The sequence below is a fragment of the Callorhinchus milii genome, unplaced genomic scaffold, assembly GCF_018977255.1.
Source record: "Callorhinchus milii isolate IMCB2004 unplaced genomic scaffold, IMCB_Cmil_1.0 Scaffold23, whole genome shotgun sequence".
Lineage (NCBI taxonomy): Eukaryota > Metazoa > Chordata > Chondrichthyes > Chimaeriformes > Callorhinchidae > Callorhinchus > Callorhinchus milii.
Window position 1 is genome coordinate 7,846,925 of NW_024704764.1, and position 70,625 is coordinate 7,917,549.

At 46.1% G+C, this 70,625-nt stretch overlaps 4 protein-coding genes across 7 annotated transcripts; 3 read left to right on the top strand and 1 right to left on the bottom strand.

Moving 5' to 3' along the window:
* The first annotated feature begins 579 nt into the window (after window positions 1-579).
* Window positions 580-13,653, top strand: LOC103183777 (protein LSM12 homolog). 2 transcript variants are annotated; one of them, XM_042343405.1, is made up of 5 exons: window positions 580-757; window positions 3,977-4,110; window positions 8,809-8,918; window positions 9,751-9,877; window positions 13,414-13,653. In XM_042343405.1, the coding sequence occupies exons 1-5, from the start codon at window positions 637-639 to the stop codon at window positions 13,507-13,509; spliced, it is 588 nt and encodes a 195-aa protein (XP_042199339.1). In that variant the 5' UTR covers window positions 580-636; the 3' UTR covers window positions 13,510-13,653. The 2 variants fall into 2 exon arrangements, with proteins under 2 accessions (XP_042199339.1, XP_042199340.1); XM_042343406.1 differs by having other exon boundaries at window positions 622-649.
* An 11,949-nt stretch (window positions 13,654-25,602) lies between these two features.
* LOC103183853 (leucine-rich repeat-containing protein 17-like) lies at window positions 25,603-26,709 on the top strand. Its single transcript, XM_042343447.1, has 2 exons — window positions 25,603-25,979; window positions 26,037-26,709. The coding sequence occupies exons 1-2, from the start codon at window positions 25,603-25,605 to the stop codon at window positions 26,671-26,673; spliced, it is 1,014 nt and encodes a 337-aa protein (XP_042199381.1). The 3' UTR covers window positions 26,674-26,709.
* A 3,093-nt stretch (window positions 26,710-29,802) lies between these two features.
* tmem101 (transmembrane protein 101) lies at window positions 29,803-34,370 on the top strand. Its single transcript, XM_042343407.1, has 4 exons — window positions 29,803-29,951; window positions 31,614-31,794; window positions 32,583-32,729; window positions 33,512-34,370. The coding sequence occupies exons 1-4, from the start codon at window positions 29,827-29,829 to the stop codon at window positions 33,818-33,820; spliced, it is 762 nt and encodes a 253-aa protein (XP_042199341.1). The 5' UTR covers window positions 29,803-29,826; the 3' UTR covers window positions 33,821-34,370.
* A 4,688-nt stretch (window positions 34,371-39,058) lies between these two features.
* Window positions 39,059-50,714, bottom strand: nags (N-acetylglutamate synthase). Of its 3 annotated transcripts, XM_042343408.1 has the most exons (9): window positions 49,677-50,714; window positions 46,559-46,830; window positions 45,779-45,989; window positions 44,210-44,302; window positions 43,358-43,538; window positions 42,824-42,995; window positions 41,934-42,116; window positions 41,159-41,366; window positions 39,059-41,013 (listed from the first exon to the last, which is right to left on the bottom strand). In XM_042343408.1, the coding sequence occupies exons 1-8, from the start codon at window positions 50,058-50,060 to the stop codon at window positions 41,192-41,194; spliced, it is 1,671 nt and encodes a 556-aa protein (XP_042199342.1). In that variant the 5' UTR covers window positions 50,061-50,714; the 3' UTR covers window positions 39,059-41,013; window positions 41,159-41,191. The 3 variants fall into 3 exon arrangements, with proteins under 3 accessions (XP_042199342.1, XP_007899611.1, XP_007899613.1); XM_007901420.2 differs by having other exon boundaries at window positions 39,059-41,366; XM_007901422.2 differs by lacking the exon at window positions 44,210-44,302 and having other exon boundaries at window positions 39,059-41,366.
* Window positions 50,715-70,625: the final 19,911 nt, after the last annotated feature.

The window sequence follows — 70,625 nt, forward strand, 5'->3', positions numbered from 1 at the left end:
CCCCAGACCCCAGACCCCCTTCCCTATACATTGATGACCCCCATAACAGCATCACTGCCACAGTAGCCTTAATGCCACCACTCTGACGCATGCGCACAACCTCTAGCACCGGCCCGGGGGGAGGAGGAGGGAGGGGGAGGGAAAGGGGGCGGAGTCGCGCATGCTCAGTGAGTAGCGAGAGCGAGAGAGAGAGAGCGCGCGAGACCGACGCACCGGTGAAGGCAAACGTTGCCGCCCTCTGACGCATGCGCACATCCGGGCGGGAGTAAAGGCGGGGTGGAGGGGGGTGGGGAGGAGAGAGAGAGAGAGAATGGGGGGGCGGGGCCGCGGCTGCGCATGCTCAGTGAGTAGCGCGAGAGACAGACGCGCTGAGCGAGCGCCCGACGCCGCCGCTCTGACGCTGACGCACGCGCTGACGCTGACGCACGCGCACATCCCCCGGCCCGGGTGGTGGTGGTGGTGAGTGGGGGGGGGGAAACCGCGCATGCTCAGTGAGTGAGAGAGACGCACATACACACACACACACAGTGAGCGAGCGAGCGAGCCAGCCAGCGCGCGCAAAGGCTGCCGGGTACAGAGCCGCCGCCGCCGCCACCGCCGCCGCGCGCCGCCGCTGCCGCCCCGGCTCCCAACAAGATGGCCGCTCCGGGTGAGTACTTCAGCGTCGGGAGCCAGGTGTCCTGCCTGACGTGCCTGGGCCAGCAGCTGCTCGGCGAGGTGGTCGCCTTCGATTACCAGTCCAAGATGATCACTTTAAGTATCCTTTTTTTCCCCCCACCACCACCACCCGCTCCCCCCCCCCCCTCTCCCTCCCCTCCCCCGGCGGTGGTGTTACTCCCCCCACTCCTCCTCCTCCTCACTAACACTACCCCCCCCCCCACACACACACACACACAACCACTCACCCACCCACCGTGGCTTTGGGGTGGCCGGGGGAGGGGTGCAGGGGCCTGGCTGTGTGGGGAGGGGGGGCTGTGGGAGGCCGGGGAGAGGGGATCGGGGGCCTAGCTGAGGGACGCGGTGCCAGATAATGTCCCCCCCCCCCCTCTCCTGCTCTCTCCACACAGCGCATGCTCTTCTCTCTCTCTCTCTCCCCCCCCCACCCCACCCCCGCTTTTTCTCACCTGACGCCGGTCAACCAACCTCCTCCCCTTCCTCCTTTCCCCTCTTTCCCTCCATCTCTTTCCTCCTTCTCTCCCTCACTCTCTCTCTCTCTCTCTCTCCTTTCCCTCCATCTCTTTCCTCCTTCTCTCCCTCACTCTCTCTCTCTCTCCTTTCCCTCCATCTCTTTCCTCCTTCTCTCCCTCACTCTCTCTCTCTCCTTTCCCTCCATCTCTGTCCCCTTCTCCCTGTGTCTCATTTTCCCTCTCTCCCTCCATCTCTTTCCCATTCTGCCCCCCCCCCCTCCTCCTCCCCTTTACAGGGTCTCGCCCAACAAAGTCCAGGCTTGCTGCCCCCCCCCCTCCTTTCTTTCATCCTCTCTCTCTCTCTCCCTCCCTCCCTCTCAGTCAATGGCACCGCTCAATGTGCCACAAGGTGAGACCGGAGTCACCACTATTTGGCAGCCGCTTTGCTCCCCACCACCACCACATACCATCGTGGCCTTTTTATTTTGTCACAACCTCCCTGTGCTGTGTGGTTTGGGTGCTCGTTGTATTGAATGAAGGTGGTAGGAGGGAGGGACAGAGGGAGGGAAGGAGACAGACAGAAAGAGAAAGAAAGATTGAGAGAGGTGGAATTTTTTTTTGGGGGTGGCAGTTTTTTAATATATATATGTGTGTGTATGTCTGTGTGTGTATATATATTTTTCAACAAAAAAGACAAGCGATGCTACAACCACAAGGCTGCGTCCTCCTCTTTGATCCTTCAATAGCAATGGGGGCCGGGGGGGGGGGGGGGCAAAGCCTGGGGATATTAAGGCCACTTTAGCTCTTGGGGTGGATGGTGTGATGGTGGTGGGTGGGGGGTATGGAGCTGAGTTTAGTGTGGCGTGCTCCTCGCGTGGTTACCATGGGTAGAGGGGGAAGCTATGACTCGGAAGTGTCAGTTTCTGTTGTCTGTCGGACTCCCTCCAACATGCTATGCTGGTGCTGCCCTCAGTCACTGCATGGCCCGCCTAAGCCAGTTTAGTTAGCATGTGCTCGTCACTTTCAATACCAGAGGAAAAAAAAATACATTCAATATTAATTATTCAGCCTTCACTTTGTGTAGTTTACATTGGGAAATAAGTGTAGGGCAAACTCATCTGTGTAATTTTATTCATCACACATGGCTTAAATCCGTATTTGTCACCTTAATACTAGATATTTAATAGTGGTCAGAAAGATTTTTTAAAAAAAAAACCCACTGTACATGCTTGTATCTTTCTAGGCTGGTGAGCGTAGTGAGTGTGGTTGGGTATCGGAGTCTGCAGGGTTGGAATTTTCATTCATTTTGGTATGGTCTGGATGTAAAGCATATTACTAATTTGAATATTTGGTGATATATGTGGGTGAAACAAAACTGACTAGAAACATCATAGAGAAATATATACTGTATTAATTTTGTGCTGGAATTTCAGCCAGGACCCAATGAAGTGTTAGAAAGCAGGAGCCCAGTCGTGGGTAACTTTATTTCAGTTGTTTGCATCTATTTGTGAAATTGATGCATTTGAGTGAAAATACCCTGTTGATTGTTTAATTAATTTTACAATCCCAGAACAATATCAAATAGTGTTATGGATGAAAATAATGTTGCTGGAAATGCTTTGCAGCTCGGAAACTGATTTCAAAATCACCTACTTATTTTATATTTGGGATTGAATATTTTTTTCCCGAAGAAATTCGCTTCTAATAATTTAAGATATTATCCCAAAATATTTTTGACACTGAATCAGCGTGAACTGAATCAAAAAAGACATTGGTGTGTCCTGGTTTTGTTTGGGTTGCACCTCCAATTTCGTGAACTCTTAATTACGATTGTGTTTATTAAAAAAAAGGTGCTGGTGTGAAAATTCAACAGTTTATTTGGTGAGAGGAAATCATTTTTTTGTTTGTTTGAATCTGCAGATTAATGTTGACATCGATATTTTATAGATCCACATAGTACAGTCTGATGACCTTTCAAGGTTACTTCAAATATTGGGTCAATGCTTTCAGTTCTGTCTCTCAGGTAGTTAGTTACTAGCAGCACTGTTCAATAGTTGATGAAAATGAAAGGTACAGTGCAAAGCTATATCACTAGATACTTGTTTGCGTGAAACTCGGTGTTGACTGACTTGGATGGCTATGTACCTCTCTGTAGCAGAAACAAGTAGTTCCTTGCTTATTAAGTAGTGCTGTGGGAGGTGATGCTTATTAGAGACGTTTTAAGTTTAGTATAAATATTCATGGGAGAACATCTTTTATAGTGTTCTAATTCATTGGTATGGTGAAGGAAAGAATGAAGAAAACAGTCAGGAACACATTAAAGGTGACCTGGGAAGGAAATCTTGGACCAAAAATCTCAATTGGCTAACCGTGAAAATTTTAGCATGTAAATATTACAATATCAAGCATAGCCTTACCCTCTTTCTCCCCCCCCCCCCCCCCGAATACAGTATTCCTTTGCTGTATAAAAACAGCTTGAGTACGAGGCAGATCATAAACCTGCTGTACATTGATTTTCTATCCCTTGTGCAGTAATAAACGGCATGAGTTGGGAACAAAGTTCTCTTACGTTGATCTGGTAGTTAAGCATTGTTATTGTGCTATATAAATGCAATTTGTTGTTGTTAATAAACTGGTTTTGAGAAGTTTTGTTTCATTGTTTAACTGTTGAGCCATTGAACAGTGTTCTGTGTCATTATCGATTTTTGCTAAGTTTTTGTGTGGGAGTGGGCAAATGTATGTAATCAAGCAATCCGGGACACTACCCTGCGTGAGGGGCCCTCTATAAATTCAAGTTGTTGTTGATGTTCAAAGACTGTGAATTGTGCTCCTTAATCTTTTTCTTAAAGAATGTCCCTCCTCCAGTGGGAAGCCCAACCACAATGATGTTCTACTGATTAATTTAGCATATGTTTCGGATGTTAAAACAATTAATGATCGTACAGAAACTCCACCACCTTTAGCTTCACTGAATGTTAACAAGGTAAGAATGTTAACCCAATTGAGTGATATTTTAATCTGTCTTTTTGTATATGAAGTAAACCTTTAACCTTTGTATATAAAGTCAATCTTTAACCTTTGCTCATCATTATTGCTGGGCATCAGGGGCTGAGGGGCGGTGAGAGGAAATAACCTATAGTTGTTTGCATTTTGTTTAAAAAAAATGATGAAATATGATTTTGCCTGGCTGATTTTCTTTTGAAAACTATTGGTGCTCAGCCTTGGTAATGCGTTTTATATTCTTTTTATTGAGGAGTGATCTGCCTTTTTAACCATAATCTTTCTTCTTTTAAACATTGCCGTTTTATAGTACTGATTTTGTAAACTAATAGTTGCTGCTTTATGATCACCATGCGACCCCAGGTATCTCATCTATTCTTCCTTCTGAATGTCTTAATGCACTGCTAGAACACAGTCCGTGGACTAATGCTGCAAGTGGCTTTGTGTGTGTGTAATTTGGAGGAGAGGACTATGGTGAAGCCTGCTTCAATCCTCGCCCAGCATCCACACATGCATGCTTCCCAGGTGGATCACTATTGGGAGCAGAAACACTGGCGCATGTTGCTGTCGTGGTGACTGCTGCTTTCTGGCTGAGATAGGTAACCGAGCACAGACTGCAAATGAATCTCCTTGGTTTGTAAGGATCAGTTTCATCTCGAATGAAACTGGAATATTTATCAATCCAGCCTTGGGCTGGGTTTGGGAGGCGTGAGGGTGTAAGAGTTGACTAATCCCGTATAAACTTCAACTTTATCTTCACGAATGCTAGTCGTCAACTTTAGGAATGGGTGGTTTCTGCAGTTCATAGAATATTACAGCACAGAAGGAGGTCATTCGGCCCATCGTGCCTTTGCCAGCTCTATGGAAGAGCTAACCAATCAGTCCCACTCCCCTCGCTTTTTCCCCATAATCCTGTAGTTGCTCTGCCGACCTTTATCTCTGAACCCAGATTCTTACCAATCCCACAGTTAAAAGTTCAGCAGCCTGACCGCACAAGTCGTACTTTTGAAATCATTTTCCACTTGATAGGAGGCATCTTCTCTAAAATAAATTACATGGTAGATATCGTTTCTGACTGCTCTTTGCAAAGAATATTTTGAAATTCATTCAGTATCCTTGTAGAGCCATGCACTGTGCAGCGCTGCGCAATACAGCTCGGCAAGTATGAATCCCATTCTTAGCTAGGTTTCTGGTCTCGGCTGTGATAGCAGTTGGGGCATTACAGTTGCCCTCAAATGCTCGTGGGGTGGGTGGGAATCGGGCAAGATTACTGCTTCTGCTTGTGAACTATTGAGCGAGTTCCAGTGGATAGTGCGTGTGTAGATAGGATCTTATTCGCTGATGTCCCACTCACCTCATGGGCAAACTGCCTGCTGATATTTGCTGCCCCGTTATACTATCTTGGCTCAACCGTGTAGAATTACTACTTGGGACCATATTAAAGACTGAATCAGTATCTTCATCAATGGAGTGGAGTGCTGTTCTTTCACTTTTGTATTCATCCAACAGTGCTGGATGAATCGTGTGTTAAAATTCTAATCATAAAATCAATCTGGACAACTTGTTCAAGTTCCTCTTTGGTTTGCAGTTGCAGCACTCGCCAAACTGGAAAATCTTACTCCTATGGGTTTCTAGTGTCAGAATCGCAGATGTGTCTGTCGCAACAGTAGCACAATTAGTTTAGGGGAGTTAGGCTGCATTCGCAGGAGTGATGCCACTTAACCTGGCATTTATTGCGCAATATTACGTGTAATTCAGCGAGTCATTCTGTGGTAGTAGATCTTAAAGCTCTTTTTTTACTTACTGTTGCTGGACGGTGCATTAAACCCCAGGAAATAAAGTTTGAAGAAGTGCAAGAGTGGCCTCAGAAGTGCTGTGTCCATCTTTAAATTCCAGCTTAAACTCTGGCCTCCCATCGTTTAAACCTTTCAGTGGTGATATACCAATAACGACAAAACATACAACAAAAGGTATCTGACGAAGTGAAGGGATGGGGTAGGGATGGTCCTGGATGAGAAGGGACCATTTTACATCATCGAGCCTAGTATGTTGTGCTTCTTCCTCTTCTGTTCTTCAATGACGTGCCAACCTCTTGTTTAGAATACTGTTTTTCTGGTATTTATTTTTTTTCTTTCCGATTTCTAGCATTTAGGTTTTCTTTTTGCCTCCCCAGTGAATTCACTGGTTTTCCTGTTTTAATTACTGCAGGCTCGTATTTGGGCACACAGAGGAAAGAAAGCATCGTCAGACCATTGACAAACTAATGGACTTGTTGATAAAACAAGGATCCAAATAAAATAGCTTGACTCTTTGGTTTATAAGCTGTTAATCTGTTAATGCCTCGTTTTTGTTTTATGACTAATTAATACAAAAAAAATCCTAAAATGTTTACCCTACAGAAGGAAGCTGTTTGGCCCGTTGATGATGAACTATTTGTTTAATAAAACATGATATGTTTGAGCCTGTTTATTTGCGACATACAAGGTTATTAGCATAGTTTAACTAATGTATATGTAGGCACTTCCTGTGTTGAGTATATTCTATCCACAATGCTAGCCTTTGACTCCTGTGTGTCCCTGGCTCAACTGCTGTATCCTACGTCATTGAGGTTCAATGGTTCCTACAGGCTGGATTAAATGGCTACAGTACAAAGTACTCAAAGAAGGCTAACTTCCAATGGTTGTATTAACCTTTTAGATGGAAATTTGGATGTATTATAGCCTCTTTTTATTAAGGTGACTTAAGCAACAGATTTTACTTTTAATTTCTTAAGCAACTGCGCCTTGATTAGTTTTTTTTTAACAGTGATATCGTAATCGAAACCTAATGAATGAAAAAAAACTTAACGGAGTATAACACTCCCATGTTCAACCATGTAATCGTAAAATTCATATCAGCTTTTTGAATTTTGGTCAAATTCAAAAGATTGGATACTGAATGGACTGGTGAGATTTGAGACCATCATCAGTAATCTGATTTTGTTTGAAATGAAATTCCGGTGATGAAATCATTTGCATCAGATGAAACAAGCGCATTTGATTTTTACTGCATTTATTTTCCATTGAAAATACGCAACGTACATGACCACGTTTGGGTATGGATTTATACAGGCGTTTAATGTGTTGGAACCGGAATTGCATGTTGGTATGTGGTTTTAGAATGATAAAATGGTTTGAACTACAGTACTTAGTGGAATTTGTTTTTGCATTTTAGTTTATGCTAGACTTTTAACTTTGAAAAATCTTTTTAAGTCTCAGTGGTTTGACCCCCTGCTCCTGAAATCACCTTTTAGACACTGCTGTAGTTTGATTTGGGCCAGAATACCGTGTGAACGGTTGTCCTTCCGTCAATCAGGCATCATATTCACGCACTCACCGCACCTGTGGGTTCTGGTTGGCACCAGCACAAATGTGAGCAATGGGACTCCTGCAGGGAACCTTTACAATACTGCATTGGTGCTGGCTTCCAACAAGTCCTTGATCCAGATCATAGTGTTTTAGATAGTTAAATGCTGACAGTACCACAGCGTGCACTTTAGAGACATTTATGCCTTTCGAATGTCAACCTGGCGTTGTTCGCTGGACAAAGCCAAGCGCTATGTATTTTTTTTATCCTATTTCCTCTCTTCCCTCGGGACCCCCCCCACCCCCGAACCTACAAATGGAACCTGCTTTTGTCAGTTCTCAGTGTATGTGTTAACTCTTAAAAGGCGCAAGGAATTTCCAAATGTCAGATTTCCAGCTCGGAAGGAGGAGTGGGGGGGGGGGGGGGAATAGACCAAAGTGGTTCTAAACGGAAATTCAGGATTGTCTTACATTGGAGATTTATTAAGCCAATGCTTCCAGCTATCCATTATTCTGGATAATAAAACTTCATCTGGAAAACTGACGCCACTCATTTCTGATTTGTGCGACATATAAATCGGAGAAACTAGCGATACGAGCAGGATGTCAGTATTTTGTACATTCAAAGTCTTCAAGTACTTTGATAGCTGTGGGGCTTGGTTCTTTTATAGGTAACTTGATCCCCGTTCACTTCAGCTGGGCAGTATTTCCCATTTGATCTGAGTGTACAATTGTGATGGCATTCCTGAGATGATTTCACTTGTATGGTGGTGTAACTGCTGGTCATTAAACACTTGCGTGGGCCCATAAACACTTCCATTGTGTCATTTAAGTCGGTCTCGGTATTGTGTTCTGTGGATTATGTTCTCTGGACAGTTGGGCCCTTGTTTGACTTTCTGAGCGTCCTTTTCTGTGTTACTATGAACGCTATGGGGCAAAACGGCGTAGGGCTGTGACGGGTCTATCAAACATTGTGACTTTCTTGTTCATCCAGCATAGAGTGAGTGTGGGCAGTGTGAGAAATGTAGTTTAATTTGCTAAACTACTTCCTCTCGACTGTACATGAACCTGACGATTTGGCGATTATATTTGCTTCACCAGAATATCTTAATATCATTTCTTCCTGGGTAAGGTTATCACAGCGACTTATCGCGTTTACCATTTCCTACATTAAAAAAGCTATTTGAATTGTAAACAAACTTCAATGCAAAAAAATATTAGGTGAGCGCCACCACCATCAATGGAACTGTTCCAACCGTCTGACACAGAGATGATAGAAGCTGCTCTTGGCAGTTGACACCAGAAGTGGTCTGATCATTAAACTGTTCTTTTGCCAGCTTGCCAGCCGAGCACGGACAGAGAAGGAAGAGAAATTAAGCCAAGCATATGCAATTAGTGCTGGAGTCTCTCCAGAGGGTCAGCAACTTTTTCAGACTATTCATAAGACGTAAGTTCAGTAGTTGCTTTTTTTTCTTCTCTTCTTACTCCTCCCCCTCCCCCTGACACACACGTTGCCTTTGTTAGATTTGTTTCCGACAAGACCACATCATAATTGAGGCTATGGGTTTAATTTATATCTTGCCAGGGTTTAATTCTCTGGGTCTAGATTCACCTTTGTTCATCTTTTTTCAAAAAAAAGAAAAAAACATTTTCATGCTTTACAATGTATAATTTTGCGACATTACTGATGTTGGGGGGAGGAGGGAGACAGCAAAAGGGGATATAAGAGTTAGTGGGAAGATACTGTGAAATAAAAGTGTGTAGCTACAGAGAAGCTGTTATTGGGTCTTCTATTCATTCACCTGTATCTTTCCTTCCTCCCACTGACCTTCTACTTTTGAGTTTGTTTCCCTGTATCATTACTGTCCTCTTTCTGCAAGCGCAAATCAAGCTCTGTTAGGCTTTCACTCTTACTGCTCTGAAACCAACCCTTAAGTAAGCGGATGATTATGGTTCTATCTCTTTTTTTCTCTCTCTCCCTCCCCCTCTATATTTCTTTCTCTCTCACTCTCTCTCTCTCTCTCTCTCTTTACTGGCCTTCCTAATCAGGAGCTCAACCTGGCTATGATTGACTCAGTAGATGGAGAGCGAGCCATGGAATGACGGCTTGGAGTGCTGGCTGTACCACCACAATAAGCAGGAGGTTTCAGTGTCGGAAACATTCAAGCCTGTCACAATTAGTGGCCGTGTACTAAAGCTGTGTTCATATTTGCTGTTGTGACTTGATGATTGGGAGTTGTCTGCTCATCTTACAACTTACATAACACATACTTTTTTAGCCTCAACGACTGTAAATGGCAAGAGAAGAGCATACTCGTCATGGAAGAAGTTGTAATTGTACCACCTTACCAGGTTGAGAACTGTAGAGGCAAAGAGGGAAGCGCATTAAGTCACGTACGCAAAATAGTAAGTATATGTACCTTTTTAATCCCCGATGTTAATTTTTTTTGTTTGTTTTTTCCTCTCTCTCTCCCTCTTCACGTCTTCTTTTTTTGGCCCCACCACTCATTGTCTGGCCGAAAGGGCATTCGATTGACCTATTCTCAAGGCTGTTGATGCTGTAAAGCTCCACCTAGTTGTGTGAGAATGTTGCAGGTTGATTTACCTGTAAGGGGAAATGTCTAGCTGTTAATGTACCCACATTATCCCATATACCATAACCATGAGGCCACTTCAAGACATGCCACTTCCATGTAGCTTTACTTGAGGTTATACAGGAGCCTCTCTTGTAGAAAAGGTGGTTCCAATTGACCAAAGAATTAAATAGTATATTTTTGGGGCATGCGTGGGAATTTTCCATATCATTTGAAGGGGAGCTGAATGGATTTTCCTCATCCCAACTTGGGGAAACTTCAACAGTCAGTACTAAGATAACAAAGGGAATGAACGGTTGTGCGTGTTGGAGAAATAAGCAATGCTAGGCTGAATGCTGGCGTTATAGGAAATGAAAAGGTAAGAATGAAAATTGATGCAAGAAATTTTCTTGACAATTTTCACGTCCCAATGTGGTGGCATTATCACGAGCCTTCGTCTCCCAAGTACCACACGTTTGTCTCCCAGTCATGTTGCTCAAAGGCACCTACTCCCAAGTGGGAAAAGAAGTGGGCCTGCACACTGGTCAGGTTCAAGTTACATCCCAGACGTTGTATGTTGCAGACCACTAAGGTTTAGCTTTACTACACATCGTTGGTGTCACTCCACTGGTCTTTCAATCAGCTTACTTTTTCTTTGGCAATTTTCTCCCCTCCAGAAGATTTTCTCTTCACTCACCCCACCCACCTCCTTCGTGCTGAAAGACAGGAACATAGGCCATACCCTTCAGGACCTCACTTAAGTGTCTTATTATTCATGTGTGAACCTTGTTGGCAGGCTATTTACTTGAGATGTGGAAGGGGAAGGAAAGCCACAACTTGTGTCCTGTGATACCTTGAACCATTGAGAGTGAAGCTGCCCGCAGAGCTAAGAGCTTGGCAGCCATTTGAGAATATTGCATTTATTTTGTGTGTATTAAACCAGTCACAATCAAAACACAGGTCTTGTATAGACTCCATTACTCAAATTAATAGGATGTGACATCTAGTAGCTAAGATTCAATCCGGAAATGCTAGCCTGCACTCATCAGAAATAGCTTTGTGCCACATGAATCTGACTTTCAAAATGTACTGAGCAAATTGAAAAGGCACTGAAAAAAGACAGGTAGGAATCCAGTTAGTGGTAGGTATGCGAGTAATTACTCAAAAGTGATTTGCAGGTGATTGGTTCTCTTGCTATTGAGGAGCTATCGAATTGCTGGCACCAGAGAACTCTTTTGGTGTCCCGATACTAATGAGTGTCATTATAATATAATTACGATTAAAATGAAAATGAATTTCAATGTAGATATTTTCCACTTCATAGCAGCTGTCAGCTGCGTTGGAGAGTTTAGGGTCAGTGATTGTGGTGTTGGCTTCGCATTGTGATCTCGGGACGAACTGAAAATTGGATAGAAATCTAGGATATGTGTGTGTGTGTGTTCCTATCGATGACTGTTCAGCAGTGTGAAATAATCATTCACACTGGGTTGGTGCTGCTGTGAGTTTTGGTTGGCATGCAATAACTGATGAGAAAAGGTCCTCCTGCATTCAGATATCTGGCTCCAACAGCAGTGAGACATTTATAAGTGCAAAGAGGTTGACAATCTCTTCAAAACACTTACGCTCCATTTTACTGTGCACTGATGGTATTGAATTGGATGTGCATGTGAAGCAGAAGGAAGCCTTTGGGTTTGAAACCTGGAGTTTCCTTTTTCAACAACAGAAGCTCGCAGAGAAATATTATTAAAACCATCTTGGCAAATATTGTTTTCAAGTTGCAGATGAGGTTCCGGAAAGGCATTTGTGTAGCAACAGAGGTTAATCTTCTCTGCAGTAGGTTCTGGTGACTTTCCTGTTTGACTTCAGAGACCAACACGTGTCCTGATCAATTCTAGGTTAAAAATTAAGAATCGTTTGTCCACCTAGCAGGAACGATCCCTCTAGCTGATTTGCCTACACTCTGTACTCGAGAGGTAAATATTACATTTGTACCCTGCTCTCAGTTGAACATCACAAGAGTTTCCACAGTATTCTGTGCGTGCTGCATTGCTTCCTTATAGCGTGTCTGTTTACTGACTGCCTTTAAAACAAATATATAAGGTTCCATCTTGAGGTGATTCAAACAGGCCATCCCCCCTCTCTCTCAAGCTCTCTCTCGCTCTCTCTCTTTCCCCCCTCCCTGCCTGTTTTTTTAAAAAACTTCAATTAAAATTCTAGCTTAAGAGCTGGGATCTCGTGACGTCTCAGTAAGCGTGCAGAATAACGTTTTAGATGACTAGTTTGCGGGGGTTACTGTGAGCACCAGTCCACGAAACCTATGTTACCTTATGGCATCACACACAATAAAATAAGACCCATGGCTCAAGAAGCGGGCAGGTGTAGGTACCTTTCGTCATTCTACAACGTTTCCATGTTGTTCTGGATTCTGTTACCTTCCACCATTTCTATCAGTCGCTTTCTTCAAAGTGCAGCTGATGGCTGGAACGAACGTTATTTTTGCTGCTGTACACTCTCCTCACTTTTAAGTCTACAGTCAAACCTGTTTTCTGCAACCACTTGGGAATGGAGCAAAGCGGCCTTTATCTAAGGCTGGCCTCTTGAGTTAAGGGTCTGTTGGCTTGTTGACCGCGTGTAGATTCCCGCTAGACGCCAAGCACATTCACCAATGCGGCCTCACTTGGTGAGGCAGGAAGCTGGGGACAGCACGTGGGCTACTCAGCGCGGTGTGGGTCAGTGCGCTAGCGGGAGTCTACATGCGTACCGCAGAAATTGGGAACGCATTGTCCGTAAATATGCTTAAAATCACTTAGATCTGCCGCTGAAATGTGTGGTGTGTGTGTGTGTGGTTGATGTGTGGGGTGTGGTGTGTACTGATGCGGCTTTAAAAAAAAGAGTAGCCACTGATTATGTTAAACCGGTGGTTGCTGTATGGAGGTGGTTCGTTATGGGAAATTGTTGCACTGAAATTGGTTGCTTCAACAGGTTTGACGTGGAAATCTAAGTGGGATCTGTCACCGTCCTAACTCGTAAACGCTTTTGACCTGCTTCCCAGAATCCGAATGATAACCGGGTTTTTAACACTGGCGCTGCTAACGGCTACCTGTTTCTAAAAGTAAAGCCAATAAATAACACGGAAGCAGCTTGTGGAGGTTTAAATCTTTGGCACGAACAAACCTGTTCATTGTGCACTAACTGCTGTTCTGGTCTGTTCAAATTTGTTGCCGTGTGCTGACGAGTTCAAATAACTTGTCCTGCCAAAAGTTTTGCAAATGAATTGAATTCTTTTTGTGGCGTAGAAGTTTTGCTTTGTACTTACCTTTTTTGTGTGTGTCTTTTTTTTTCTCTCTCTCTCTCTGTGCCTCTCTCCAGGTTGAGAAACATTTTAGAGATTTGGAAAACCAGAAGTTAATGCAACAACGTTCACAAGCACAGCAAACACAGAAGGAAACTGCTTTGTCGTCTTGAGTGACCTGTGGATGGGTCCTTTGCCGAGCTTTGACAAGGGGGATTTTTTTTTTTTTTTCCTGGGATGGGGAGGGGGTAGTCAAGTTTTCCAGGGAGATCAACAGTGAGCTGACATTTCCACTTCCAAGCAGAGAATAGACTTTACAAAAAAAAATTCCACGAAGACAACACTTATCGTAACTCGACTAACTATAAATTACCTTTTTCCTTTTTTAAAAAAAGTTTAACAGTCATATTTTGTTTAAATTTTATTTTTTACATGTCACCTGTGCTTTTTTTCTCTCCCCCTCTTCATTCCATTTCCATTTTACTGTACTTTTTTTTAGTTAGACCCACAACTGGGGTTAGTGCACACAAACACACACAACTTCCCGACTGGTCAACTAAATTTGAAGAAGCGAATCTATAGTGATATTTAAAAGGTTTAAAAAAAAAACGCAAAGCAAGAAGGTAATTTAATTAAAGTTGTTGTCCCAATTCGGAGAATATTCCTTTTTCCACACACTTATTCCAAGAAGGAATAGATCAATTTTTTTTAAGAAGAAAAAAAAATAACATCACAGAAAAGTCTTCCAGTGAAGAATTGAGTGTCTGATAATGGAAGATTTGGCTCATTAGCTAAAAATCCTCTGTGTACACAGAATTGGTTCGTCTTGCTAAGACAGTGGTTACAAAGGATGGCTGTTTTAAAAACGATCTTAACTGTTCATGCAGTTTTGCATGTGTATGTACTGTACACTTAAATTGGAAGAGAGAAGGTTGCTACCTAGTCTTTGCATAACAAAAAAAATTAGACGGTAACGGTCATTTAAAACAAAAAAAGTCCTTTTTATAGGCTGGTGAAGAATCTATGATAATGTATATTTTTATTCACAGTCCCTTGTCAGCACAACACTATAATATAAAATTGGAGGAATTTAAAAAAAAAACATTTTAAAACTGAATCTGTTATTGTCTTATTTTGATTGAAAAAAAATTAAAGAGAGTAAGAAGAAACTGTAACCGTGTTCTTTTATTCACTTACCCTTCCACAAGGTTGCTTCTTTTTTTTAAATCTTATCTATCGACCAACCCCAATTGTGAACGAGGAAGGAATAAAGGGAAATGCGGCTTTGTTCACAAAGCTTCATTTCAATGTGGTTTAAGAAAAAAATTAAACTTGGTAAAGAATAATTTTGCAAAAAAAATTATACTTCTTTGTGTATATATATTATATATATGAAATATTCCTTCCCCTGTCCCCCTTTTCTCTTTCCTTCTAACCTTCCTCTCCCTCATCCCCACCTCCCCAAAAAGTAAGCTCTCTTTAGTGGCATATGGAAATGGTGTGTGTGTGTGTGTGTCTCTCTCTCTAATGTTGAATTGTCTGGAAATGTAAAGAAATGTTTGGTGCTAAATACTGTGCTGAGGCCACGGGCTTCTTTCCTCAGTATCTGAGTATTTTTTTTTGATTAACATTTTAAATGTGTGTTTAATGATGGATCAGTGAACTTTTACAGTAATTAGGCAGCTTTGGGAATACTATCATTTCCATTCTGCTCTACATCAAGTATTCCTCTTGTGCTCTGTGCTGAATATGAGTTATCCTGGAGTGCTGGTTCCGAGTGGAGTGTATATCATGATGTTTTCTCTGCTACCTTGATTCTATTAAAGCACCTTTACAATTTTTGGGGGACAAAAGTAAATTTTGTTCTTTCCAATCCCACCCAAAATAAAACACCCCTTCTCGTCACAAGGCCTGAGGAGTATTGGAATTAAAGTAATCGCGCTGGATTCCACTACATCACCAGCTGTTCTTTTTTTTAAAAAAAAGTAGGTTCACATTAACAATGAACCAATTGAAATTGTTGTGTATTTTTATATACATTTGTTTTCTCTGTAACTGTGTTTGCTCCTGTTGATTGCCTCGATACGTTGTAGGGAGATTAAAAAAAACGCAGCCCTCCACTTTGCAGTTTTTAATGCGAGACCCTTGACATATTTAGTTGGCTGTTCAATTTAGAGGCCCAATGCATGTATTCTTGTGGTTGGAATGTGTTTTCAAGCCAATACCTATTTCCAAACGGCCGGTTCCATTATGGTTTCAACCGCAGCAGGTGACGCCAACCTTTTTGCACCTTGCTCGATGACGACATTGCTTTACGATAACTTACCAACCATGCTGCCTGGTTTAAGCCCAGGCTGGAAAAGGTTCTGTGGAGCAATCCACATAACCTTACCCCCCTCCCCCCCCTTTTTGTTTTTGGAAGGAAGCAAAGTGAAACAGTGTAAGGTGAGACTGTAATGATCTTCAACTGAAATCTTTGCAAGATGCATGTAACCTGTTGCGTTGTCTTTTTTTTTTTTTGCAGGGGGGGATAAAATATTGGTGGTAAGAGATCTGTTAGGTCAATAATTCTACTAGTCCAATGTAGTTGCCGTTTTTGTTGATGAACGTGACAGCCAATTGAGCCAGCAAGGCCCCCCCCCCCCCCCCAAACAGCGGTGGAGGTGAACGGTCAATTATTCTGGAGGACCGTTGGCCAGGACAGTGATAACGCTCCCCACTGTTGGCGGATAAACGACAGGGCTCTGGTTTAACATCTCAAACGTCCCACCTAGCAATGTCGCCCTTCTCCCCGCGCCCCCCCCCCCCCCCCCCCCACACCACCCCAACATTGCACTGCCACGTTCTGCCTGGACTGTGAGCGCGAGTGAGGAAACTCGCTGTGTAAAAACGTCGGGAGTTCATCTCCGGCACCGGTTCTCCTGTGAAGTCCGTCGGTTTCTTTGCGTCGCGCATCTTGAGCTGTGATATTTTTGATTAGGTTGGGTTACTGTGTCTTTTGCGGAGGTGGGGGTGGTGGGTGGGGGGGGGGGGGGGGGGGTTGTGCAGTGAATAGCCACTAGATGGCATTGAGGCAACACCGCACGGAATGGACCTCGAGCCCATTCTGGGATGCGATTTAAAAATAGTAATTTGTGAACGCCTTCTGGCGGAGCGAGCTGAGGGTCCACCGCTCCTATTAATGAAACCGAGCGTCCGTTTTCCCGAAGTGCGCGCCGCAAATTAAGAAAATAAACTCGGGTGGTCCAAGCGAAGGTGTCCGACGCTATGCGTGCCACCGATTTCTGTGGGCAGAGGTTTATAGTCGAGTTTTTGCAAGCAGTATGTTTCTTCCACACACCCCTTCCAGTATTCCCTACTAGTGGTATATATATTGTGTGGAGTCCTGTAGCACAGTGGTTAGAGCAATCGAGGATCTGGGTTTGATTCCCGGAAAGAAAGGGCGAAACGTTAGGCAAGTTTCCTTACTCCACACGCCTTTGTGTCCTTAGCAGTAAGTAGGAACCCTGTTGTTTGTCGATTGGTGGATCACTTTTCCGGGGGTAATAATCCTTTCAATTAAAAAAAAATGATTTGGTCACTCAATGCATGACTGCCTGTGGGAGACTGTCGTGTGCAATTGGCTGCCGGGTTTCGCCCACAAAATATACAGCCAATTCACTTCATGGTATATCCTGTGAAGCGCTTTGAGACGTCTTCAAGACGTGGTAAGTCGCTGTAATCAAATGCAAGATTATTTATTATTATCGTCTGCTCACAGAGAGAAAATGTCGCTGTTAATGGGGGCTGATACAGAGCACATTGTGATGAACTCTTCCATCTTTTATGGCTTCAATTATTGTGTGGCCTAAACACCGAGAAAGCACACAGTGAAAATAATACCAGTCTCAAGAAGGAGAAATCAATAGTCTCTGAGGAGGGGAAACTGCACCTGAAAATAACTGGATAAAATATTGGTGCAGTTATTTTTAGGTGCAGTTTCCCCCCCCCCCACACACACCCCTACAGACAAGCAGCTTTATGCTGTAATGTGCAAATAAAACTTGCCTGAAAGGCATTGCTTTATCTCAATCCCTCTACCTTGCCCCCTCTTATCCCTTTTTCAAGTCCCACCTGAAAACCTTCCTCTTTGACTATGCTCGGAGTCGGGCTCCGCCACTGTTAAGCGCTCTGAGACACTACCCCGCAAGGAGGGAGCTATATAAGTGCAAGTTGTCGTTGCTTTTGTCAACCGACATGGATTTAAACCGCAGCTAATTATTTCAGCTTTTTAACTGGGTTTAATATTTTCTGGTCAAAGCAGAACTAGGCTTCACAGTGTCCTTTGATGGTAAGCGCAACACCTTGCATTTATAAAGCACCCCTCGTGTAAGATGATGTCTCGGAGAAACTGGATCGGACACCAGGCAGGAGAGGAGGGAGGTGACCGTAGGTGCAGTCAAGAAGGTTTTCTTTTGAGGATAGGGCAGGCGGTGGGATTGAATGAGCAGCTTGCTCTGAGAGCCTGCGTGGACTTGATGAACCCAATGATCTCCCCGTGTGCTGTAAATATCTACGGAACAAAATGGTGTAGAGTTTTACGTTAAAAGTGATCTCAGGTTTGTTTTGACTGGGCTTTTAATCTTGCTCTCCAAATATTGGCCATTCTTCACCTGCGAACCCTATAGATAGGGAGGGGGAAAAAAGGGATAACCCAGAACTGAGTCTCATTCATGTATTCATTCTCCCGCATCTTCGTACTGCTTCAGGCAAATGCAGAGAGAGAAAGAGAGAGAGCGACAACATTCATCAGCTTAGTCGGCCCTGCACTGAATTCCAAGTGAAAACAAAATGTACTAATCCACACTGACATGTTTCCCGTTATCATGTTATCTAATTTTAGCATCAATGTCCAGTACGTTGTCTTCCATGTCTGAATATTAAATGTCATCTGATCCATCTGCCCTCTTTGGCGATCTCTTTACCACTTCTATCATCCAAACCCCCTGCCTTCTCAGCCACCTTGACAGCAGTCTGGAACCTTAGACGGACATTTATTTGTTCTACCTTCTAACCCTTCAAGATCAAGATCGTTTGCAAAGCGATGTAACGTTTTGTTTTGTCCGTCGCTGTGTTTTTTAAAGATATATAATGATAATAATAATCCTTACATTTTCGGACAGTGCCTTTCAAGTCGGGAGGGTGTCTTAAAGTGCATCACAGGGAATACTGTAAAGTGAATTGACTGTGTATATTTTGTGGACGAAACACGGCAGCCAATTGCGCACAGCAGCGTCCCACAAACAGTTGTGAATTGAGTGACATTATTGTATATTTTTTTGAGAGATTTTGAGTTTTCAGTCGAACAACCGGGTTCCTACTTACTGCCCGGTAAACAGGCGTGTGGAGTAGGGAAACTTGTCTAACGTTTTGCCCTGCTCCGGGAACCAAACCCAGGTCCTCTCGCCTGCGAGGCGAGTGCTCTAACCCCTGAGCTGCAGGACTCCACGTGGCTTTTCCTTGGCTAAGTCTCAGTGGGTTTATTTATCTGTCGATTTCCCTGGTGACCACTGAGGGCTCCTCACTGGCCGTCGCAGTCGGCCACTTCAGGAGGAGAGCGATTTTATTTTATTTATTTTTTTTAGGGGGCGCGCGGGGGAAGAAATGGCTGAAACTCAAACAAACCCTCATTCCTCCACAACCTCGCATTGATGTAGCTGCAATTGTTCCCATTTGTCATTCTATGGTATGCGCGCGCGTGTGTGTGCGCGTGTGTGTGTTTTGGGGGGCGAGAGGAGAAGAGGAAAGGGACAGAGTTTGTCAAAATTGTGTAGGGTCAGTCGGTGTCATTGATAGACGTCACTTTTTGCTCACCCCCCCTCTCCACAGCGTTTACGTGAGGGTAAAAAGTCTCTCTAAAATATCTTCAGTCTTTTCTTTTCATCTTACGTTACAGTTTCCACCCTGACTTGTGGCCCCATCACTTTCTTTTCCTTGGCTTTAAGTCAACTTTACAGAGTGGAGGTTTAACAGCTTCCCACACGGAGAGGACATCTCACAGTAAAGCTGCGTTCTGTTTTTTTCTCTCGAAAGGGGAAGGGAGTTTTCCTCTCCTGGTGTGTCCTGAACCAACAAATATTATCCTTCAAATAAAAAAAATAGACAATCACTGTATGGCTGTTTGTGGGGACATTGCTGTAACACAGATTCGCTGTTGCACTACGCCTGCAAAATACAGTCGCTGCCCTTTACAGTGTGAAGCATCTTTTATTGTCTTTTTTTATTCAGCAAGATAGGAAAGGATTCGCTCTTGAGTGTAAATAGTTGCTGTTGAATAAACGTTACATCTAATTAGAAGGGAAAGGAATCCTTACGCAACAATTTACACAGGAAATGCAGCCAGGAAGTCATTCCATGGGATTGCAAGCCAAAGATTATTTATATTTCAAAATGAATGTACGCTTCCTCAGATGATGTGTCCAGCTGGTCGGAGCTTTAAAGTAATCTCTTCATTTTAATCCCCATTTAATGCAAGGAGGTCCCAGGCAATCCGATTCCAGCACCAATTTGTGTGTGTGTGTGTGTGTGTTTAGTTCACATGCATTCCCACAGCAGTGAGAAATGGATGGGTTGAATTACAACATGAATTGGCTTTGTGTCTAGAGGGCATACTCCAGTGTCGTACTGGGGGGTGGGGAGCAATGCTGTATTGGAGTCTTGTAGCTGAGGTTGGACCTGGGGGAGGTGAGGGAGAGACCATGCCTTTTTGTTTTTTGTGACCTTTTTGTTAATGAAAACTGTCAATGACACCATGTCAAGCCCTGTAGCTCAGTGGTTAGAGCACTCGCCTCGCAAGTGAGAGATCTAGGTTCGATTCCCGGGCAGGACGAAACACTAGGCAAGTTTCCTTACTCCACACGCCTCTGTTGACCGAGCAGCAAGTAGGAACCCGGTTGTTAGTCGATTGGCGGATCATTTTTCCGGAGGTAATAATTCTTGCAAAAAAATAATAAATTGCTCATTCAATCCACGACTTTGTGGGGACGTTGCTGTGCACAATTGGCCGCTGCGTTTCGCCCACAAATATACGGTTGACTTGGTGGTGTGAAGAATCTTTGTCACTTTATCTACAAAAACAGTCTCTACCTTTGACGGTAAACCTTGTCTGTGTCCGAACTTTGTGGTGCTGTGACGTGAGATAAAGTGCTAAAATTCTGCGTTCCCAAACACACAGTGGCTCCTCTTTACAGAAAATCTTGAGACATTCACAAGAAGAAGAACAATTTGCATTTGTATAGCACCCCTCACGTAGGGTAGTGTCCCAGAGAGCTTACCGCCTTTCCTCCCGACACTTTCTTCCTGCTGTATCAAAAGCCAACTTGTCAGCTCCGGAATCCAGGAGGGAACCTTGATGAAGAATTTGATCTCATCCTCAGTGGAATATCAACCCTCCCGTCCTCCCATTACAGCATCAGATTGTTCCTTAAATGGGCCCAAACATCTTGACCTCAGTCACCTTGCCTGGTAATGAGTTCCAGCCCATTGAATGCCTTCTGTGTAAAGGTGTACCTTAATCCTCACTCAGAACATCTCGTTAACTAATTTGTTCCCTATGTTTCTAATGAATCAGCCAATTGTGAAACAAACGCATGAGATTGTTTGGCAACGAAGAACAATTGTCATTCTTTCGGTTGTAAATTTGAAGCTTTATGAATAATGGATCGTTCAATGAATTTTATATCATTTTAATGGACAGCGGGTTTGCTGAGTGAATGAAATGGACACTGGCAGAAACTCAGATAACATGAGGTAACATAAATAATGTAACGTTACCTTGTCTTCGAGTTTCCTCAGGCCTGGAGCTCCCATCAACCTGTTGGTGTGTTTGGGAGCTTCAAAATATTTGATAGATGTAAGCAATGCGAGGAGATGTCAGTGACAAGCTTCAGGGGTAATAATTTAAATTGACGTCTCAACGCATTGAACAACCCAAAGTGTAGGTTGTCAACTGTTGTCGAGCAGGTAAAACTGGAAGTCAATTGGTGCCTGTGACGTCTCACAAACAGCCGCGAGGTAATAATAATAATAATCCTTGCATTTGATATAGCGACTTATCACGTCGTCGAGCCTTGTGAAATTTACTATAATGGCGGCATAAAGTAAACGTGGCGGCAAATGCAGACTTGGGTTCAAAGTAAACCAAGAAACTAGGGAATAGGAAGGGTTTGGAAACATAGGGAGAGTCAAGATCGAGAAGGGGCTTAAAAGTCAGGAGAGTGATCTCAAAGTCGACCTATTAGGGTTTGGGAGCTGGTGGAGGGTGTTTGGTGGGGGGGTGGGTGTGTGGAGCCTGGTTCTGAATTTAAAACGTGATGAACGTTAAGAATAATTGGCCAAGTATTGTAGTAGAAGCAAAACCATTGGGGTTATTGGGTCAAACTACGTCAATGTTAAGCGCTCCGAGACCCTATTCCACGTGAACGGTGTTATATAAATACAAGTTGTTGTAACGTTCTTTTAAATCATTCAGGTAATTCTGTATATAATTGTTTTTTTAAATTACACTATCAGAGGGAAATTCTATACAGTATAGGACACATATTATAAAGAAATCATGAAGTTCTTGGACAGAAACAAAGCCCTAACCACACATTTCATTCTTACAAATTCATCTAAAAAAACACAGTCACTACACTTTAAAGTAAACCCTGTGAAGCGCTTTGAGACATCCTCCAGACTTGAAAGGCTCTGTATCAAATTTATTATTACTACTACTATTATGTATTTTAAAATGGAGATGGATTTCAACTTGAAGCCAAGGAACAAAATGTCAAACTATATATAGTTGCGACTCGCAATACAGAGCATCGGAAAGCTCATTAATTGTTCTGTATTGCGATCTGGAGGGCAAAGATGGATGTTAAGTGCCGTGCAAAGCATCGCAATGTGCTGGAACAGGAGAGGATGTTTAGATGGCATTAGTGGGGATATATCCAGATTACGTTTCAATTTGATAGGAGGTAGGAAAAGCAATCTGCTGGTTGCAAGTCTAAGGCACCACGTGATCACACGCAGAACAGTTAATGGGGTCAGGTTTCTTACTCGGGGAAATTCTGGTCTCTTGTTAAACCGCATCTCGTTTCAGACCATTTGGTACAACAGGAATCTTGTATGTAACTTCTGTTAACAATCAAGAGCTTTGTCTGATTATATTGTATAATGTATAATTCCATCATTTTCGTTTCGCCCAACTGAAATGCACAGTCACTCCACTTTCGGGTATATTTTGTGAAGCGCTTTAAGATCTCTCAACAACGTGATAAGGCGCTATGTCAAATGCACGGGTTATTATATAGTCATTATTAGAATATCCAAGGTGACATGTTATGTACAATGCACAGCTGTCACGATCAATTCTTATTGTCTTCCTATTTAACTCTAAAAAAAATTCCATATATTTAAAATTGACACCAGATTTCCTTGGTTCTCTTTGAAATACAGTCTTTTACACATTAGATACTATTATAATAATAATAATAATAATCCTTGCATTTGATAGAGTACTTCCCAGAATATATTGTTAAGTGGATTGACTGCATTTTGTGGGTGAAACGCGGCAGTCAATTGCGCACAGCAGTGTCCCACAAACAGTCGTGGACTAAATGACCGAACCAGTAAAAAAGTAAAATAAAGCTTCACAATAAAACTATCGGGGGATATTGCCATGGGCAAATTGGCTGCTGCATTGGCCTACAAACACACAGTCACTACACTTTACAGTAAAACCCGTGAAATGCTTCAAGACGCTCCGTAGAAAAAACAGGCAGATTTTTTTTTCTCTCTCTCTGCGGTGATATTGACATGATATTGGATTGCAACCCTTCGCGTGAGACTGACAATATTGGAAATCCATTCTCGTTCCTTTCTGAGATCATATCTTGAGTACTTCCAAACATTTTTTTAACCCTCTATTGCAACTCTCCACAAACTCCAACCCCAAAAGTCTGCAGCCCGTGTTCTCTCCTGCACCAGACTCCCTCACACTATCATTGATCTCCATCCTCAGAAGGTTGTGGGCTCCAGTTCAATCTTGGGGTTTTGAGCTCACAGTCCAGGCTGACACCGCACTGAGGTGGTGGGGGTTAGTGAGGTATTATAATAATAATAATAATGATAATCCTTGCATTTGATATTGAGCCTCAACAGGTCATTAAGACGTCTCAAAGCGCTTCACAGAACTGACTGCATTTTGTGGACGAAATACGGCATCCAATTGCGCACAGCAGCGTCCCAAAAACAGTCGTGGATTGAGTGAATTGACTGTATTTTGTGGGTGAAATAGGATAAGATAAAAGACTATCATGAAGAGATCTGATCTTTATTATAGTCTCAATTGACAGGATGAGGTGAGAGGAAGTGTGTGTGTGTGTGTGAGTGCGTGTGGGGTGGGGAGGGGGGGAACTCGTTGGTGTGTTGGGTTGTGGGGGGTGGTGGGGGGCGTGGTGGTAGACCCAGCATCTTACCTGGGAACACGATGACTAGGTTGGACGCAAAGCGAGATGCCAGATGTTCATTGGCTCAGATGAAAGAGAGCACATAAAGCCGTTTAAAGCAGCAGCTTGGGGAACAGAACACCTCAGACCAGCAGCAGCGTGTGTCGAGGACAGCGAGAGAAAGAGAGCGAGAAAGAAAGAAAAAGGAGGTGAGTGTCAATCAAATCATTGTATTCTCTCTTCCCCCTCTCCCTCTGTTTGAGACCATCACTAATTGGGCTCCTGTTTATTACATAACTCTACGTGACATTGTTGGATGGGTTATGAAATGAATTGGGATAGAACTCGATATAACTCGTGTGGAGTGAACCTGAGGGGTAGCGAATGGTAGTTGGGTGGAAAAGGACCAACAAGGTTTGAGTAGATGTTAATGCCGTGTCTTAAGTTCTTGTCCATGAGAGTCTAACGTTCAGGGTTGCTTTTATTTCCCCCACTTTCTCTTTAAAGTTTATACACTTACGTCTATAATCAACCCACCTCCCTATGAAGAATAACTCCCAAGTTTCTACACCTAAGTGCAATCTAGATTTTTTTTCCACAGCTCTTTGCACTCAGATAATAATACTACCACTAATAATAATAATCCTTGCATTTGATATAGCGCCTTATCACGTGGTCTTCACAGATTACATTGCAAAGTGAATTGACTGTATATCTTGTCGGCGATAGAGATAGGGGAAATGTCCTGGAATGCTGCTGGTATTATATATGATTTGGACCTCCTCGGGTTTACTGAGGTTGGACCTGGGGGAGGTGAGGGAGAGGCCATGCTTTTTTGTTTTTTTTGCTTTTTGTATCCTTTTTGTCAATGAAAACTGTCAATGACACCACGTCAAGCCCTGTAGCTCAGTGGTTAGAGCGCTCGCCTCGCAAGTGAGAAAACTGGGTTCGATTCCCGGCAGGATGAAGTTTCCTTACTCCACACCCCTCTGTTTACCTGGCAGTCAGTAGGAACCCGGTTGCTAGTCGATTGGCGGATCGCTTTTCCGGGGGTAATAATTCCTTCTAAAAAAAAAGTAGTAACAATAAATTTGTCACTCAATCCGCGACTGTTTGTGGGACACTGCTGTGCGCAATTGGCTGTGAAGCACTTTGAGACGTCTTGAAAACTTGATAAGGCGCTATATTAAATGGAAGGATTAATATTATTATTGTTTATATATTACGTCAACCAAACTTCGGAAACCCTCCTGATTTTTGCGATGTTTCCATTCAGATTCGCGGCTTTTAACCTGACGTGGGATATCCAAGAAGCGCATTATTTGGAGGAGTCAAAGAGATGAAGGAATCATGAGAGGTAGAGAGAGAAGAAGCCTCCCGGCACTCCCACCCCTCCAAAGAAAAGTGTGTTGAATAATTAACACAAGGAAGGCGTTGGGGGATGGTTGACGAAGAGAGATACTGAGAAAAGGGATGATTTGAGCCTTTTAACGTAGCGGAAAATTGGCCCAAATGAGGGTGCAATTCACCAATTTCCCAAACTGCATTTTGTCTCAAACCACCAGACTAAAGTCACTGCCCAGATACTTCACAAGAAAGAAGGGATTGCACAGCAAAGGCCGTTGTGAAACTGCTGCGAAAGAAGCCTTAGAGAAAAGTTCTTCGGGTCAAACTATTCCCCCACCCTCGCGGAACCCAACACCAACAACAACTTGCACTTATATAACGCTTTCCGCGCGGGGCAGCGTCTCAGAGCGCTTAACCCCTTCCGAAGCGTGGGAACTGATCCGCAAAATGCTCTTGGCACTGCTCGTGTGCCCTCTGGTTGCCCTGGTGAGCTCCCTGCAGGTGGGAGTGTTAAAGGTCTGCCCCCATCGATGCTCGTGTCACGACTTCTCGCATTTCGTGGACTGCAAGGGCCGCGCTTTGTCCCTCGTCCCAGGACGCATCCCATACGGTACCTGGATGCTGGACTTGAGGTCCAACAACCTGACCGAAATCCCGGCTGCTTCCTTCAGTGGTTTGTGGTCCCTGCGGATCATCCTGCTGTCCTGCAATCAACTGGAACTCTTACACGTCGGAGCCTTCGAGGGTTTGGGCTTCCTGGAAAGACTGGACCTGAATAGAAACCGTCTGAAGCATCTCCCCGAGGACTTTTCCAATGGCCTCCAGCACCTGACGGAGCTGAAACTCTCCCACAACCGGATCGAGTACCTGCATTATAACAGCATGCGGTACTTGGAGAAGCTGGAGAAACTGGATTTGAGCGGCAACCAAATCGGGTCCATGGAGAAAGGCGTCTTCAGAGGCTTGACAAAGTTGCGGAATCTGCTGCTTAAGGACAATAGCCTGACCGTCATCGAGAACGGATTTTTCTTCATGCTCCAGAGCCTGGAGGCTTTGCACCTGGAGCGCAATAACATCTCCTCCATCCAGTTGGAGGCATTCGCTTCCCTGCGCAGCCTGAGCTTGCTGGGTCTGAACGGCAATCGCTTGAGCCACTTGACGTTCAAGATCTTCTTGAACATCCAGACCCAAGGCACTCACCTCCAGCTAGCGGACAATCAGTGGATCTGTGATTGCGACCTGCAGAGGGTGTTTGGCAAGGTTCTGAGTGTCCGTCACCTCCACGTGGACGATTACTCCAATATCACCTGCTCGGACCCCGGCTCACTGGCTGGCTCCCTCCTCGTGGCCGTGGACTCCCAGCTGTGCATGGCCGAGACCGCCACCGTGCTGGTCATCACCGCCACCGTCCTCGTCACTGTCATCGCCGCTGTTGTCATGGCCGAGAGGAACCGCAAGAAAAATGGCAACCAGGAGCGGAGCGAGAGCGACTCTCCCTTTGACTCGCAAGAGAAGTGACGCCTTCTTTCCGCTCTCCTCTCTCCCTTCCCCTCTCCCTCTCTCTCCATCCCTCCTCTTTCACTCTCTCTCCATCCCTCCTTCTCTCCCTCTCCCCCTTACCCCCCCTTCCCTTCCTCCCTCCCTCTCTGCCTTATCCTCTCTTACTCTCCATCCCTCCCTCTCTCCCTCTCTCTCTCCCTCCTCTTTCCCTTACCCTCCCTCCTCGATCTGGCACAAATCCGTTCAGTTTCCATTAGGGACGTCCTTTCAAATAGCTGTGGCATCTTTACTTAACCTTGTGCAATATCCTAGTGTAATAACCTTTTAATAAAATCATCTTGATACACGGCAATCGAGTCTTTCTCTGAAACGTTAATAGGTCATTTTTCTTTTCCTGAAAACTTAATCTTTGTGTGTGTTTTTTTTTTTGTGTGTGTGTGTGTGTGTGTGTGTGTGATCTGCTCAGCTGATATTCCCCGTTGTTTGATCCGGAAAGGGCTTTAAATTCATTTCTAGTTTTTGTAGATTGACTTAATTTTTTTACGTAGACCGGGGAAACTTTATTTTTAACGCCCCCCCCCCCCCCCCCACCTCTGAATAAAATCGCTCATTCACTTCAGGGTTATTTGTGAGATTGGCTGCTGCGTTACCTACAAAATACACAGTCGCTACACTTGGCAGTAAATCCCGAGACGTATTATAGCCGTAGTTCTAAGCTGGAATCTCTCCACCTCCCCCCCCCCCCCCCCCCACACACGCACACCAACACACCGCAATGACTTATAAAGACAGCTATTGTGGATGAATAAACCCAGGACTCCATATCTGGTCAAATCAGCATCTGTACCAAGGCGCAACACAAATGTAATTTGTTGTTGTTGCTGCTGCTGTTGTTGTTTTTGTTGACAGAACCTCCAGCAACACATTGCGATGTCAGTCCAGACTGAGCTCCACGTCCCAATGTAGAGCTTGAACCCAGACTGAAGCTCTCTGCTGTGGACTAGTGCTTTGACTGTTCAGTCAGACTCTTCCACCATTAAATGGATTTAATGGCTTGAAATCCGGGTGTGGAGGGGGAGAGATTGTGAGCTTTTACCATCCAGCTGAGCATTAAAAAACACACCAGTGCTGCTTTTACATCTGTTTGAACTCCAGATGCTATAACCCCTGAGCGCATTGAACTGGCACCTAAACTTGGCTACATTTGCTTCGCTCGAATCACTAAAGCTCCAAGTCCGTTTGTGCAGAATGTCACGACTGATAGGTACCCCGGCCAGACCAGCGAAGCCAGTTGATGCCACGGCAAACATTTGCTACAGGAGAAGTGGTTCCTGGAATCTCTGTGGATTCAATAGTTCCAGCTGCCAAGTGAGCGTCAGTCGGCTTCTTGAGTAGGTGACTGGGGCAGGAGCTGAGCCAGGTTGGTGTAAAGCTGAGGACCCCAAAGTGTGCGTTGGGAATAATGCTGGGGTTCAACCGACTAAAGAAGATGGAGTGGGAGCCTACGCTGGGAGGCAGCTAACGGAGGAGGTAGTCAACCACATTTTTTGAAAGGTTTTGAAGACGGAAGAGCGAGAGGGGGAATGAAAGCTCACCGAACTATGGGGTAGAACGGGCGACACATGAGGCAGGGTAGAGGTTGGCAGAGCGGAGCGGTTGGTCGGACGGTAAGGAGATCACAGGGGTCTGGTGGCGCAAGGCATTTGAAAACGAGGATCGCCGAAAATAAAATGAAAATGTACTCCAGAGCTTTCATGAGTATCTGATAGACCGGGTCACGATACTCAGTCAGTGGCTAAATCAATTATGATTAAAAGTACATTAGCGTGAGTTGAAGTCTCGGGGCATGATCTCAGAGGGCACGCTAACCCAGCCCGCATTCACTCACCTCGAACAGAGAAGAGAGACGGATAAATGAACTGTGGGAAAGCGAAATAAAAATCAAGGATAAAGTTTTAGCGACTTTTGAAAGTCGTTAAAACTTTTGAAAGTCGTTAAAATGTGAACTATACAGTCCCATAGTTATACTATATATAAATAAATCCTCCCCACGTGAAAGGCTCTATACGAATGTAATCTTGCGGTTGTTTTCGTTGTCGTCGTTCCACACTTCTCCACGTGCTTTTAATTAAAAATCCACGTCTAGAAGGCGCGTGTTGGTTGGCTGTGCGTGCAAATCGACTGCCTACAAAGTCACCCGCGACGCCTTTGCAAATACGTACACCCGCGGGCGCAAGGGGAAAAAAAAACAAAAAACAAAACTGCACCGACGACAACAACAATTACCCCCAAAACTTTTTTTTAAAAAAAAATTTGCCGTTTATTTCGAAAGAAAACGCGAAGGGTCAAACCGGCGGTGAAAAAATGCGTTTTTTTTTCTGGAAGTGTGACTTGCGAAACGGTGTCGAATTCGGGCGGGATTAGGGCAGAAATGCTAGGAAAGTAGAGTAGAAATAATAATAATAATCATCATCATCATCATGGAGTCCTGTAGCTCAGTGGTTAGAGCACTCGCTTTGCAAGTGAGAGACCTGAGTTCAATTCCAGGCAGAGGGCGAAACCTTGGGCAAGTTTCCTTACTCCACACAGAGCCTAATAATAGTCCCTCCAAAACCAAAAACAATAATAAATTGGTCATTTTCAATCTACGACTGTTTGTGGGACATTGCTGTGCGCAATTGGCTGCCGCGTTCGCCCACAAATATACAGTCACTTCACTTTACAGTGTGTTCTGTGAAGCGCTTTGGGACGTCCTCCCGACGTGAAAAGCGCTATATCAAATGCGAGGATTATTATCATCATCATCATCATCATCGTGGTGGTGGTGGTGGTATTTTTTGCCGCAGCCCCCGATCGCCTCTACGAGACGTCTCGGAGCGCTTCGCGGGACCGGACCGGACCCTCCCCGCGTAGCGACCGCGCGGTTTTGCGGGCGAAACCGGGACAACGAGACCCCCAAGGTGTCATTTCTCCCCCTCTCCCCCTCCCCCACTCCCCCTCCCCCCCCCCAGCCCCACCCCCGGGGAAGATTGCCCCCAGTGGGTGGGCGGAGTGACTGTGGGGAGGTTGGGCAGCAGAGCAGAAGGGGTAGGAACCGAAGTGCGGGGCCCCGGGGTTCCGGCCGGACTGGTGTGGCGGCGGGAGGGCGGGAGGGAGGGGGAGGGCGCGGTGATGGAGTCCCGGAGACGGCTCTATAAACTCCTCATGCGCTTCGGCGCCATCATCCTCACCCGCTTCCCCTTCTGGAACTGCTTCAGTATGTTAATGCTGTTCGCCGACCGCGCCGAGCACCGCAGGTGAGAGATTCACCCCCTCCCCCACACCCCCCCAACACCCCCCACACCCCCCACACACACACACACTGACACACACCCACACCCCCTCCCCCACACCCCCTCCCCCACACCCCCTCCCCCACACCCCCCAACACACCCCCTCCCCCACACCCCCCAACACCCGCCCCCCCACACACACACCCACACACACACACACAGACACACACCCACACACACACCCCCCAACACCCCCCCCCACACACACACACACCCCCACACACACAGACACACACCCCCCCCACACACCCCCCCACACACACACTGACAACCCCCCACACCCCCCCACACCCCTCCCCCACACCCCCCACACACACACACACCCACACACACTGACACACACACACACACACACACACCCCCACACATCCCCCCACACACACACACTGACACACACACACCCCCTCCCCACACCCCCCCACACCCCCCAACTCCCCCCCCACCCCTCCCCACACACTGACACACACACACACACTGACACCCCCCCACACCCCTCCCCCAACTCCCCCCAACACCCCCCCCACACACCCCCCACACACCCCCACACACACCCACACACACACACACACACTGACACCCCCCCCCCACACACACACACACCCACACACACACACACACTGACACACACACCCACACACCCCCACACACACAGACACACACCCACACACACACACCCCCCAACACCCCCCCCACACACACACACACACCCATACACACACACCCACACACACCCCCACACTCCCCCACACACACACACTGACAACCCCCCCACACCCCCCCCAACTGCCCTCCCCTCCCCCCAACTCCCCCTCTCCTTACCACACACACACTGACACCCCCCCACACACACACACCCCCCCACACACACACACCCCCACACACACACTGACACCCCCACACACACACTGACCCCCCCCCCACACACATACACCCCCACACACACATACTGACACCCCCACACACATACTGACACCCCCCCACACACACACTGACACCCCCCCACACACACTGACACCCCCCCCCACACACACACCCCCCCCACACACACTGACACCCCCACACACACACTGACACCCCCACACACACACTGACACCCCCCCACACACACATACTGACACCCCCCCCACACACACTGACCCCCCACACACACACTGACACCCCCCACACACACTGACACCCCCCCCACACACACATACACACACACTGACACCCCCCACACACACACTGACACCCCCCCCCACACACACATACTGACACCCCCCCACACACACACACTGACACCCCCCCACACACACTGACACCCCCCCCACACACACACACTGACACACCCCCCACACACACACTGACACCCCCCCACACACACACTGATATCTCCCCCCTCCCCCACACACTGACATCCCCCATCACACACACTGACATCGCCCCCACACACAGCCCCCCCCCCCCACTGACACACACCACACACTAACACCCCCCCCCCCCCACCCCATCCACCATCCACTCACTCACACACACACACACACACACACACCCCTCGCCCACGGATTCATTGTTTTCGAGATGTGTCCCGGGTGTGCGGCTCTCCGGTCTTCCACGGCTCGCGGGTGACACACGCTTTGCCTTCAGGAAGCCGGATATCCCGGTGCCTTACCTCTACTTTGATATGGCCGCAGCCGTGATCTGTGCCAGTTTCATGTCCTTCGGAGTGAAAAGGAGGTGGTTCGCTCTGGGAGCCGCTGTCCAGTTGGCCGTCAGCACCTATGCGTGTTACATTGGAGAGCAGGTGCATTACGGGGACTGGCTCAAGGTAAGGCTCAAGCGAGGTTTCTCTACCCTTGCGGTGCCTGTGAAAAAAAGACCCAGTCACTACGCTTCGGGGATTGGGGGGGGTCAAGCGAGCAAGGGCGGGCGGATTCGAATGGATGGGGGCGGCTCACGTGGGGTATAAACAATGGCGCGGACGAGTTGGGCGGACGGCCTGTTTCGACGCCGTACGGCATTTGGCAGTGAATGCTGTGAAGTCTTTGGATTTGCTCTCAGCGAGAAACGGATGCGGAACAAAGTTCTTTCTGACGTCTCAATCGTTCGTCGTAGCAGCGACTTGCATTTTCACAGCGCACCCCCCACACACCCCCACCCCCCCACTCCCCCCCCCCCCCCCACGCAGGGTAGCGCTTGACAGTGATGGGGGTGGGGAGGGGCAGGCGACTGTAAGCGCTGGTCGAATAGGAAGATCTTCAGGCGCGACCTGAAAATGGAGAAGGGAGGGGCAAGGTGGAGGGATAGAGGGAGAGCGTTCCAGAGTTTTGCGGTGTCGTAACTGATTATACACTTGATGTTGGTGCAGTTCTGATTGTTAATTTGTGGAACGAATTCTGATGTTAGAAGAGGACGGACCTGTGCTGTGACTCCTGTGGAGAGCTTCACATCCGCCCGATATGAAAAGCCTAATATCAGATGCAAAGATTGTTGTTATTATCGTTACTGGATGAGACTAAATGGCAAATCAAAATATTTTCTGCCTCTGTAAGAAATATTTCATCATAAAAGTTGCAATGAACATTTTTGTTTTTTTAAAAAAAAACAATCCCACAGGTAAGAATGTACTCGAGGACTATAGCCATTATTGGAGGATTTCTCATCTTAGCGAGCGGTTCGGGTGAAGTTTACCGACAGAAGCCACGCACGAGGTCACTACAGTCGACGGGACAAGTGTTTATCGGCATCTACCTTATATGTGTGGTGAGTGACTGGCCGTTTTAGACACTCTACAGATTACTGTAGATAAGCATGCTGCTCTCCATCACTTATATTTGTACTCGTCCCCACCCCCGACCCCAAAAAAAGAATATAATCCAGCCAATAGCAGGACTAAAAAGGAGTTTAGGAGGGTAGTAAGAGTAAGGGAACCTGGAACTCGCTGACGGAAGCTGTGGGGGAGTGTAGACGCTGAGGTTGGTTTCACTGATTGCCCGTCAGCACATAATGGGACCTTGTGTTGTCATTCCCCTCTCTTCAGCTCTTTCTCCCACCTTCTCCTCACTTTCACTCGTGCTCCTTCCATCGGGAAGTGAAGAAGGCTTGTGATAGTGATGGGGGTGGGTGCATGGGGGAGTCCGAGCTATGTTCCTATGTCCCCCCACCACACTCGTGCGCGCACACACACGCGCACACACACACGCACACACGCTTTCCTCAGAGTGTTGAGGATAATTGCTTTACCTCGGCTGAGTTCAGGCAACCTTGTTCTAATCCTAACCAAGTGCTCCGGAACGATACCCTAAGTGACGGGCACGATATAACGCAAGTTGTTGTTGTTCAGGGAATCAACACCTGAGACCTTTCAGGCCTGTTTAGATTAACTGGAAACTCAGCGCTGGCTTTATCAAAATAGGCGTCAGGGACTTTGGACGGAGATGTTTTGAACAGCTGGGTTTGCTGCTTGCACCGTCCTTGTATTGGCTTGAGACGATTATATCTTATAAACGAGTGAACATTTACCTCCGCCCTCTCGATCTCCACAGGCCTACTCCCTGCAGCACAGCAAAGAGGACCGCATGGCCTATTTGAACCATATTCTGGGAGGCGAAATTACACTGCAGCTCCTGTTCGTACTGTACGCAGTGCTAGCCTTAGCGTTCCTCTCTGGCTATTGCGTGAAGTCCGCAGCCCAGATCCTCTCCGTCCTCTTGCCAGTGGTTGTACTTTTCATCGACGGCAACGTGGGCTACTGGCATCACTCCCGGCGGATAGAGTTCTGGAACCAAATGAAGTTGCTGGGGCAGAACGTGGGCATCTTTGGTGCCGCCATCATCTTGGCCACTGACGCCTGATGGTTTTCCAAAAGGCAGAGTGTTCTTGGGAAGCCACGGCACAAACGAAACCACCGCCTCGCACTGCTATCTATTTACTTACGTTGCTTTGCAGGAGCCCTTCACCGTGTCACCGACCGTGGACAGCGCGTTAAAAGGCGTCTGAGACGTCCTCGGAAACCCGTTCACTTGCGATGCTGCGTGACTCGTAGGGTTGCTTGTCTAGGGATGTGCTGGTTTGTGCAACACTTTGCTTTTTTTTTTTTGCTCGTTATTATTTGTACAATTCAGGTCAATTCTACCAGTTGCTGTACGTTTTTTTATATATAAAAAGACTCTTAAGGGTTAAGACACTACCTAGCTGCGTGATTCTATGCTTAACGGTATATTTAGTGTATTTTTATAATGAATGCAGGTGTTGAAAATGTCGCATTTGAAGCACGCATCGTCAAAATGCACGATAATTCCCTTTGGCCCCATGAAAGATCAGTACTGCCTCTCTTAAGTGTCTCAGGTAGGTTTGTTTTTATTTAACCGTCCATTTATTTTCACCATAAAAATGTTTTCCAGAGCCCTTTATATCTCTGATTACTTTCACCTACAAAATGCTATACGTTATGTTATATCCTATGAAGTGCTTTGAGGTGTTCTCCGAACTGTGTAGGTGCTGTATCGAATGCGAGGATTATTTAAGACCAGGTAATATGATGGGCAAATGCCCTTGGAATGTGTGAGCCTTTGTCGTTGATCTTAATGTGACCTTCTGAAACGATTGTGTGCTCGCTCCCTTCGAAAATCTCTCGAGATTTCAAGCAAAAAAAAAAACAGCTTGGGATGAATCAAAACGTGAACCAATTGCATACAGAAATAGTGTCAAAACAGAGTCCTGACTGAGGAAATTGTAAACACAGGGCTCTGCAGAGAATAGGATTCAGAGCGAAGTAGTCCTATCCTCAAGTCCTGAAGGATTGCTGTACAGAATTATATAGAGTTGTATTTTTGCTAGTAAATGCAAGGATTTGCCTGGATAATTTGTAAAAAAAAAATAAAATAAAGAGAATTCTGTATTGCATTGGTAAAACTACAAGCAGCCTTGTTAATCCATGATTCCAAAATGGCAAGCACTTGACCTCTTTAACAGCAACAAAAAGCTGCACTGTATGTCCGTCCATAAACTTTGAAATGCCTCAGGTATTCTGCTTCTCTCTCTGTTTGTGGATGGTGACCAGATTGCACTGTAACCTGAGATGAACAATATTAATGTTTGACCAAGGATGTGGCTGTGTGGTTGTCCTAGATTGACATTGAGTTGGAGTGTAATTTCCATGAGGAGAGTTTTTACACGAGGGGGCTGTGGGGGGGGGGGGGGGAAATGGGCGTGTGTGAGTCCTGATCAACATCGACGCTGTTGATTTGTGTTGCAAGGCATCGGGCAGTCTTGTTTGAGCAGCACCATCTGTTTACTGATAACAATTAAACAGTGGGTGCAGTGGCATCTCAGTGCAGTGAAATCGCCATTTAAAACTCCTGGATACTTAGGGAGATTCACCATTTCCTATTTCTCTGACTGCCGCGTTTTGCCCACAAACTATACAGTCAATTCACTTTACAGTATATTCTGTGAAGCGCTTTGAGACGTCTCGAAGACGTGATGAGGCGCTGTATCAAATGCCAGGATTATTATTATTGTATTGTTTTTTTGCAAACAAATGTTGCTTTAGGCTTGAGTGTGGAAACTGGATTGGAAAATGAGCATTGCATCACCGAGTGGCTCTTGTGTCCTTGCGTATGGGAGAAGGAAAAAAATCCTCAAAGGAAATAGCAAAACTTCTTCAAACTATCTTGTTTCCTTCCTCACCGGTGACCTGTTGGCCTGTGCAGTCGGAGTGGCTTTTAGCAACCGCAGGCAATCTGCCAACCGCAATCCTCAACGGGAGGGGAAAAGTGACTGACGAGATTTAATATCTCCTCGTGCGCGGAAAAATGTTCTTTTCCTTCAGGCTGGAGAACACTTTATACAAAAATCCATTCTCCTCCCCACCCTCGACTTCCTTTTTCATTGCATTATTTAGCAAAACCCGAAGCTGTGATTGATTATTTTTTCGCACCAAGCAATAGAATGGAACTTTCCCCCTGAATTCCTTAACAGATAATTAATCTTCAATAGAGATATAATATATTATATTATTAATTATTGCATTATTATTATATTATTAATAATACAATAATAAATTAAATTAATGGTGTATTAATTTCAAGCGGAGTGCATGTCTCTCAAGGCTATAGTGAATACGTAGGCAAACTCTTTCCAGCAATGGAAAATCTTGAGCTATCACTCTGTAAACGTGAATTACTCCTCGACGCAGCGTGGGACCTTTGCATCGCTTTCCAGTTCAAATCAAAATATGGAATGGATTTGAAAACTGCCGTCTCGCCACCCTAGTTCTCTTTTCAGAAAATCTGAGATACCTTGGCTTATCTTCCTTTACTTCTATTCCTCATTCCTTCTCTCTCTCTCTTTCTCTCTCTCTCTCCCCTTCTCAATTAGCTGCCGGGTTTCGCCCACAAAATATACAGTCACTGCACTTTGCAGTACTGTATATCCTGTGAAGCACTTTGGGACGGCTTGAGGACTTGATAAGAACAACAACAACAAGATTACATTTGTATAGCGCCTTTCACGTCGGGAGGACGTCCCAAGGCGCTGGACAGAGTACAGCATTTCAGACCTGAGCTGGGGTTGGGGTGGGGGGTAAGGGAGGGGAAGGAAAAGGGGATGGCTGATGGCACGGTCAAAGAGGGAGGTCTTGAGGCGGGACTTGAAGGAGGCTAAGGAGGGGGCGAGGCGGAGTGACTGGGATGGAATTCCAGAGGTTGGGGGCAGAGAGGCTTAGGGCGGGTTGGTAGGGGGTTAGGAGGTCGAAGAGGTAAAGTGGGGGCGAGGCCATGGAGGGCTTTGTAGGTGAGGATCAGGATCTTGAACTGGATCCTCTGAAGGATAGGGAGCCAATGGCTAAAGTGCTATATCAAATGCAAGAATTATTGTATTGTTATTAGCTTCTAATTCATGTCCCGAGTTTGCTGTTTTGCTCCATGGGATTGTCAAAAATAACGTGGTTTAATTTGTGTGTCTGTCTTATTCACTGATCTTTTATTGAGGAGATGGTGCTTTTTTCTGGTTTTGGTAACCAATATACTTGCCATCCGGATCTCAAGCCAACAACTACTGTATGTGCTTTGTGTCCACCTATGTTCCTTCAGATGACCTTGCTAGATAGACCTCGACGAAAAACGTCAAAGCATTTCACAATTGGATATGTCAGTATATTTCCTCTCCCCCTCTCTCGCCCCCCCCCCCACCTCACCTCTTCAATTAAATGTGTCAAGGACTCTATCTAAAAGTATGTTGACTTTTCTCTGACTGCACACACTGAGGAAAGATTTGACGAGTGGTGGAAAAATTTTGGTTTAAAATTTAACCCCGGTGCTTACAAAAAGTTGGTGTGTGTGTGTTGGCGTGCGCCTTGTTCTGCAAATCGTACACTTTTAATATCAACCCGACCAACGTTTTAAAAGGAGCCGAGTTTATTCAGGACGGATTCTGATGGTTGGCTCACGTTGCGAGACGAAGTCTTTCACACCAATCTCTCATGGGCTCTTTTCTGTACGTACGATCAGATCACACTGTAACAATTGACTTGATCTGGCAATTCTGCACTGTTTAAAGTGGTTCATTACTGTAAAAGTTCTGTACGTCCGAATTCTTTCAGCAACTGCTTATATCTGGAGCCCTGTAACTCAGTGGTTAGAGCACTCGCCTCGAAAGTGAGAGACCTGGGTTTGATTCCCTGGCAGGGCGAAACGTTGGACAAGTTTCCTTACTCCATAGGAACCAGATCAGCCAACAGCATTTCCTTGGAAAGGCTATTTTCATGAAATGGACAGCTGTGTAATGATTTTGTGTGACCATCTGGCCGAATGATTCCAAAAACATTTTGGGTAGTCTGATTTTTTTTTTGTGGGTTCACGATCTTTGCTTGTGAAATTACACCGCTTGTCACATTGCCCCAGGGTGGCCTCCTTTACCTGAGACGAGTTTCCTTATTCCACAGCAGTAAGTAGGAAACCGGTTGTTAGTCGTTTGGCGGATTTCTTTCCGGGGGTAATAATCCCTCCAAAAAAAAAACGAATTTGGGTCACTCAATCCACGGCTGTTTATGGGATGCCGCTGTGTGCAATTGGCTGCCGTGTTTCGCCCACAAAAATAGTCAATTCGCTTTGCAATAAAGTGAAGCCCTTTGAGATGTATCGACAATGTGATATGTCAAAGGCAAGGATTATTATTATAAGTTAATGCCCCTCTTCAGATCAATGGATCTGATCTTTGATGAGAGAATATGACTATTGTAGAGAAACACGCCCTAGTGCGATCTTGCTTGGGTGAGGAAACCTGCTGTAAACTTGAAATAATTTACTATGGTACATGAGAACTGCGGTTTTTTTGTACATGACTTCTTCAGACTTTTTCAGTGTGTGAAGTCGACCCATTTTACGATGTATCTGAACATTATTAAAGCATGGTTTTAACTGCGGAAAGGTTTACAGAGTCAAGGAAGCACAGTATATGCAATTTTACGATGTGCTGACTTGATACTTGTCATTAAAAGGCTCCGAAACACATTTGGTTGAAAACGATGGTCTTTTTGCTCTCCGCTGCTTTTCGGTTTCACAGTGAAATCTTTTTTGTCTTTTAACTCCTGTAAGACTTTCTCCCGTCCTCAATCAAGCTCCAAAACGTGACAGTTGTGACTTCACAGTGAGAATACAGGTACCTTTCATTTGCAGTTAACACTCGAATTTAACGAGTGCTTCTTATAATCTTTTTCCAGCGCTCAGAGACTCTAACCCTATGCAAAAGGCATGAGATAAATTGCAAAGATCCTATGACACTGTTTAGAAAAAGAATGAAGTTCCTCCCAGTGTTCTGGCCGACAATCCTCTAACTATTTGGTCATTCACCTCTTGGCTGTTTCTAAGACATTGCTGTGTGCAAAATAATGTCCGTCACATCTCCTTACAAGTGCAGTTACTCCACTTGACAGCATTTCCACGTGAGGCTTTGCGACTTTTCTTTTGGTGGTGCAAGGACATTTATTGGTATAACTACGTGGTTAAGATGGGGGTGGAATTTAGCTTTATATATTTGCGAAATCTTTAAGCAACCTATTTTATGGAATCAATGACAAAGCGAACAAGAGCAATGCAACCACGCAATCCTTTATTTGATTGTTTTTTTTTGCACGCCAAAATCATTCTTACTGTAGCTTTACGACACAGATTCTCTTCACCACAGTCCTTAAAACTGACCGTATTTAAATTTATGTACAAGACTGGACCCGGGGGCTTTTTTTTTAGTAAACTGATCCAAGCCCAGTTGTGAACTCTCGCCATCTTAACACAACAACAACAACAAGATTACATTTGTATAGCGTCTTTCACGTCGGGAGGACGTCCCAAGGCGCTGATACAAAGCTGGTATTCGCTTCAAATTGTCAGGCACTTTCAGAATTGAATAAGGCTTTAAATTATTTCAATAATTAAATAAATCCAGTTTACATTACTGTATTGCGAATGCTTTTTTTAAAAAAAATAGTAACCTTAGTTATAACGGGCAAACAAAGGCTCATTTCTTTCGGCGACGTCTGACTCCAGAACCTCGATCCAAACCGATATTCAGATTAAGCTGTGCTTGATTTCCAGGAATGTTTGCTTTTTTTTTAAATACACAACACAAGGTCGCTTGTAACCTGTGCCTTTTTGTATCGGCTTTGGACCCAGATCAGTCGTAACTTGTGCCTAAAGTTCACAACTGTAGATCTCACAACTTGTGCGGGACTGGACTGAAGGTCACTAGTCAGCAGAGAGCACACAAATGTTTTAGATAATAGGTTGCGTTAAGGTGAGAAGTGAAAAGCATTGTGAGTAGTCCAACAACACTCCAAATAGCAACGCAGACATTTTCATTATAAGAGAGATGTCATGTTTAAGCGCAGCTTATCTGGATCTGCAGGGATCTGGGATACAGTGCCTTTGTAAACATCTCAACTTTCTCCTCATTGCTCAGGTGTCCGACCCCATATCAATCTGGTCGTGGATGGGCTCAGCTTCCTTAGCTATAAAGGCATTATCCACGTATGGTCTTAACCTAGTAGCTAAAGTCTTATCAATCACTTTACAATTTAGATTTAAGACAAGTTATTGGTCTAACTATTTTGGATAAGGTTAATCCCAAAATCTCGTATCTCCCTGCCATTGTATTTCCTGAAAGATGCCCAGAAACAGTAAGACCAAGTGGTTATTGGCTACTTGTCAGACTCCGCCACTGGGAAGCGCTCCAGGACTCTACCCCACATGAAGGGCGCTATATAAATGCAAGTTGTTGTCGTAGGTTACTTCCTACAACTCCATTCAGCACCAATTCCTTTGGAACATTTCGCAAATGGAAATTTTGTTATCGTTCTCATCTCATCTCTCCGCCTTTTCTCCAAATCCCTCAATACCGTTACTTCCCAAATCCTGATCTATTTCCCTCTACGTCACCTCAAGTGATTTGGTATATTTTGAGAACCCATTCCTCATTCTCACAATTCTACCTCAATGGCTTTTGAGATCTCCTCTGGAGCTCCCAGCCCTTTCCCAGGATATCAGTCAGCTCCTGAGGGTACTCGCAAGAAGAGTTGCGAGAGGGCTTTACGAATATTTTATTCCTGGTCGATTGGATGCGTACAATCTTCTGCAGAATGAACAGAAACTGGAGGTAAGTGGAGTCCTCCGCTACCTCCCTCCGGCTGAGTGAGAATTCTTCAGAAGTTTGGTAGAAATGTCACTGTGTTCTCATCGTAATGCCAAGAACACAGGAATCTACAAGACCACAACAGCCCCTTGCCGCCTCGTCATTATTTATTTCAGTTATAAATCCACTCCTCCTTTTCACTAGTCAGCTTAGTCATATCACGTCCCTTTGGTCTCATTCCCTTCAGCGGATCAAAATAACTGGTGTCCTGTGAAACACACACAATCTCGTCGACTACAATTGCTTTGGGAGCCATCGCTCCCTTTGCTTTCAATTTGCTGCAGAAATTCAGCTCGATTCTTTCCTCTTCTGCAACCGCAAGAATTTGACGTCACCAATAATTCCCTTCAGGACTCTGGAACTGGGCGTCGGGTAAGGGAGAAGTAAGGAAACCGGGTTACTGAAACAAACCTGGGAATGTCCGACGTTTTATCAGACAGCATTTTGATTTGACACTGAAGCGCCTCCTTTCAAACCGGAGAGACGTGGAAAGGGACAAAACTAACCCGAGAAAAACATTTGAGTCGGGGGACAAGATCTTAGGGGTGAGAAACGGTGAGTTCCCGGTTCACGGGCTCTTTCGGTGGGATGAAAGAATCGGGCAGGCTGTCCGCGTAGTCCACCAACTTGTACGAGTCCCTGAGATCGGACAGGCCGTACCAGAACACGATCCACCGTCCGTTTGCGAAGCTCCCATCGCACTGCTTGAAGTACCTGCGTGAGAGAGAGAGAGAGTGGGGGGTGGGGGAAGAGAGAGAGATAAGACAGCGAGAAAGAAAAGAAAAATGGCATCGAAGAGACCAACACCAACTACAACAACAATTTGTATTTGCACAGCGCCCTTCGCCCGGAGCGCTTCACAGTGGCGGAGTCTGACCCCGAGCCAGGGGGAGAGGGAGGGGTGGGGGGGAGATGACCGTAAGCACGATCAAAAAAAGGAAGGTCTTTAGGTGGGATTTGAAGGTGGGGGAGTGGGGGGGCAAGGCGGATGAGGGATTGAGAGAGAGAGCCCCAGAGTTTCGGGGTGTAGTGGCTGATGAGGACGACTATCAATGGTGGCCAAGTACTTGACCATGAAGATCATTACAACCAAGGCCTATCTCCACCATCCACCTACCATCTATCTGCCTGCTCCACAACTCTCTTTACAGCCCTACGCATCTCTGAATGGCGTGTGGATGAATCGACGCACACTTGAATCAATCAATGAATCCATGGAGAAGGGCGGGGAGGGAGTGGAAATTGAACAAGAACAAAGTTGAGCAGCAACGAGATTATTACCAAGGATTGATCCTGTTTGTAACTCTCGACCTCCAGAAGAGCAAGTCGTAATCCTGCCGAATGCACTCCCACAGCATCTGACTGGCTCCCTGCCCTCTCTTGCTTGTACTGACGACAAATTTGTCCAGGTAGGGCAACCCGTTCAAGGCAGATTCCATGGTGATAATTGCAGCAGCACTGTACCTGGGGACAAACAGTAGGGAGATCCTTGCCTAAGGTGCTCAATGGGATTAAGAAAGTAAACCCACTACAATATACGATTCAAAGACGTGATAAGGCGCTATATCAAATGCAAGGATTATTATTTATACTTTCAGATAGGTCAGGGCGGCTGGGTAGAAGTTTGTGGATAGAGCAAGGGCAACTATAAGAGAATAATAATAATCCCTGCATTTGATCCAACGCCTTATCAAGTCTTCGAGACGTCTCAAAGCATTTCACAGAATATACTGTCAAATGAATTGACTACATTTTTGGGGCGAAACGTCTTATGTAAGGTGGATATCTGGAAATATTTCTTTACGCCGAGGGTAATCAAGAGCTGGAACAGGTTATTAGGAAGGGTGACTTGAGGTCAGGAGGCTGGTCTTATGCAAGTAAGAGCTTGAAGCCGTGATGGGCAGATGGCAGGTGCGGTATTGGAAAGATTGAGACCAACAGGGATGAAAGATCAACCATTCCGAATGCGAGGAGACAGGAAACCTTGCTAACATCCAGTGGTTCAGCAAGTGAGTCTTTCAACCTCTTAGAAACCTGTGTCTTTGATCAATGTGTCTTTTAATCCCTTCCTTGCACCCTGCTTGCTAATCAACATTATCTTTTCCAAGAGCTTTGCTGTGTTACCTAACATTTATTTTTAGTTGCAGCAAAACTGAAAGGAGGTTCCTTACCCTTCGGACAGATATATAGCTTGTAGCTTGGGTTCCATTCTTTTAAAGTAATCCTCGCGCAGTTGCTTCTCAAAGGACTTGTTTATTAGTGAGACCAGACGGGCTGTGTCAATATCCACGAGGCTTGTGTATTTGCGAATGGGTTCGGCACTTTTGAACAGCGTTCCTGCTCCTGTACCCAAACAGAGAAAAAGGAAATATATGTGGTTAGCACGGTGACGTGTCATCACATCCCCCGGGAAGGTAAAGCTAAGTCTTCTAAGTGCAGCAGCGATCGGTCTGTCGTGTTTCGTAACTAGGATATCATATGGTTATTGCGCAGCGATCAATTTGAAAACATTGGGGCGAAATCCATGGCATTTCAAATATCAGGCTATTATTCCCAGGACAGAATATCGGTCACCTGAGCTTGCGAGGAAAGCACAATCCATAAATTAGAATAATAATACTCACATTTAATGTAGCACCTTGTCAGGTCTCAATCCTCGCAGGATTGTTTTTAGGCTAAAATGGTTTGGTGTATAGAAATGGTACCTTGATGGCTGAAGAGTTCGGCGAGTATGGTGTTGGCGGAAGTGATGACGGCTGAGGATTCCGATGGCATGTAGTTCAGGAGATCTGTAATCACTCTCGCTTTCTGTTCCTCTTTGTGACTGACCCAGTTCACGTTCGATAGAAGGTCCAGATCAGCTGGGAGGTTGACTTGGCCAAGAACCTGCAGCGAACAATGAACAAGCTTATCGATCACTCGGAAAATATTAAAATAATCCTCACGTTTGGTACAGCGCCTTATCATGCGGTTGAGATGTCTCAAAGCGCTTCAATTAAACTCATCGTGGAATGATTCTGAAACACGCTGTCAATTCGGGAGCCTGCTTTTCCCCAGTCCTTTGGGAGAACGACTCCCAAAGATCGGACTTTTTTCCCCTTGCACTTCTGCTTAAAATTTTGGAATCACGGACTAACCAATGTGTGATTGTGTCAAAGGCTGACATTCTGTGATGCGCTTTGAGACATCTCAACGACATGATAAGGCGCTATATCAATTGCAAGGATTATTATTATTATAACCAATTCCAAAGAATACTAGATCCTCAGCTCCATATGTGACCCATTAAGAATGACAGCTCAGGGTTTGCTCTCGAAGCTCTTGCTATGGAAAGTTCTTTCGATGTTGATTGACCATGTTCCCTGACAATACAAAACCAAACTTACACCAAAGTCCGTGTGGTTCTCAGGCCCACAGTGTGAGTGACGTCCATGTAACTAATAGACCTTCAGGAATTTAGGGAGGGGGTGGTGGGGGATGGTTGGCTGGGGGCGAGGGGTGCCCCTGGTATCTCCTGGTGGGCGGGTGGCTGTCAAAAATCAACTCCGCCAACTTACCTCGGGGCTCCCTCCATTGCAGGAACCAAGGCTGGAGGTCTGATGTTGAAAACGCCCATCGGCACTTGACGCAGCGGGTTGATAAGGACGAAACTGAAAAACAGTTACAATGAGGTCTTCCTGCCTAACCCAGGACAGCCACAGCACAGGCTCTCCAACTGGGCATAGTGTGTGGACTGGGGGGGTGGCGGGGGGGGGACGATTCCCAAAGGGAGGTGTCTTTATATCTATGAAACACCAAGGGATAGCCACTCGTGGCCCTGGTGTAATCCAAGCTCTCTGGTATTCCAAATATCCATGGAATTATGTTGAGCCTGTTTCTTTTAAGGTTTCTTTTAAGGTTTTTTTTTCAAGCCTTAGGTTTCTTTTAAGGTTTTTTTTGTTGGGTGTGGGCAGGGGAAGGAGGAGAAAGGCCATGCTTTATAATAATAATAATCCTTGCATTTGATATAGCACCTTTCACATCTTCGAGAATCTTAAAACGCTTCGCAGAATACGCTGTAAAGTGGAAAGACTGTATATTTTGTAGGCAAAACGTTTTTATATTAAAATCATTTCCCCCCCCCCTCCACTCCACACTTTCTCCTCTGGTAATGAGCGGGAAGGGAATGAGGGAGATTAGGAAGGGGTGGGGAGTGGAGTAAAAATACCAGGCCTGTTTGGGCGCAATAGATCCTGTGTGATTATTTGCAATTCTATTCAACGACAGGCGTATGTGAGATGGAAAAGCTCAGCTCAGCTCATTCCGCAGCGCTAGGGTGAATAGCCGTCAGGAATTTCAATGGCAGAATGGATTCCAATGGAATGGAATGATCCTCTTACAATGTGCTCTTATTTTGGTACGGGACCAATGGTAATCCGATTCCAGGCGTGGGTGCCGAAGGTTAAAGGGAACCAATTGTTCTAATAAAATGCAATGCCCCCCACCCGATCCCACCAAGCTTCCAAATCGCTCAGCTCCAGCACAAACCATGCGGAAGCTTTCGGTATTGTTCAGTGGCACTCATGTGCCTGATCGCGGTTCAGTTACACAAAGGAACCGCAAATGCTGGTACAAATCTCTGTGTGAAGTAATATCTGTCGGGGATGAATGCGCTCTCGAAGTTTACTTTCTGGATGAGATGTGTGCCAAAATATCGGCAGCTATTCATTCCCAAAGGCGTTTTACAAACCTTACCCCCCACTCTCCTCCCCCACTGACCACACACACACACACACACACACACCCTCCCGCCAATGTTGACAAGCTTCCTAATTCCATTATGTGTACAGCGGCAGACTCCCTGCTTGTTCCTGAGTCAGACAATTCCCTTTCCGCTGCTCAAACGACAGCAATGCCACCTTGTTAATATTTCCAACAATGCCATCGGCAATAACAGCAGCAGCAATACAGCTCCCTTCACGCGGGGTAGCGTACCGGAGCTCTTAAGGGTCTGACCCCCCGAGCCAGGGGGAGAGGGAGGTGGGGGAGGTGACCGTAAACACGATCCCCAAAAAACTGAACGCGTGAGAGATACCGCTTGAGAGCTTGCACGCAACACGAGATGGACACCAGACGTTTGGACTCACCTTATCGTTGTCCTGAATCCCCCCGGAATTGTTGAGGAACATGACTTTGAGAGGTTGCATGGCTTTGGCAATGGAGGAGGTGACGACCAAGGGGTCCAGCATTACCAGCTGCCCATCGGGGGTCTCGCCCACTGAACAGACGATGGGGATGTGACCGGAATCCAGGCACCACGTCAATAGATTTTCATCCACTGAAACCATGCTGCCAAAACTGCAGGGCGAAAGAGCCACAGTCATTGTCATCTCTCTTGGGACTCTCACAGCGCCTTGGGACACCCTACCAGTGTGAAAGGCCCTATACATATGTATTGTATCTACGTTTACTGTACAGTCAAAACATCAACCGATGGCCTTAGCTCTGTTACGGCCTGATTGGTATCAGCCTGGCTCGGTTGTTAAGCACTCGCTCTTTGTAGTCGGAAGATATGTGGGTTCAAGTCACACGTTAGCACTTTGAGCTCAGGGTACAGTGCTTGTGTGTAGGTGGAGTGGGTGGGGGGGGGCAGGGGCTGGTTGAGTGCTGAATCGTAAGGTGACATCTTTTAGGTGAGATGTCAAGCTAAAACGTCCCACAAACAAGCCATGCAGTGAACGACCAATCATTTTTTTTTTAATCGGCTGGAACACGAGGAGAGAGAAACTCCTTTCTCTTTCTGGAACGATATTCATTGTCCTTATCAACTATATATTTCTTTTTACCCACACACAAGCACTACGATTTATACCTCCTGCCTCTTCAGGGCTAAAACTCTGAGTTTATTCTAATATTTATTATTGTACCTGTTGGGGGTTGAAGGCTTCTCCGCTTGCAGTAAGGTCCCGCCATTGAAGAAAGGCATCGTGACAGCTGAATTCCTGTGCAGTGCATCTGTCAAAGTCTTGCAGTGCTTGAGCAATAAGGATCTGGTTTCTGTGAAGCAATCTGATGCCTCTTGATGGTGATATTGTAACCCCATGACGACCACAGGTTTCATATCCATTCGCTGCAGGAAAGCCAGGCCGAATGCCAGACTGGATACCATCTCCTTCGAGCCGAATATCTCTTCGTCCACCTAACACCCGGGGACAAATTGAGGAATAAACCCCGTGGCCAAGAGCAGAGAGGGCCCTATTTTAAGAGGTCCAACGGTTTACACTTCTGACCTCCTGCCTATCGAGAACTTAAAAGAGCTCCTGGTCAGGTCTAGGCACATCGGGTATGAACTTAGACCAAGACGCACATCGGGACGAAACGACATGCCGTGAAGTGGATTGACTGTGCATTTTGTGGGCGAAACGCGGCAACCAGTTTGCGCGCAGCAGCGTCCCCGCAAACAGCCAGGGGATCTTTAGCGTCCACCTGAACAGGGACCTCGGTTTAATGTCTCACCCCAAGAACGGCACCTCCGACAACGCAACCCTCCCACCCTCCCTCCCCCACTCCCACTCCACCACCACACACACCCCCAACACCTCGTTGGAGATTCAGCTTAAACCATGCGATCCCAAGTCCCGACGTGGGGCTCGAACCCACAATCTTTTACAGGCGATAAGTGGCCTTATCACATTTGATGCAGCCCCTTTCACATGGGACCACGTCACAGGATATACTCGTGAAGCAAAGTGACCGCATGTTTTGTGGGCAAACCAATGACTCGTGCAACTGAATAGCCTTATATTAATGACGTGAGTTACAGACACTTTTATTTTTTTTTCCTTTGGTTGTGAAAAGCACCGGATTAAGGTGACCTCAAATTCCCTCTCCGCGTTTACACGTCACGCACACTACAGCTGTGTTTGCGTACGATTTACACACGGCGGGCACACACGTTTTCACCATGTGCGCCGTTTGGTTCAGTCGATTTTTTTTTCAGCCGCGAGCAACGACGAATTGCGCGCGCGCTGCGACGTGTTGCAACACAGCGAACAGACCCGCGCTTCAATTGCATCGAACTCCTGCTGAGGCGTTGAAAATAGTGGCGATGAGAACCTGAATGGGCGGGGAAGGGTGTTTTTGGGGAAGGATGAGATCACATCGGCCGAAAAAAGGGCCTCGTTTATCCCAAAGCCAATCTTGTGTTCCCGTGAATAATAAAGAGAGGGCGTCGACTGGAGCCGGGAAATTCTTAGGCAAGCGCAGCAGAAAAGTGCAACCACCCAATGGATGCGCTCAGGCTAAGCGCACACAGGTTTGTTTTTGTCAGCTTTGTGTCTGACTACTGCACAAACTTGCCTCCGATCACAACACAGCACAACTTCTAGTTCTGAAGTGCACAACCTCTCCTCCCGTGAGTGTGTGTGTGTGTGGGTGTGGGGAGGGCGGGGGGGGGGGGGTGGAAACTGGGGGCTGGGAGAGAGAGTGAACACACACTGTTAAGCTCTCCAAAGTTCACGCAGGGGTGTTGCTGTGATTGAGTCAGGTATAATTATCCAACTTAGCAGTCAGAGGCACCAGGTAAGCTTTCTGCTGCTTGTGCAATTAGGACCATCCTATCGGTCAGGAACGTTTGCCCACAAAATGCACAGTCCACGCCACTTTACACCATATCCTGTGAAGCGCTTCCATGCGTCCTCCTAACACGAGAGGCCCTGCGTTAATAATAATCCTTGCATTTGATATAGCACCTTATCAAGTCATCGAGACATCTCAAAGCGCTTCACAGTATATACTGTGAAGTGAATTGACTGCATATCTTGTAGGCCAAACGCGGCAAAAGCGATGCCTTTGCCTGTACCAAAGGTAAGCATTAAGTTTATTATCAATAATAATAATTAATAATAATAACTGGCAAGGTTATCAAAAGTGGAAAGACTCTTGAACCTCCGGGACAAGTTTCGCCTCCCAAGTCCTGTTGACCAGACAGACAGGTCAGTCATCATCAATCAAACTGTGGCGCTGCCAGGCAAACGATATTGGATAAAAAAAATCTTACTTTCGGTTATTGACCGGGAACAAGAAGGTCATAGGTTATTATTTCAAAGATGAGCTTCCATTGGGGCTGAAAGAGTGAGGTTTGCAGGAAACACCTTCCCCCATCAGATCCCTGACTGTCCAGCATCTTGGGATGTTCTCCTGACGTGAAAGACGCTATACAAATGTAATCTATTGTTGTGGTTGACTGTATCAATAATGTATTATTATTAATAATACAGTAAACTGCTGATAACTCGTGACTCACCGTTAATAATAATCAGCTTTGCGTTCGACATGGAGTTACTGAAGATTCTAAAAATTAGTCTCGGGACCCGAAACCCTTTTTTTGTTCCAATGAATGACTTTAAGCTCTCCGCTGTTTACAAATCTACGTGCATTTCAGACTGACCTGACGTTGCACAACTTGTGCTGTTCAGAGCTCAGCAGAAACAGCTGGAATGAATACACACAAATACAGAGAGAGAGAGAGAGAGAGAGAGGGGGGAGAGAATGTGTACGTTTCTTTCATTGTTTCGCGTTTCGCCCATGAAATCAATCCACTTGACAGTATATCCTGTGAGGCGCTTTGAGACATCTCGACGACATGATAAGGCGCAATCCCAAATTGAAATTATTTATGGGGATTAATATCATTAATTGATAATAATTAGAGAATTGCAGAGAAAGAGAGCGTGTGAATATGAGTGGAGAGAAAGAGGTAGAGACAGAGGGTATATGTGTGTGCAGAGAGAGAGAATGTGTGTGTGCAGAGAGAGAGTGAGTGTGTAAGTGTGTGTTAGGAGAGAGAGTGGGTGCAGAGCGAGAGAGAGAGAGAGTGTTTGCAAGTGTGTATTAGGAGGGGAGGGAGAGGAGACAAGAGAGAAATGTTTTGCACATAAATATACAGTCAATTCACTTTACAGGCGTGATAAGGCGCAGTATCAAATGCAAGGATTATACGGCAAGAAACAAAGCGAAAACAAAAAAGAAAAGGAAGAAACTTACCTCGACCACCGCGAACAGCTTGTTGCAGCTGTTGCTGGCATTTTGGAACTGCGTCAGCCAGTACCTGGCCTCCCTGGGGTCCCCTCCCATCTCGTTGAGGAACATCTTGACGTCCCTGTAGACCAGGGAGCGAGTGGCTCGGTGGTGGCTGACCAGAGGGGTTGAGAGATCCTCCTGGGCTGTGGCTGGGGCTGGAGCTGGGGCTGGGCTCGGGCTGGACCACAGTTTGCGGTGACCCCATGCAGTCACTGCGCTGAGCTGCCGCAGCCCGGGGGCAGGAGCGCCCGCTAACGAAGGGATGGAGACGGGTTTGGTGGAGGAGAGCAAGTGGCTGGCCAGCCCCACAGCCCTGCTGCCCGCAGACGCCGAGCTCAGGGTACCCATCGATCGATATTGAATCGATACAGTCGATTCCTTGCTTGACTTGCAAAGTCGTGCCTTGGATGTTCTTCTTGCTCCTTGTCCAGCTGCAATCCACAAGGTCGCTCTCTCTCTCTCTCTCTCTTTCTCTCTCTCTTTCTCTTACTCACTCACTCTAACACACACACACACACAGATACAGCTCACTAGAATTAACAAGGATTCTCTCTCGCTTTCTCTTACTCACTCACTCTATCACACACACACACACAGCTCACTGGAATGAACAAGGTCTCACTGTCTCTTACTCACTCACTCTATCGCACACACACAGATACAGCTCACTAGAATTAACAAGGATTCTCTCTCGCTTTCTCTTACTCACTCACTCTATCACACACACCCAGCTCTGTAGAATTAACAAGGACTCACTCTCTCACTCACTCAGACAGACACGCACACGCACACGCACACACACACACACACACACAGGCAAGTTAATCAGACAGGCGAGCAAAACACATACACTAAACCAAAAAAAAAGTGGGTTGATTTCTCTGGTGGCAATCACCTATCCCAAACCGTGTAGACAAGTTAGCTCACTTCCCCCCCTAGCCCCAAGGAAATGGTATTGGCTGCTGCACACAAAATACAACTTGCCCTCACACCCCCACCCCCTCCACCACCCAAAAGAATTTAAATAACGCAATGCAAAAGCATTGAAATTCTTCCACCCGAACTCCCCACCTCTTTAAATTTGTCTTTGCATGTAATAATCCTTGCATTTTGGCACAGCGCATCACCCTGTTCTTCGAGACGGCTCAAAGCGCTTCACGGGATACACTGCAAAGCAAATTGACGGTATGTTTTGTGGGGGCGAAATGCGGCAGCCAATTGCGCACGGCGGTGGCCGCCCACCCCATCCCCAACACCCCCCCACCCCACCCCCACAAACAGTCGTGGATTGAAGTAGACGATTTTATGATCGTTTCTTTTTCTTGAGGGATTATTATACAATGATATTTTGGGGAAAAACACATGGGTGTCAATCGCCTGGGGTTCGTTTTAGTGCTTTTACCGTTTTTACTCACGTGAAGCCTAGAGAGAGAAGGGAGAGAGAGGGAGAGGTGAGTGAATCAGTAGAGGTTCGTAAGGAAGGTTAGTAAAAACCAAATGCTTTCAGTGCTTCTTGCGTGGCTCTGAGCATGATCTCAGACTGCAACTCATTCTGGACTGAGCGCAGATGCACACTGTCACCCTATCTCATTTCTAAATTGGTCTCATGTGAGTTACGTATTGGGTTTAACTGGAGAGGTCGGTTCGGAGGCAGAAAAGGCTGGAAGGCTTTGACACGGATCTCAACGTGTCTTGCTCCGTGTCTGGGAGACACGGAAGAAAAGGATTCCGAACCTGCTTTAGGAATAAATTATCACTTGGAGATAAATGAATTATCTCTACCAGTTGCTATAATCACCAACGAGAGGACCCGGGTATCGATTCCCGGGCAGGGCGAAGCCTTAGGCAAATTTCCCCACTCCACGCGCCTCTGTTTACCCGGCGGCAAGTTATTAATACGGTTATTAATCGATCGCTTTCTGGGGAGGTAATAATCCCTTCAAAAAACAATAATAATTTGTTTACTGAATCCACGACTGTTTGTGGGGACGCTGCTGTGCGCAATTGGCTGCCGCGTTTCGCCCACGAAATGCACAGTCAATCCACTTTGTAGTGTATCCTGTGAAGCGCTTTGAGACGTCTCGAAGATGTGACAAGGATTTTTATTATTATTATTGCTCCGCGTCTGGAAAACAAGGAAGGAAGGTTTTCAAACCTGCATTAGGATTAAAAGTCGGAGTTGCGCAAATGATCACTTGGAGCAAACAGTTTCTATAACGTTGGTTAATAGCCCTGCCTTGACTTTGTTAAGTTGGGTTGCTGCCTGGTTTGTGAGGCAACTGTGAATCTAATTTGGTTTATTTCCACAGGGATATGAACCGCATTAACCCAGAGACAGGAAGAGGTTTTTCCAGGAACTGTCTTCCTCTCTGGTATATAATTCACATCTGGTGACACAGCCAGCGAGGGAGAGAGAGAGAGAGAGAGACAGCAGAAACATTTGGTAGTTGCTTAATGAACCAACGCTTTCTTAACGGGGTGCAATGATCTCCATACTGCCGGCGGAGGCAAGCTGGGCTTTGTAACTCCAGATCTCCCTCCGTCTTGCCCCCTCTTTGCCCGACTCAGGAACACAGGAAACATAGGAACAGGAGAAGGCCATTCAGCCCCTCGAGTCTGTTCCGCCCTTCTATTAAATCACATCTTCAGATCGTAATAAATAATAATCCTTGCATTTGATGCAGCGCCTTAAACGTCTTCTAGACGCTACTGTGCGTGAGGGGCACTATACAAACGCAAGTTGTTGTTGTTCGAGAGGTCTCAAAGCGCTTCACAGAATATACCGTGAAGTAAACTGACTGTTTATTTTGTTTGGAAAATCATGTCCTGCCTTCACTCCCTCTCACCCCCCCCCCACCCCCACCCACCCCACCCACACCACCACCCTTCTCTTCCCAGCCTCAAGCCACACAGCCGTTAAGCGCTCCGAGACGCTATCCTGTGTGAAGGCAAGCCGGTGTTTTCTGAGGCAGTAAGTAGTATTGTTCAGTGGATAGGCAGCAGCCTGGACTGGGGAAGGTTGACAAGGAACTCGTTGTGCACACATTCTGTAATGTTTGCCTAACTGGACTGATTGAACAAAGCAAATATTTTGTTTGCCATGGTGGTGGGGTGGTGGGGTGGTGGGGTGGGGGGGGGGGGTGAGGTATTTTCTCTCAGAGAGAGCTCTGAACTTAGAACCTCGTTTTTTATGAGGAGGGGACGGGGGGGCAAAGGCAAAGGGTCCAAGTGTTAAAAGTCCAATAAGCAATGTCATGTCATTTTCCTTCAGTATTGACTTCAATGTATTGACTGTCTCTAAAGGTCTGCGTTAGGAAAATATAACGTTACAACGAGGAGTTGGTTGCATTTTCACAGGATTTACAGTACAGTACAACACAAAATCATCTGTAAAGCGGGGGGCGGGGGGCGCGGGGGGTGGGGTGTGGAGGGCAGGGAGGGTAGAAAGGGTGACCCGAAGGCACGGTCGAAGAGGGGTGTCAACTGTAGTGAGTGTATTTGCAGGTGAATGCAACACCCACTCCCCACACCCCCCCAGCGCCGCATTGGAGCGTTAGCTTAGACTACGTGATTCCATGTCCTGATGGTCGCGGGATTGGAACCCGCAAACAAATGGGAAGATTATTATTATTCCATTAAGATCATTATTGCTCTGTGGACGAGCCTAGCTGGACTAGGTCAGAGTTTGGGATTACTGAATAACTTCAGGTTTCTAAGAGAGATTATAGTTAAGGATAAAACGATGAACGTGTCTGTTATTTGTTTGTGGCCCGTTTTAATATTACCCAGACTTTATAGTGTGTGTGTGTGTGTGTGTGTGTGTGCAGATCACACGAGAGTTTCAGGTGTTGAATGCCCTTTGGCCCATTTGGTTCCATCCCTCTAGAATAGCCGACCTACCGCATCAAGCTGTCGTTTTGAAACGAGTCCGGTTTAGCTGGTGTCAGCCTCGCTCAGTCAGTAGTCTCGCCTCCGAGTCAGAAGGTTTTGAGTTCAAGCTCTGCCTTTGGGTTTCGAACTCACAGTCTCAGGTTGGGGGAGCTCTGTGCCTTCTGATGAGACGTTGAACCAAGGTCCCGTCTGCCTGTTCGGACGTTAATGATCTCACGGTGCTATTCGAAAAGAGAAGGGAGTCTCTCTCTCTCTCTCTCTCTCTCTCTCTCTCTCTCTCTCTCTCGCCCGGTGACCCGGCTGACAATCCCCCCAAATAAAATCTCGCTCGCTCGCTCGACGGGGGGAGACATTGCTGCGTGGAAATCCAATGCTTTCCTGAGATGCTGCATCAGTCAGGGCTGAGGTGTGACCTGAGCCGCTGCTGTTAGTGAGTTCGGGGGTTCTATTTCATCAGCAATATGAACAATTCACCCTCAGAATGATTCTCTTGCTAATCACCCTTGCCGCTACTTATTGAACGGGTAGCCTGGAAGGGGTTTAGCAAGGCACAAACACCACCGGGGCGTCAGAAACACACAGCTGAGCCAACTTCTGCTCAGTAGACAGTCGCGAGGTTTCCAGCGTCCCCTCTTGCGGGGTAATTGGAGCGCTGCGATTTTGGCCGGACTCATTGGAGCTGCACGATGGATAGGAATCCTTTTCGCGACACAACGCAAATCAAATAACAAATTGCAATAGTAATCTTTGCTTTGGATACCAGAGGATCCCCAGAGGATCGAATTCAAGATTCTCATCCTCACCTACAAGGCCATTCACGGCCTCGCTCCCTCCTACCTCTCCAACCTACTATCCCCCTACCTACCTGCCCGTACCCTCCGTTCCTCTGGCTCCGGTCTGCTCCACATCCCCCACCTCAACCGCCCTACCATCGGTGGCCGGGCCTTCAGCCTCTCAGCCCCGAGGCTCTGGAACTCTATCCCCCAGTGCCTTCGCCGCCTCCTCTCTTTCCTCCTTCAAGGCCGGTCTCAAAACCTTTCTCTTTGACCGTACCTTCGGCTCCCGTATCGACTCTCTACCCCCTCCTCGCCCCCTCCCTTCCCTCCCCTCACCCTGACCATTTCCCCGCTCCTCGCTCCCTCCCTTCCCTCCCCTCACCCTGACCATTTCCCCCCAATGCTCGGGTCCCGACCAAACTGTCCAGCGCCTTGGGACATCCTCCCGACGTGAAAGGCGCTCTGTAAATGGAATCTTGTTGTTGATACAGCACCTTTCACGTCGGGAAGATGTCTCAAAGCGCTTCGGGCTAAGGTGGAGTGACTGTGTCTTTTGTTGGGGTAACAATTTACGCACAGCGATGGCTTACAGACAGTCATAAAGTGAGCCAGCGATTTTTATTGCGGTAGTGGTGTGGGGGGGTGGGGGGGGAGTTGATTTCTTGATTGATCTAACACAGCCCCGAAACTCTACGCCTGATCGCAGATTTATTATGTGTTTGTGCTGTTTTTCTCAGGGGTAAAATCGCAACACATCGAGCCCTTTAAGTCTAATCGTAAAGGAGAAACAGATATTGAGTGGAATTTTCAGGTCGTGACATGATTGAAGTTCAAGCCCTATTTGTTTGTGCCTGACTGGACTCATTAAACCTCTGGTCTCATCCAGTCCCCCACGTACCCACACGGAACAGCAAAGGAACCTCATGGATCAAACGCCATTGAAACCCTGTAGCTCAGCGTTTGGAGCACTCGCCTCGGAAGCGAGAGGACCTGGGTTCGACTCCCGGTTGGGGCAAGATATTAGGATATTGCTCCACACTCTTCTGTTTACCGAGCAGTAGGTAGAAACCCAGTTGTTAGTCGATTGGCAGAACGCTTTTCCCGGGGCGATAATCCCTTAAGAAAAAATGTTTTTAAAATTAATAATTTAGTCACTCAATCCACAACTGTTTGCAGTTCACTGGTGTGGCCTATTGTCTGCATTCATTACAGTATTCACTGTGAAGACACGTAGAGAAGTGATAGTACTCATGATTACGGTCACCTCATTCCCCCCCCCCCCCCGGCTCGGTATCAAGCTCCGCCATAGTCAAGCGCTCCAAGGTTCTGCCCCACGTGAAGGGCGCACAAGGTGTAAGCACAAGTCGTAGTTGGCGTACATCAAACCCGGTCGGTCGTAATCTTCAGCCTTTGAAGCGAAAGAGATTTATGGTACAAACTGCGTTAAGAATGATCGATAAGGCAAAGTGTCCTACATAGATAGGCCCAAGGGATAGTTGTCTTCTTTTTTTTGTTAGTTAATTCAACACAGTGGGGAAGGGTGAAGACCTTTTAGGTGAAATAATTGCTTTAATGAAACCCACACTATCGAGCCTTCGCTTCAGTCAACAGCGCTCTGCGTCACACGATGGATGTTTTATTGCGACACATGTTAATTCCTCCACTTCTTAGAGTGTTGTGGGGTGGGGGAGGGGGGTGGGGGGGGGGTTGAACGGAACGGGGGTGGGGGGTTAAGGGGAAGGTATATTCTCCTTTTGATGAACCCGCTGAAGACTCAATCATTCTGAAGGACTTATTGAAGCAAGTATGTGTGTGTGAGAAAATAAACAGATAGATAGATAGATAGATAGATAGATAGATAGATAGATAGATAGATAGATAGATAGATAGATAGATAGATAGATAGATAGATAGATAGATAGATAGATAGATAGATAGATAGATAGATAGATAGATAGATAGATAGATAGATAGATAGATAGATAGATAGATAGATAGATAGATAGATAGAAAGATAGGTGTTGTGAAAAGGATATTTTGGCTGAGTTTAGGTGAAGAACTTGGTTTAATTGGCTTCAGAGGAGACGTGTGGTTCAAGGTCTGGAATTATTATACACCAGTTAACTTGTATTTACGTATCCTCAAATTTGTATTTGTATTTAATATCCTCAGGACAGGCCATAGGGTTCAAGGTACAATAAAATTCACTGCCATCCAGCGCCTGTCGTGTAGGGAATGAGCACTGAAACCTCACGTGACTCTTCAGAGCTACTAAACTCGAGAGGAAAATGTGTCGTTTCACAAAAGCCGTGAGAAAACGGTAACACGAATCAAATAACGAGTCATGAAATTGTCTGGACACCCGCTTACCCCCGCAAAACACACAGTCACCCCACTTTCAAATGCATCCCGTGAAGCTCTTTGTGACGTGACGTCTTCGTGACGTGAAAGGGACTGTACCAAAGCCAAGGATTATTATTATTTATTATTATTGTTGTTGTCATAATCTTTACACTCGATGCATTTCATGCCAGTGGAGTGCCTCAAAGGGATTCACGGGATATAACTGTTAAAGTGTAGTGACTGTGGTAGGCGGGCAGAGCAACCAATGTGCGCGGAGCAATGGCTTTGGTGCGATTTCCTCGGGGGGATTCCTGTTCAACTAATGAGTTCCCCCACGGGCAGCCGAAGGCAGCTGGACTCGTGAGAGCAGACTGCCGTAGCACAATTACCCGAAGCACCCTGGGGACAACTCTCAAAGCCCCCCGGGCTCCCATCCCCGCTCGCTAGTCCCGGTTATTTTCTACGGAGATCTTAAGACAAAGAGAGAGATCTCAGGTCTTTTGATTTGACGGAACTCCTCTCGCTGATGCCTCAACGGTGCATGCGGTAAGTGGCGTCCTTTCTAAGTGGAGAAACAACAACAACAACCGGAGAGGGAGGGAGTGGGGTGGGGTGGGGTGGGGTGGGGGGGAGAGTGTTCCAGGGTTTCGGGGCGCAGTGGCTGAAAGCGCGAGCCACGCGGCCTGGAGTTTGGGAGGGACCGAGGGCGAAGAGGTCAAAGGAGCATCGGGGGAATTAATAAAATAGAAAGAGAGTCTGCACGGCCCAGGAAAGCCACGGGGTCCCGAGGGCTGTACGGTGGTGAAGGGGGCCGGGTGGAGCACAAGATGGCGCTGCACTCAAAGGCAGGGAATCGCAGACGAGGAGCAAGGAAGACTGCACAAGCTTCAGTCCGCGCGGCAAAGGGAAAGGCTGTCTGCGTTCACCGTCAATAGCAATAGTGACGCTAATAACCTGACACGGCGCCTGATCCCGTCTTCGAGACGCCGCAAAGCGCTCAAACAGCGAACACGCTGCCGGGGGGGGGAATTATTCGCTTGTAAAGTTAACGCTGGAAGGGGAGTGGTGGCTGACCATTTCGGAATTTGTTCTTCGTGGAAGAACGGTTCCTCGTGGCTCGAAGCCACGTTACGTTGGTATACATTCGCCACCTCCGGATACCTGGCTATTGCAGTACACTTTAATTCACACACACACACACACACACGCGCGCACACACACAGTGTCCCTCAAGGTCTCGCAGTCCCCTCCCCGGGTGAAAGCTAATGACTGACGACAGTGGGGAGGTGGTGTTTCTTGAGGACGCGAGAGATCTTTTGATCCCGTTGCCGCAACTGCGCGAGCTTTTTTCCCTCCGACTTCCAAAGGTTTCCTATCGGTGCAGCTTTCAGCCTTGATCAAAAGGAAAAGAGGTAAAGAAGAATCGGGTTTTGACTGAGTTTAAAATTTATATAAGGCAGGAAAGTCTTTAAAACTTTATAACTACAGGAGACAAGCAGTGGGGCGCATTGGGCCGCCTGTTCAGTCCGTGTGTTGGCGTTAAAAACAGCGGTCGTCGGATTCGGTTTCGTACCATTAAATGACACGAGAACCACCTGCGAAACACACAGTCACTCCACTTCCCGTGAAGCGCTTTGAGACGTCCCCGTTCTCCCCCCCCCCCCCTCCACCACCACCACCACCACCCGACGGCGTGATAGGTGCTGCCTCCGACCCAAGGATTGTGCCGTTTTATCAGCTCGGAACTTTTAACAGCGGGGAAAGTGCAAACGCGAAAATAAAAATAAAAAAATAATAATAACAATAATTATAATGAAATTTCGCGGGATTGAAAGCTCAGGCGTTCGCGACGGCCACACCATCTGTCGTGAGAAATCTCCCCCTCAACGTCTCTTGTGCTGTCGCTTGCAACAGTTCCTGTCGTTCCGAGCGAACCTGGCAGTTTCGTCACTGTCTCTCATGACTGTTAATATGTGATAGAGGCAGAACTGGCAACCTGCGGTGTTAAGAGACCCATATCGCCGCGTGTGTGGCTGAGCGAGACACCGGAGATGGAAATGATTCCGTTTCAGTGGCTTCGATCGAGCAACCCGCGTAGAGCTCCCAGTTGTGAGCTCTCCTCGTGGGTTCGTTATTATATTAATAATAATAATCCTTGCATTTGATATAGCGCCTTGTCACGTCGTTGGGACAGCTCAAAGCGCTGGATAAAAGTCCCGTTTAGTTTGCAGGTTAACCCCAGTTAACTGTTTTCACACTGGTACACTCTGCCTGTTTAATGTAGAGTGTGTTATCAGTCTCTCAATGCACCCAGTTTAGGATCAATAGCTGTTAATAATAATAATATCTGCAGATAAACATTGGCATTTGCCATTATCGATGGGAGATACCGTATTTCGGCCTTCTCATTGATCACAAATTGACTTGAATCATTATTGATTGATTATTCTTATTATTCTTCTAATAATAATTATAATACTTCCATTTGATACAGCCCCCTCAACCTCGATGGTTTCAAAGTGCTTCAAAGCAGAGAATTGTTGTCAAGTGTACAGGATTATACGGTGAATTCTAATGAGCCCAAACAATTTTTTCGCACTGATATAGCAGACGTTTGGACTATAAGCGAGGTGGATGGATTCACTGAGAGAAGACGCTTCCAAGTTATTATTCAGCTCAATGGTGCGAAGGAGGTGAATTAACATGAGTTACGTCACGCCATTAACCCAGGCAGCTTTCGGGACAGCTTCGCACCAGTTTCCACCGTTGAATGCAGTTTTTAAGCCACAGGTGAATGATATGCCATGATGCTGTTTCAAACCAAGTGGCCGTGATGGTGAGATTCCCAATTTGGGGGAAAAAAAATCAGGGACACGGGTTTGGGGAGTCCTGTAGCTCAGTGGTTAGAGCACTCGCTTTGCAAGCGAGAGACCTGAGTTCAATTCCAGGCAGAGGGCGAAACCTTGGGCAAGTTTCCTTACTCCACACAGAGCCTAATAATAATCCCTCCAAAACCAATAATAAATTGGTCATTTTCAATCTACGACTGTTTGTGGGACATCGCTGTGAGCAATTGGCTGCCGCGTTCGCCCACAAATATACAGTCAGTTCACTTTACAGTGTGTTCTGTGAAGCGCTTTGGGACGTCCTCTCGACGTGAAAAGCGCTGTATCAAATGCAAGGATTATTATTATTATTATTTATTATAGGGGTGGGTTAGAGGAGGTTGGGGGGTTGGGAGGGGCGCTGGGGGTGGGGAACCTTGCTGTGTGCAAACTCTCTGCCGCGTTTCTTGGAACATCCCCCTGACCTGAAGGGCGAGTCATTTGTGGTCGACTGCAAAGTACACCGTGACGCACGGCAATTTTCCCCGCGAAGCACTTTGAGACGCTGCAGAATTGCAGGCGCTGCAGCGCAGGCACAGATAATTATTAATAATAACTTTTGGCACGCTTGGAAGACAATCTAGCAGCTGTACACGTCGATGTCTGTTAGGCAGACTCGGTCACACCATATTGTGGCCTGTCTCTCAGCTGGCAGGAACACAGCTCACAGATCGAACACGTTAGCATCTTTCTTCTTCCTTCTTCTTCCTTCCTTCTTCTATTGCTTCAGGAATCTCGATGAGCCATTGACGGAGCCAAGTTCCACACGTAATTAGCGGTGACTAACAAAGCTCCATCGCTGCGGTGATTGTTTGGAAGGGCCAATTCAATTTGCGCAGTTTAGCAATAAATCATTCGCCTCTTAAGCTCTTTCTGCCTTCTTTTTGATGTCCAGTGACTCCCCAGGTGCCTACAATTTAGTCTTACTCCCCGTCCCCTCCCCGCCACTCAATGCAGTACTTGGGGGTGGGGGGGAGTGGGGGGGAGAGCACTATATTGTTAGAGGTGCTGCAGTCCGGACGAAGCTTCCTACTGCTTTGCCATCGAAACTGTTTTAGGGTTGGAGCTGAGGATCCGGTGGTACCATTTGAAAAGAGAAGAGAGTCTCTCTCTCTCTCTCTCTCTCTCTCTCTCTTCTCCCGGTGGTTAGGCCAACAATTTCCCCCCAACTTCCTCCACCACCACCCGGATAAAATTGGTTGTTTCCCTTCATAGCCGTTTGTGGCAAAATGGTTGTGGCGGGCATTTGCCTAGAAAAACTCTCTCTCTCTCTCTCTCTTTTTCTCTCCCTCTCTCTGTCTCTCTATCTGTCTTGATCTCTCTCTCTCTCTCTTTCTCTCCCTCTCTCCCTTTACGACGTTCTCTCTGGTGACGTGCCTTCGTCAGTGGTTTATTAACACACATCTCATCTCACAGAAGGCACAGAACTCTTCACGGCTCACAGCAGCTGAGCTTTGCTGAGACGCCGCAGATTTCTGTTATTCTGAAAAAAAATTATTGTACAGAACGCACACGCGGACAACCGAAGGAAACGATCGCCTCTTATTTCAGCGCCGGCGCCGGTGGCCTCAGCAATAAGAACGTAACAAAGTTCCCTGAGTCTCCCTAATTTTCCAATTGATTGACTCAAATCAGATTCAGCACAGAGCTCAGCGGAACTCAGCGGGATGGCCTGTGGCCATTCAAAACATTTTTCTCTCCATTTGTCTTTGGAAACTAAATGCCCCGATGAATGATAAAGGCTTGTAGGGAGGTACGGGGCTTAATAATAATAATAATAATATAATAATAATGCTTGCGTTTGATACAGAGCCCTTTATCACGTCGCTGGGATGTCTCAAAGCACTTCACAGGATATACTGTGAAGGGAAGGAAAGATAAGGATGTTCAGTGGGATTGAACGGACAGCTTGTTCGGAGAGCCAGTGCAGACTTGATGAGCCGAACGGCCTCCTTCTGTGCTATAAACTTCTACCATTCTGCGGCAACAATCTGCCCTTCAGCCTTAATAATGATGATGAGAATAATAAACAATAATGAATCATTACCAACAATATCGCTCGCGCCTTATCAGGTCGAGCAAACGTCTTGAAGAGCTTCTCAGGATTTATTAGTTGCTATTCTGTGTTGTATCGTTGGGACAAAGGTCATCGATTCCTAATCAACCTCCCTGGCTCCAGATTGCTTGAGGATGTTTTCGGTGTCCGGCAAAGTGATACGCTTTGTTAGGGTTAGTGTCGTAGCCAACAATCCCCCAAAATGGTCACGTGGCTGTTTGTTCGCTTACAAATACGTAATAATAATAATCCTTACATTTGATACAGCGTCTTCAAGACATCTCGAAGCGCTTCAACAGGATACACTGCAAAGTGAATTGACTGGATATTTTGTGGCTGAAACACTGGTGGCCAATTGCGCACAGCGGCATCCCCACAAACAGTCGTGGATTGAGTGAGCAATTTATTATTATTATTTTTTTTGAAGGAATTATTCCCCCCGGAAAAGCCATCCGCCGATCGACTAACAACCCGGTTCCTATTTACTGCTCGGTAAACAGAGGCGTGTGCGTGGAGTAAGGAAAATTGCCTAACATTTCGCCCTGCCCGTGAATCGAACCCAGGTCTCTCGCTTGCGAGGCGAGTGCTCTAACCTCTGAGCTACAGGACTCCAAGTCATTCCATCTCACAGTAGATCCTTCGAAGCAGTTTGAGGCGTCTTATCAACGCGAAAAGACGCTATACCAAATGCAAGGATTATTATTATTATGGACTAGGTGCGGTGGAGGTATTGGGATCCACGGGGAGTTACGTTCGATCGGCTCTGCCTTTAATTTTCCTGGCACTCGGTGTTTGGGGGAAAGCTGGATTTCGGTGCGGTTGAGTTACCTTTCAAAGCAGTGATGCACCTTAATCTCTTTGTCAGTTTTATGGCTCGTTTGCTGACAAAGTAAATAAATAATGGCATTGAAGACACAGATACGAAGACTGTTAGTGCATTTGTCATCCAGATATACTGATAACGTTGACAGCGTTTGCTAATAGAATTTTGCCGCCCTCGTCCCAAGAACTGTCTACCTTGCATGTTTCAGTGTGCAGTGCAAGGAGGAGCCAATGCTCAATAAATACTTGCTGCCCATTACTGTCCATTAGCGGCGAGCACGCCTGACTGAGTAATCTTTAGATACGTTACACACATCTGATAATTTCCTTCTTCCATCGCGACTCGATCTGTGCCTTTTGCTGTGAGTTTGCCAAGAGACTCGAAGAAAACGATAGAAACGAAGAATGTTTGTTAGATGTCTTGAAAGGATAGCGTTGAAGAATACTTTATTAAACGTAAGAATATTTATTAAACCTCTTAAATCTCCTTCGTCTCCTTCCCCCGCCCCCCCACCTACCACCACCCCCACACGTCCCCCTCACCATCCCCCAAAATAAATTGATCATTCACCGCACGGCTGTTTGTGGGAACGTTGCTGTGCGCAAATTGGCTGCTGCGTTTGCCTACAAAATTCTAAGTCACTATTTTTGTTACCAGTTCCTTGTGACACATGCCTTTGAGACATTTGGACAACATTAGCTCAAAATTGTTATTGACAGTTGTTAAGTTGCTAGGAGCTCTGAACGACCAATATGGAAAGTCGTGGTCTTTTGCTTGTATATATATTTTTAAGCTACTCTGCCTGAAAGGCGCTACATAAATGCAAATTGTTGTTGTTGTTGTTTAATCAGGTTTCTGCCTCTCGTGTGGCCTCACTCGCAATACTGTTCATTGCACTTCGTTTTTAGAAACAAAAGGCATACAACAAGTTATATAAACCGCAATATGTTAAAATATCCAGTGGGATTTCCTAGCCTGAAGATATGACAAAGCAATAGCTATTATCAGTGATTGGCATATGATAGAGATCATTTTTTCATCCTGGCTCGGTGCCTGTCGAGCATTTGACATTTCATTTAAAAGCTTCAAAACATTCTCTGGTATGAAATGCGATGCAAAGACACCTTTGTCTAATTTGTGACATTTACTAATCTGCTTTAAAGCAACAAATCTAGTACTCTGCCAGTGGGACATCCGATTAATAAGGTCTAAACTGGTGTGTGTATGTGGGGGGGTGGGTTAGAGAGAGAGTGGTGGGTGCGGGGGGTGAGTTAAAGAGAGAGAGAGGGGGGAGGGGGGGGAATTGAACCTGTTTTCAATCATTTAGTTTGCTTTAGGGGCGAGAAAACGTGAGCTGACAAAAGTCCGACTCATTTCGGCGCTGGTTCAATTCGGGCCACAACCGGGTTTTGAATCATTAGGTTCAGAGATGTCCTGAGGAGACTGTTTTCTCAAGGAAAGGATTTTAGCAACTGACGCAGTAAAAACCTGGATCAGTACTGTAGGACGCAACAAGACAGTAGAACCAGAGGGCGGTTACAAAGGACAATTTCAAGACCGAGACCAGGAAGTTTTTCTTTACTCGGAGGTTAATCAATGACTGGAACAGGATACCAGGACAGGTGAGTGAGACTAGGACACTGGGACTCATTTAAAAACCATCTTGAAACTATGATGGCCGGGGAGGGGGGGAGTGGTCAGTAAGGAGGGATTCTGGAGGGAGATCGGTGGGCCTTCTTCATCCCAACCGATCTTATGAACTTTATTTGCCAAGTGTTGAACGTAATAATAAGTGACCCAACCCGACCCAAAGCCATTTGGCCAATTGACAGATTGCTGTCTTGTCATTCACGACTGTTCTTTCGTTAATCATCTCGACTCATTGAAAAGTGCGAGGTTCCTTTCTAATTGGGTCACTAGCTTCACTCCCGCCAGTGAGACGACGCTTCAAAGGGAGACCCTTTAAGCGAGTCTCTAACCTGGGTCGGAATAAGCGCGACACTTAATGAAGGATGTGTGTCACTGGGGTCATTGCTAATGAGCAGATTATGAAACGGAATAAAGATACAAAGTGAAACCGCAGAATGAATGAAGGTGCCTGACATTTATTCCTCACCTCTGCTGCGCTCCAGCGAATTAAAACGATCTTTTTTTTTGGCTCCCCTGATTTTCTACCGACCTTTTCATCTTCCACTGAGGTGGGATTTCAAAGCCGAACATAAACCTCCACTGTCCCCTCTCCCGCACATTAAAACGGGCGCTGAGGCTTATTAGATGGAGCTGTTTCTGTCATTTCTGATATTCAGTGTGGCTGAAGTTTTGAACAGTGGCTCAATTCCTATGAGCTAAGTTTTAAAGTGTCCATGTGGCTATGTATGGAGTCCTGTAGCTCAGTGGTTAGAGCACTCGCTTTGCGAGCGAGAGACCTGAGTTCAATTCCAGGCAGAGGGCGAAACCTTGGGCAAGTTTCCTTACACCACACAGAGCCTAATAATAATCCCTCCAAAACCAAAAACAATAATAAATTGGTCATTTTCAATCAACAACTGTTTGTGGGACATTGCTGTGCGCAATTGGCTGCCGCGTTCGCCCACAAATATACAGTCCATTCACTTTACAGTATAGTCTGTGAAGCGCTTTGAGATGTCGAGAAGATGTGAAAAGCGCTATATCAAATGCAAGGATTATTATTATTATTATTATTATTATTATTATTATTATTATTATGAGATGCTAGATTCAAAATCTCTGCTAACTTTTTACCAGGAGCTATCTAAACTAAAGACTACAATACAATACCACTAACAAATGACATTTGTATAGCGCCTTTCAAGTCGGGATGACACCTTTTCTTATAGTGAGTCCTGTTAATGGGGTGCAGTTCATTGACAGAGGGAAAAGTCTTAAATTCAGGCTTAATTTGGAAACTTTTTTATTCTGTGAAGAATTAGGGAGTGGAGGGGGGTGGGGGACGGGGGAGGAACAGCTTCAAAGTCCAGATTGAATTTAAGTGCTGAGATTTCAAGATAAAATAGACTTACAGGCTAAGACTAGGTGGAATTTCAGGCCTCCAATGCCCTCGACAGAGATGGATTTTTCCACTCCACCTTTTTCAAGCCTGAGACACCACGAATGAAGTCTTCAGCCATTAACAAAGGTCAAGAGATTTATTTCCAGTCATTAAACTGCTTAATTTACTTGATTAAATCTAACATTGGGCGAGCTGGAAAATAACATGTGAACGCAAAACTTCATTCTTTTAACGGAAGTTTCCCAATCGTCCTGAGCAACTGCACACAGCAGTCTCCAGCCTCCCGAGCACTGGCTATTAATGAGACGAAAGAAAATTTCATCAAAATTTATCCATCGTCATTCCCTTCCGCTCAGTCCCCTCCCTCCTCTCCCGCCTCCTTCAAGTCCCGTCTAAAGACCTTCCTCAGGTGAAGGGCGCTATACAAGTGTAATTTGTTATTGTTGCAAGAATTATTATTATTATTATTATAATTATTTTGTCTTTATACCGACATTCACTTCATTTCACATCAATCTTTCCCTGGTACAGCAGGAGGGTTGATCTTGTCCGTGAAAAGCACTTTAGAGAACAGAAGTTGCGCTTGCTGCAATCACCCGATACATTGAGCTGTAAGTCTGTGCCCTATCACTCTCTCAAGTCAGGAGCAAATCCCATAATCCGGTGGAGAATGAATAATTATTGATCGCTCAGATATTTGTTGCACAGGGCCAAACTTTTCCCTAATCATACTTTTTATTTCCATCTTTTCAAAATCCGCTGGCCTTTCCCAGTCCCAGCAGAAAGTGTAAATATCAGTGGCCATAAATCTCACTCTTTTATTGACACGCAGATATCCTAATGGGTGACAGATGTTGTCAGCACCGGCTCAGCGTTAGCGCTCTCGCCTCTGAAAGTCCGAAAGTTGTGGGTTGAAGCCCCCACGTCCTGGCTTGGAGCTCATATAGTCTAAGCTGACGCTCGAATGCAGTGAGGGTGGGAGTGGGGGGGGGGGGGATGTGCTGCATTATCGGAGGTGCTTGTTCAGATGGACGTTTACAGAACTACTAGCAAAGAGAAGGGGGTTTTACCTGGTGCTCTGGGTAACAATCTCCCCAGCAAAACCACCCCCACACCCCAGATAAAATCGTTCCATTCCCATTCACTTTGTGGCTGTTAATGGAATATTACTGTATTCAAATTGACTGAGCTACAGTCACGACACTTAATAGTAGCTGCAGTGAAGCGCTTTGAGACGTTCCACAGTGCCGAGGGGCGATATTAAGGGCAGTGATTACTATCGTGGAGTAAAACTGCTCGACTTCTTCCAGGATGTTTCTGTGTGAAACATAAGGACTCTGACTGCTACAACATTGGGTAAACTCTCTGCCCATTGAGCATTTGCTGGGGTGAGATTCCAAGACCAATGCAAGTGGTTGGACAATGTAAGATGACTATTTGTAATTTGTGGAGTACTGTAGCTCAGTGGTTAGAGCACTCGCTTTGTAAGTGAGAGACCTGAGTTCAATTCCAGGCAGAGGGCGACACCTTGGGCAAGTTTCCTTACTCCACACAGAGCCTAATAATAATCCCTCCAAAAAAACCAAAACAATAATAAATTGGTCATCTTCAATCTACGACTGTTTGTGGGACATTGCTGTGCGCAATTGGCTGCCGCGTTCGCCCACAAATATACAGTCAATTCACTTTACAGTGTGTTCTGTGAAGCACTTTGGGACGTCCTCCCGACGTGAAAAGCGCTATATCAAATGCAAGGATTATTATTATTATTATTATTATTATTATTATTATTAACAGCGATAACAAGCAGGGCAGCTGGTAATCACCTGCCAAAGTGGGTCCAGAGCAAATGAGGCGCTTTACGAATACAGTCCATTTATGTCTGGATGGTTTTAGTGCCGTTTTAAGAGCTCATTCGTTCCCACTTCTGTCTTCCAATGGAGAATAATCAGCGGTCCGAACTGGAAAGCTGTTTATTCCTCGCTATGTGTCTTGATGGAAGCTGTTATGTAAGTGCAGCGAAACATCAACCCGGGGGGAACATTCTCAACCTAATTGGAGGCTCATCTGTTTAAGTGCCTCAATATAGACCGCCTGAGTGAAAGAGCAGGCATTGTGAATTACCTTATAGCCTGCGCAGCCTCCAGGCTTCATACACACAGATCAGTTTCCACAATTGTGGAATTCTTGTGGTGTAGTGGTTAGAGAACTCGCCTCGTAAGCGGGTTTGGTTTCCCGGGCAGAGCGAACTCTTAGGCAGGTTTCCTTACTCCACACACACACACACACACCTCTCTGTTTACCTGGCAGTAAGTATGAACCCGGTTGTTAATCAATTGGCAGATTGCTTTCTGGGGCAAATAAGCCCTTTAAAAAAAATCCACGACTCTTTGTGGGGGGGGGGGGACGCTGCTGTGCGCAATTGGCTGCCGCGTTTCGCCCACAAAATACACCCGTCAGTATAGTCTGTGTACGGTGGACGTGCGGCGCGTGTTATAATACGTAATAATCCTTGCACCGCGTCACTGAGATGTCTCAAAGCGCTTGACAGGATATACTGTAAAGTGGAGTGACTGTGCGTTCCGTGGGCGAGGGCGGCAGCTGATTTGCGCCACAGCGTATCGTTCCCGCAAACAGCTGTGAAGCGAACGACCATGTTCTAACCCAGGGGATTGTTGACCTGCGCGAATCTGGGTTACAAATCAATTCCGTCAATGCTGTGGTTGCTTTTACAATTCCTCCCTGTGTTTTGGGGGTCATTGACCTGCTGTAAAGAATTCCTTTGCTGAATGTGCTCTTTCATCCCCACAATGAATGTCAGATAATTCCTCCCTAAAGGCCTTTAAACATGTGAAACTGGATTTCCAACCCCCCCCCCCCCCCACCCCGCCGAGCATTTTCATTCAGGACTGTTAAGTCTGTTGATCCTGGATAGCAAAGCAGCGGGGAATGGTGTGTTAGGACTGTGTGGGCTGAGTATTCTGGAAGGATGAGATGAAATGGGCCAAAGGGTCTTTTTTTCTTTGGCTGAGCCTTTTTCGTGGCCTTGAAAAACCTGGTTTAAACCACTGGGCTCACAACACAGTGAGGCTGTTGAGCAAATCCTCTGACGACTGGCAGACAATTCTAGACACCAGGAAAAATTCCCTTCTCTTTTCCAACAGCGCCCAAGCAACTTTAACATCCAGCTGAACAGGCACAGACAGGGTTTAATGTCTCGCCCGAAGAACGGCGCCTCCACCAATGCAGCGCTCCCCCAGCACTGCACTGGGGGTCAAGCCCTCGACTCAAAGTCCGACGTGGGGGCTTGAACCCACAACTTTCTGACTAACAGGCTTCCTAGCCCTGCCAACCGAGCCGGGCTGACAATCAACTGACCTGATGGTCGCAAACTCAGCAACAAGTAAAGATGATACAGGATAAATTATAATAATAATAATAATAACCCTCGCATTTGATATAGCGCCTTATCACGTCTTCGAGACGTCTCAAAGCGCTTCACAGAATATACTGTAAAGTGAATTGACTATATTTGTGGGGGAAACAAGGCAGCCAATTGCGCACAACGGCGTCCCACAAACGGTCGTGGATTGAAGGGACCAATTTATTATTAACTTTTCTTGATGGAATTCTTACCCCCGGAAAAGCGATCAACAACCGGGTTCCCACTTCCTGCGAGGTAAACAAGAGGCGTGCGTGTGGAGTAAGGAGTAAGGAAACTTGCCTAGCGGTTCGCCCTGCCCGGGAATCGAACCTTGCGAGGCGAGTGCTCTAACCACTGAGCGACAGGACTCCTAATTGAACCCAATTCTCGATTTCACAGCCAAACCCAGGCAATAATCCCAGGACGAGACTTTTTGAATGAGGCAGACACGACGGCGCTAAAAAAAAAAACCTCCTTTGAAATCTGTAATGTCAAGACAGTTACACATTGCACCCAGTGTTTTTCCGTCCAGGGTCTGATTCACACAGCGTTAGGTGGCCTGACATTTTCTTTTAGCATTTATTTATTTCCTACGGTCTGAACCTTGGCCTATTATTGCTCCTCTGTGGACAGTAATGATGTTTTGATGCAGGGTTTATATTGCAAGCCCTCTGCAATGAAATCAGTCAAACATTTTAAGCAGCACAATACAACCAGTCAACTTGCTTTGCTTATCGTGCCCTGTGAGGATGTTCTGTTCACTTGTTGAAAGCATGTATTGATATTGATTTTCTAGTAAACTGTAAAAATTTGAGCATAAACCACCCTAAGACGCCTTTAAGCTCATCCTGTTGATCGATCGATTGCAGACGCTCTCTCAATCTGCACATAAATTACCACAACGGCTACTTGCATTTATACCCGAAAATGGGAAGGAGGGGGCAAGGCGGAGAGATGGAGGGAGAGAGAGCTGCAGAGTTTGGGGCCCAGTGGCTGAAAGCGCAGCCACCGATGGTGGAACGGAGGGCAGGAGGGACATCAGACGTGAGATCAGATGGACCAAAGGGCCTTCCTCATCCGAACACATCTCATGATCCAGTCAGGATGTAGACTCGCCAACTGAATTTGTTTAATGGATAAGATGGACCTGACCTGAAGCGGTGGCAGTAGTGGGGGCGGGGGGTGGTGTGTGTGTGTGTGTGTGGGGGGGTGGGGGGGAGAGAATGTATCATCTAAAAGGGGAAGCTATCATGGTCTAAGTTTGGAGCGCTCTTCTGTGCAAACAGTGACCTGTAATGCATTGAACTTTTGATAAAGGGACAATTATTATCTTTTAAGTCTCAAACGATGTCGTTCAATATTTGTCCTAATCGGAGTCACTTCACGCTTTTCGATACATTCGTGACATCAGTTTACTTTTTAGTTATCTAGTTTAAACAACAGCAGAGTGGGGCGATAGCGGGCCAGTCTGAATTGATTCCTGCGTTAGGTTACACATGAATAAGATCTGATTGGTGCCGGTTCTCCAAACATTAGTGTGTACGGAGCTTTATGGAACACTGGAATCAGAGTAATGCATATTTATTGATTTAAACACCTCTGACCCCTGGTATGAGCCACGTACACTACTGCTGCGAAATGCCTAGTTTTTTTGTCCACCACACATCAAAGCGATCCAGCAAAA

Excerpts from the sequence above, each read along its gene's own strand:
- tmem101 (XM_042343407.1), top strand. The coding sequence starts at position 29,827 with ATGGAGTCCCGGAGACGGCTCTATAAACTCCTCATGCGCTTCGGCGCC. Across the intron at positions 31,795-32,582 it reads ATTACGGGGACTGGCTCAAG|GTAAGAATGTACTCGAGGAC; the intron begins GTAAGGCTCAAG and ends ACAATCCCACAG. Across the intron at positions 32,730-33,511 it reads GCATCTACCTTATATGTGTG|GCCTACTCCCTGCAGCACAG; the intron begins GTGAGTGACTGG and ends CGATCTCCACAG.
- nags (XM_042343408.1), bottom strand. The coding sequence starts at position 50,060 with ATGGGTACCCTGAGCTCGGCGTCTGCGGGCAGCAGGGCTGTGGGGCTG. Across the intron at positions 46,831-49,676 it reads AGCTGTTCGCGGTGGTCGAG|GTGGACGAAGAGATATTCGG; the intron begins GTAAGTTTCTTC and ends CCCGGGTGTTAG. Across the intron at positions 45,990-46,558 it reads AAGCCTTCAACCCCCAACAG|TTTTGGCAGCATGGTTTCAG; the intron begins GTACAATAATAA and ends TTCGCCCTGCAG.
- LOC103183777 (XM_042343405.1), top strand. The coding sequence starts at position 637 with ATGGCCGCTCCGGGTGAGTACTTCAGCGTCGGGAGCCAGGTGTCCTGC. Across the intron at positions 8,919-9,750 it reads TTTCAGACTATTCATAAGAC|CCTCAACGACTGTAAATGGC; the intron begins GTAAGTTCAGTA and ends ATACTTTTTTAG. Across the intron at positions 9,878-13,413 it reads TAAGTCACGTACGCAAAATA|GTTGAGAAACATTTTAGAGA; the intron begins GTAAGTATATGT and ends GCCTCTCTCCAG.
- LOC103183853 (XM_042343447.1), top strand. The coding sequence starts at position 25,603 with ATGCTCTTGGCACTGCTCGTGTGCCCTCTGGTTGCCCTGGTGAGCTCC. Across the intron at positions 25,980-26,036 it reads GACTTTTCCAATGGCCTCCA|CATGCGGTACTTGGAGAAGC; the intron begins GCACCTGACGGA and ends GCATTATAACAG.